Here is a 72089-nt window from a genome sequence, read left to right on the forward strand (position 1 = left end):
TATCTTAAATATATTTAACATGAACTGGGATTATGACGGCCGCCTGTTAAAAGTTATTTCATGGTTACCGTTTACAAGTACAAAATGTTCTTACCATTTTCAAAAGCCAACCGGCGAAACCGCTTCAGATGTGGCGATTTTGTAGGTGTAAATGTTTTTGTGCATGTCGACCTGAACAACATTCTTTTTTGTCCTTTTTCAGACTTTGGAGTATCCCATTGGCGAACTTTCGGATTTCTGTCTATATGTACTAGGGGTGACTTGTAGATTTAAATATCTTTACGAGCTTTACGAAGTAAAGCATGTCTCTTTGGTCTGTGTAACATCAAATTACTTTTTACCCATTTTTTCAACTGAAAATAAAAAATACAGGCGCGTTACATAATTATTGTGTAGCATATTTCAAGTCGCGCTGTCTCTTGCACTACCAGCACATATGCTTATTATTCTTGCAATGAGACGCTGGTCAGAAAATCGATAGTATACTTTACAAACTCTATTGAAACTGGGGATTACCTTCTTACAATAGTACATATTCAAACCATTATTTATATAACCCGCAGTATCTTCGACATCATTCACGCGTATTAAGCAAATGAGGTAGACGAGCATTGACTTTATCATATGCGGGGTATTCGTCCCAGACAGCAATCGTCAGGGGTATCCTCGCGGTACCTCCTTCCGTTTTGCCCCAAATTATGACAGCATCCCAATTATTTGTCAAAATACATACATATAAATTATATAATATATGGCTACTAAGTTTCATACTGTGGCCAGCAAGAATGTTTTTCAAACGCCTTACAAAACAAAGAAAAATCAAGATTTACTCACCGACTCGACGGAAAATGTCACGAAAAATCGTCAGGGGTATCACTTCCGGTCCAAACGGTATCCCCATTGCAATAGATCAATGCCACTTGTGTAGTCTGAGATATGCCATCTACGTTAATTTCTTTGTGTTAAAATGACTACAGTACCACCTCTTGTGCTTGAGGTTTTTCATGACCTTAAACTACATTGTTCTGTTTTCATGTTATGTATGGTCTTATTCTATTGACCTATCACGATTTGTATAAAGACCGCCTTGGTAGTAAAGTGGTAGAGCGCCCGCTTCGAGTGCGGGATATCGTGGGTTTGATCCCTTGCCGCGTCATACCAAAGACGTAAAAATTGGTAATAGTAGCTTCCTCGCATTAAGAGGATAGTGCTAGGACTAGTCAGTCCGGTGTCAGTATAATGTGATATTCCAGTGAGGCAGCACTATAAAGTTGGACATTGTGCTCACTGCTATAAGCAGACACCGTCGTTTTAATGACTGAACAATTGTTGAAATAAACGTTAAACCCGAACACACACGCACGTACGCACGCACACGATTTGTATAACGTGAACGATATTGTGCCGTGTCTAATGTGATGAGTAGAGGTAAAATAATAGAATGCTAATAAGTTAGCACTCTTATCAAAATAATATATTTCAGTATAGAAAGTACAGTCTCTCCTACTTAAAATATCTGGACTGTGCTTTTCTAAAATGTCACTGTGGGGGCTATTTAAGCAGTATTTAACAACAGGGCAATAACAGGTCTAATGTGATGAGTAGAGGTAAAATAGCAAAATGCTAATAAGTTAACACTCTTATCAAAATAATATACGTCAGTATGGAAAGTAGTTTCTCCTTTCTCATATGTCAGGACTGAGTTTTTTCTTAAATGTAACTGTGGCAGTTTAACACAAGGCAATACCATCTTAGTCTTTGAATGACACTTTGACATTTTATAACAGAATAACTGTTATATAAAATGTTTGAACCTACCATTCAATACAATTCTTTGACATTGGAAATCAATTAATATAATTGCCCATGTACATTTCGAACGGTTGCTTGAACTATCAAACTATGTAGCTGGATCATGTGTTTTTATAATACTTACTTTTTTTCCTAAATGTGTACACATTTGGCCATGTTATTGCATTTCACATTTTAAATGTGTTTCAAAATTAACAAAACTCATCAAACAAATTTATATTTGATTATGAATTAATTCAAAATGATGCATTTGCAATACAATTTATTTAATTCAAAGGCAAACGTAATGGAAAATAATTCGTACGCAACGAATGTTCAGTGTTATATGAAACAGTAGTTGTAGTACATGACAAGTAAACTACTCTTAGTATTAAAAACAAAAAGCAATAATCGATCAAATCTCGGTCACCTCCCCACCCCCAAACCTGTCAAAACGACATATAAATAGACATGTCCAAAGAAAAAGCCCTTCATTAAGGAAAGCTAAATTAGATGGCTTTACGCACCTTATAAAAAGGTCAAAGGCGAACTGCCTTAAAGATGCAGCGGTAGTATCAGTAAACCACATCTTGAGGCAGCTTTGAAAAGCAGACTTTAAGTGTCGGTTGTAAAAACTCTCCCCGTACTCAGTATTGTTATATTTTCTGGTCTTTGTTACTGTAATTCAGCTAAAGCCGGTGCTAGGGGGCATGAGGGGTGTTGCCCATTGCATAACCTCTCATGAACAGACTCAATTAAACCGAGTCTGCTATTATGTCTCAATAGTGAGTGTGGCCTCTCCTAATAATTACATCTATTTTGTTTAGTGTATAATCATGGAAATCATAAATGTAATGATTGCATTTAAAAAAGCAAGGTAATTGTAATTTAATAGATATCTTTCCCTTGTAATCTTGTACAGGTATTTGCAATTGTACATACTACACGTAACGAAGATTAATTACTGTCATTATTTATGGGAATTAATGGTAAATAACTTATCATTCTTATGTCTCTTTTTTGAAATATTTGAGCCGCACCATGAGAAAACCAACATAGTGGGTTTGCGAACAGCATGGATCCAGACCAGCCTGCGCATCCGCGCAGGCTGGTCAGGATCCATGCTGTTCGCTTTTAAAGCCTATTGGAATCGGAGAAACTGTTAGCGAACAGCATGGATCCTGACCAGACTGCGCGGATGCGCAGGCTGGTCTGGATCCATGCTGGTCACAAAGCCACTATGTTGATTTTCTCATGGCATGGCTCATTTGTTTAAATTTCAGTTTACTTATAGCACTTCTTTTCTTTGTTAATTTACCTCCACGTCTTTAGATATACTCTCTCTTCAGGTTAACTTCAATAAAACAACTAGGCTCTGACATTACCTTAGATTTTCAGAATTTAGGTACACATGTTTGGTCAGTCTAATGTTGTCATACAAGAATCTTTACATATGCTTCTGTTACTCACTGTTATTTTATTTTCTGTGCTGCACTATTCCTGACTTCCGTTCAAGCCGGTATAAGTTACTATACATTTCATTTCCTCTCATGAAAATATCCAATAAAACCGAGTCTGCTGTATTCCAAAAGAAATTCTTAATTTCGTTTTCTTCTTTAAAGCTAGTGTATTATGCTAATGCACGAGGAACGTGTCAGACGCTAGATAGCTTTTGATAGTTTTTCTATGTATTGCTTGTATTGCAAATTCATCGGCTAATGATGTCGGATAACAGAATAATGAATTCCGATTCCATGTGTTTCCTTTGACATTTCAAGTAAGACAAATAAATAAATGCAAGGACGTTCGTTATTGCAAACATAGTTCGTATGAACTTTAGGTTAATATACTTATATTTCTTGAAACATATTTATGCTGTAAATAATAATTCAAGACAGATCAGAAGCACTATAAAATAAAACTATATTTAACAAGAGCTGTCGGAGGACATTTATTTATTTTGGTGGGTTTAACGTCGCACCGACACAAATATAGGCGACTTTCCAGTTTTGATGGTGGAGGAAGACCCCAGGTGCCCCTCCGTGCATTATGCCATCACGAGCGAGCACCTGGGTAGAACCACCGACCTTCCGTAAGCCAGCTGGCTGGCTTCCTCACATGAAGAATTCAACGCCCCGAGTGTGGCTCGAAGCCGCATCGACGAGGGGCAAGTGGTCTGAAGTTAGCGACCTTAACCACTCTGCCACGGAGGCCCCCTGTCGGGGACAGCAACGCTCGGCTATTCAACAGCTCTGTCAATTGAATGAATAGAAGAATGGGAAACCACATAAACGAAAGCGTTTCAGGCTCGGTTTCATTGAGCCTGTTCATGAACGGTAGTAAAAATGCAAGCTACCGTCTACGCCCTCTAACCCCGGGTTGAGCAGAACTCAACATTTACGTCTAAAAAGGGTAATAATTTTTATCCCCCACCGATGAAATCGGGAGGGGGGTATTGAAATGGCGTTGTCCGTCCGTCACGTCCGTGCATCCGTGCGTGCGTCCGTCCGCAGCCATTTCTCAGTAACTATCAGGTAGAATTTTATGAAACTTGAAACAAACATGCACCAACATACTGCGATGATGCCCGTCAAGTTTTTTTTTTGATTGGTCAATTTTCTTTAGAGTTATTGCCCTTGATTTATTGAAAAATACCAAAAAATGTCCGTCCGCAGCCATTTCTCAGTGACTATTAGGTAGAATTTCATACAACTTGAAATAAAGATGCACCAATATACTGCGATGATGCCCGTCAAGTTTTTTTTTTTGATTGGTCAATTTCCCTTGGAGTTATTGCCCTTGATTTAATAAAAAATCAACGTCTGAAGCCATTTCTCAGTAACAAGCTTCATTAAACTTCTTTCATTCTTTTTTCATGAACATTTATTATAAACATGTGAAGTTGTGTACCCACACCTGGTCACCACCTTGCCTTGGTCATCCCCTCCCCCCCCGCCCCCCCCCCCCCCCCCCCCCCCCAAAAAAAACAGAATTTTTTTTTTCATTCCTTTTTATTACTTTTTTTTTCAAACCTTGATCAACATGTGATGTTTTCTACCCTCACCTAGTCACCCCCCTCCCCCACCCCCACCACCACCACCAATTTTCTGTTAAATTGATTTTGACTAATGAAATTATTTGCCTCTAAAGTAACATCCTTAACTTTTTGCCTGATATATTGTTTTGCCATTCCTCACCACAAACCCTTTCGGCGGGGGATACCAATTCATCGAATTTGCTTGTTTTAAAATGCAACACAGAGTTATGGAACATATACAGTGCATGTCAGCTCATTAGAGTGGACAAGTGTGTGCAATTTCAGTCCATTCCCGTTAGTGGGTACTAAGCTAAACCAAACCAAAAATCGATGTCCAAAAAGAGGCATAATTTTGTAAAAATGCAAAGTATAAGATAAACACTGACGCTGCATGTAAAATCTTCACAGTGAACAAGTGTGTGAAGATTTAATTCGTTCTCATCAAGTCGAAAAAGAGGCATACTTTTGTAAAATAGGAAATAGAGTTATGAAACCTGTGTATTGTAAGTCAGATTATCCCAGAATGTATGCAGTTTCAATCCATTCCCACACGTAGTTACTGAGATACCAGCTAACATACAAAAAACTTTGCCAAATCGGGATGCCGACGCCGACGCACAAATGAGTCTAATAGCTCTAGTTTTTCTTCAAATAGTCGAGCTTAAAATACAATATATGATTTTTCATTAAATTATACATTTTTTAAAGGAAGACATTACTTGATTGTTAACATTTTGATAAAGCCATCTCAATAACTCATTAGGTTGATTTATATATACGCTCAATGAATTTGTGACGTTCTAAGGTCATGTAGCAGTGTATGTATGAATGTGTAAACAATTCACATATACACAAATGAACATAGACGAAGAAAAACTAATAGCAAACACACTACAAAATAACGTGCGGCAGAGCCCCGACTTGGAACGGGCGGTGGGAAAAACCTAATGTTGTAGCTGAAACTGGCTAATAGCGTGTACGTCCTCACTTTTTATCCACACAATGTACCAGTTAGTGGATATTGTGTACACGTGTTAACTCCGCCTTGAAAAATTATTACACACGTATTGGTAATAAAAGACGCAATATGGAAACACCAAAACTCTCTTGGGAAAAAATATACACTCTAATCTATGGAAAATATAGGATTACTAAGCAAAAAAGTGTATCATCTAGTAGTGTTTTAGTGAAGTTACAATTATTTCAAACATCTGTATTAAATGTAATACATTCTATTGAAAAGGAAAATTTACTAAAGTACAAAACGTTCTCTATTTTTACTTTATTAGCAAAGATGAGGGACAACGATTCCACATGAGTATTTATAGAGCAATACTTGATCAATCAAGTCTCCATCTGGCTACTAAGTTTCATACTGTGCTCTTAATGGTCTCATAAATACGAAGATTGAATTTCTTATAGGCTTTATTGACAGGAAAATGAGCCTTTACATCTATAATTCTCCCAGCTCACCACGCTTATTGATTTGTATCCTACAGTAGACTTTATATTAGAAAATATTTTACATTTTTAAGCACAAAATCAAAATGAGGTAATATAACAATATGATAAATTACAAAAGATGAACCTCGTTTCTTACATTTTTCAGGAGGTACATCGTTGAGGTTACAGTGTAAGAACAGTTTTGAGTACCATAATGATTCAATATAGAAGCTAAAATACTGCTTGTTACTTTCTCTGATTTTTAAAGGTTTCTATTATGTATGTCATTTTAAACTCCGAATAGCTGTTGCCGGCATTAATGAGGCACCTCGATATGTAATGTTGCATTCTGACCTTTGACCTAATCATATTACCAACATCAAAGGCCACATACTGACTATAGGTATTAAGTAAGTGAATGTTAGACGGACAAATGCCATGTTTTCTCCAGTAATTGATCAGTAACAATTCTAGTTTCAAGGTCGATCTTAGCATCTACGTTACGGACTCTCATTACACTACAGATAATCATCCAATGAAGGTGTTAGAAGGTAAACCATTTTCAGTTTCAAGATTAGTGCGACCTTGACCTGTGGCCTAATAATCCCAAATCATAAGAAGTTATCTGTCAACTAGATGCATAAATTCTATAAAGGCATAAGCTATCTATAGTAATCATTGGTCAAGAAGATGCCATTTCAATCTAGAGGTTTGACCTTTGACCTACTGAACCATGAAATCATATGGAGCATCTACTGACAACAGTTTTCTTCCTTTGATTTTTTAAACAGTAGAAAATGTTTCAAAATTGCTGAACGGAAACCAATTTTAGTGTCTTTCATTATGTCATTCACCTTTGACCTACTAATCCTCTAAATAACAGCGACCATCAGCTGGTCATAGGCATTCATCCTCTGTATGCCCTAGCGTTCCCGGCTGATAACGGACAAATAGACAATTAAACAGCAACGTATCCCGTCTTCTTTCATTGTGTGGTGGAGAACATATTTATGAGATTTTTTACAAAACAAGAACGAATTTATTCAAAAGTAGATAATAATTTTTAATGGATACGAATTCGAGTTATCAGCAAACCGTTAGTAAATAATTAGGCATTTTGTTACAAAAAAGTAGGTGCTTTAGCAGTCTCCTTTGACCTATAATAAGATAATTCAATGCATAATGCACCTGACTACATATATTTTATACTACATTAATTAAATTAAAAACTAATGCATTTCATTGTAGATTATTACTAAGGATGTATGAAAAAGATCCACATGTAAATATTTCGTTAGGGCGTATATATACACTATGTCCTCACTTTTAGCCCGAAATTAGTAATGGCCGAATTTGCATTTTACATTTTGAAGGGAGAGACTTTTCAAATTTTAAATCACCAGAGCTAAATGCACTAAAGGGAAACTATTGCGTTCTTCTTCCGTTCGACTACCTACCGTCCATTAACATTTTACGAAGCCTTGTTTAAAGATATCAATGTACATTTTCTTTAAAATTCTTCAGTTGAAGGGTTACAATGATTTCAAACATGATATCGTATAAGCATGATAAGAGCAATACATTTATCCAGGAAAATAGTTTTACAAGAGAAATATAGCAAAGGGTGATGCCGAAATGCATCGGCGAGACAGTATTATGACAGGAATATCTTATGGAAACTGGCTAAATCTCAGAATAATTCAAAACACTGGAAGTGCATAGCTTCCAGCTTCTCCTTTCAATACAAATACGAAGCCGGCAACGAATCACAATAAAATATAAAAGGCGATTGAGTTATGAAAAAATACAAATAGAAAGAGGTCTTTCAAAGCAGATAGGTTACTCCGTAATCTGCATCATCATTAACGAACACAATGTGTTCAATGGCACGGATAGGAACAAATGCATATGATATTTATAAAGGAACTTCATGGCTTCCATTTGCATTTTCATCTCACAAAAAAAAAAGCACAAACGAGCCGCAATCTAGCCTTTTAAAAAAGCTAAACTTGAATAAAATTAATTTGATTTTGCAGTTGAAAAATATGTTTAGACATTCATTTGGGCCATAAATTAAGACATTTTGCAAAGAGGACGAGGTAACAGCATTCACGGCAATACCATTTCCTTTAAATTAAAGCTTATTACATTCGTCAGTGATTTTTTAATTCCCACTCTATATTAGATTTTATGTAGTTTTCATATAATTAAAATGTTTCTTTTCTATTTTCTATTTGTATTTGTAGCATTCAATCAGCTATGTCTGTCCACAACAGTGTCTGTTTGTTGCTTGTCTGCTTTGCCGCTTCTAGCTCTGATCTGGACTTCTACTTAGAAAAATGCCAAGGGTGCTTCCTTAGGTTTCATTGAATTTCATGCTGTGAGAACAGATATACGGACATTTTTTCGTTGCTATGCAACAGTTTAGGGTGCTCATGCGACTGAAAAATTACGATATGCCTTTTCGTAAGCCGGAAACGAGTTGATAGCTGTGACAACATTATATATTAAGGTACCGTAGTACCTTTCATAAGACCAATTATAAATCGCAAACATCCGCAACAATAACACTTTAAATGTCACGGTGATGTTTGCAATACCAGCAAGGGATATTTATATTGGCCCTGTTCAGCCATTGATTGCTGACTGTAGGAAGTGAGACAGAAAAAAAATACTCTAGTTCTGTGTCTGCAGTATTCCGACACTATATCATCACATTCTAAAACCATTTGCATGTCTTTGTGTGAATACTGCAAGCCTCATTAGTTTTCTAACAGTACATCGCAATTCAGATTACTATTGACGTATTTTAAATCACGCTTTATTTACATGGACACGACTTAACTGTGGGACAATCATTATTATTGTGTATCCCTAATCTGTTTAGGGCGGGAGGTACACTTTAGATTGTTCTTGTGTTCTTCCGTCCGTCTGCCCATCCATCCGAATTTGTGTCGTGCACATCTCAAAAGGTATTTGACCAAGGGTCATCAAGCCTCACAGGATTGTTATTCAGCACGGGAAATTGTGCATTTGGTGTTAAAATTGGGATATTGCAAAGCCAGACCAGAGTCATGACCCTTGACTTATTGAACAATACACGTAAAATTTGAGTTGCATATATTTCACCTAATGTCATGAAAGCATGTGAATTGGTGCACCTGTTCTTTTTTATTATTATCATTTCACTCTGCAAGGCCAGAGTTATAGCCTTTAACTTAGTCAAAAATAAAACTAAATATGCCCCCAAGTATCTCAAAATGCACTTGACCTTTAGTAATAAAACATCACAGTGTTTTCATATAGCATGTGAAGTTGTTGTTCTCTTCAGGATTTTGCTCAGCTAGACCAGAGTATGGTCCTTCACTCAGTGAAAAATACATATGTGCTTAAAAGTTTGTGTTGCATATATCCTAAAATATTTCTCCCCTGGAGTCATGAAACCATGTTCAGTGACAGGGGTAGAGATCGGGGCTGGGAGGCGGCACCTGGGTCCTATGGACACACATCTAGTTTTCAATATTAATTTTAATCAAATTATTCCGTTCCGTGTAAGATTTTAATTTAGGAAAACCTGTACCATTATTCAGCGGCTCGATCGCACATGACGATGTGAACAAACAAAAATGTTTTCCTCAAACAGTGAATCCATGCTGTTGTGTTGTACATGAATAATATATATGCTCTATATGATTGTCTGCAGGTTCTAAAACTAGGAATATTGTAGACATTTTGCAGATTGTCGCTAGTAACAACACAGAATATATTTTAGATACATTTGTCACATCGAGTATCCCAAAAACAAGCATATACAGCCAAGTCCTAAACTACCTACCGACTAGACAATCCATGTCAAAACCAATAATTAAAGGGTTTTTTTATCAAACGTGAGAGTAGGGTACTTTTGTTTACACCTTTATATTGTTTGAGAAATGCACCTGTTAATACTTCTTCTTAAAAAGATTGTGGTTTCCTAAATTTCTTTGACGATCAGAAAGCCTATCCTTGAAAGACACTGTTATTCAGTCGGTAGAGGATCAGTACGGTATTACTGCATGGAAAAAATTTTCTGACCCCGGCTTGGAATACCTAATGTTTCTTTTTCATCCAATAACATAATTTCCGTAATATTTAGCTAAGCGACATCTCGTCATATCATTTAATGTAAAGAAAGTAGTCGCAGAAATTAATTAGGCACTGTTTTATGTAAAAAATCTAAAGGACAAAGTTCACTTAAGCCTTATATGGTCTACACAATTTGAAAAAAAAATTCAAATTGATTATAATTAGAAAAAATATACATTATTTGCTATCAGAATATTTCTCTACCATATAGAATTTATTTTTTATTAATAAATTAATTGTTTTGTTCAAAAGGTGTCACTGAATATTGTTGACATTGCGAATTTTTGAAAAAATGAGCATTTTGTACCATATTTAGGTCACATGGGAACGTTTTTTATAGTGAGCACACTCAACAACCACAAACATATTTTGGCCATTATTCTAGTTTCTTTCACAGAAGTTATGGTCATTTTTTGATTGTGGTCGACAGCTGTGCTCTAAGTGAAAACTTAAGATTTGTTTAAAAATTCGGTAAAAAACTGAAGGTTTCCCATACCGATAATGTAAAAAGTATTTTCATTTACTTCAGATATTTTCTTTGAAAATGAATGAATCGTGAAATATTTTGTGCATTTCGATAAAACAATACTTCTTGATGAAAGAAAACTTGTTCTTTACTCCATTTTGAGACTTTTAGTTTTTAGGCCATTTTTGGGCAAAAGTGAACCTTCTCCTGTATTTATCGTCGTCATTACAATGTACAGATCTCAATTTTATATTTTAAAAAATAGCTATATCGTCCTTCATCATCGTCAATGCCTTTTCTGTTTTATGCAATACACTTTCTATATCAATTTATTTGCTGTCTTTAAACTTTTGTTCGGGGTCCAATACACGCAGATTGTATACTGTTTACCTGAGTTATGTTATTAATTCAACGAAATTATGAATTATATATTTTTTCTAGCACATACTTTAAATGTCTACTAATACTGGAGTACTTTGCTGAATATATAGTCGGTTGATTCATCAATCTGAAATTTCGATGGAATTGTTTATGTAGCTTAAACATTTAGAATAGCTCCTGTTTAACATCTTAAGCTATTTGTATCAAATGGTAAGTCGCATATTATATTACATACATGCCCATTGTTTGCGTGAAAATATTCCTTGACATTTGCGCACGTTGCAGTCTAGCATATGTCGAATTGTGTTTTTACATTACATAATGATATATTTGACACAACTTACCATCACAATAAAAATGTGCACGTGACATGTCACTTTACATTTCTAGCAAGTGGCAGCTGGTGTGCGTGTTCCAAGTTTATTTCAACATCTAACGGCCCAAGACTGATATTTCTGAAAACAAAAAGCCAGACAGAACGAAATCTTAATTATATAAGCATCACCGGTATGCATATTTATCCCAAATTATACACTCAAGTGTAGACAAGGATTACTTTAGACAGATAAGATTATGCCTGATGGTCAATTTCCATAGATATTAGAGGATTAAAAACATTACTTTAAGGCCAGAAAACTGACACGAGAACGCTATCTCGCTTGTAAGATACCAGTTTCATTACTGAAATTCGCTAATGGTGGTTTCATTGGAAACAATATAACTGTACGAATATTGTGTTCGAGAGTATATTCCTATTCATAAAACAACTACTCAAGGATCTGAGCTTCTCGCAAAGAAAGAGTCTTTTTTAGACACTTCGCATATAGAAATGAATTCTTATGATACTCATACATCATTGTCTAATTTAAGGCTTATTGTGAAACAAGTTCTATAATTTATATGGTTCAATCTCGATACCAAATTCCTGATATTTTGATCGCCATGGCAGTATAAGACGAGCTCATTTATTCCTTGTTTATTTATTATTTCTTGAACTTAGATTCACGTCATCTTTCACCTTCCTAGATATTCTAAACACACACTTGCTGTTTTGTTGGACTTGATGTGTCTTCAAATTCATTGCTTTTCTCAGCATGCACAATAAATGAAAGACTAAATATTTCCACGAAACGGATTGTGAATTTTCTGATAATCCCGTTTGTGAAGAGTTCTTGTATTTTCCATAAGAATGTAATACATCCCCTAGCGGGCCGCCATTTCATTTTTACAGACACTCAAGGGTCGTTACAATTCCAATTACGCTGGACAAGAAGACAATTTGAGACATTACTTTAGGAGTTTTTAACATAATAGTCAAACTGAGTGTTACCTGTAATGAGTATACGACCCTTATCTAAAAATAGCAAACAACATTTTAAGTTTAAAATGTCCATCAAAACTTTAATAAGAAATACACAGTCTAATACCTTTAAATAAAACACATGTAGACTTGATGAAATATAGTAGTGTATTTTCGTTTACTAAAACTAATCGTTTTATACAAAAAAACTGGCTAGGAGTCAGAACAATCAAACAAACAATAACAAAATTAAAGTCTGTTTATGTAAGTGGTTATGCAATGTTCAACAATCTTCCTATCCCTTATAACAAGGTGAATACAGATAGTTTAAAGAGCGAGAGTGTAGTATGCTACCTATTGTGTATCGTAACAAATAAATATATAAACTTACGTTGTATGTGCCATCTCTTATTTTATATTAATTTCGACAATACATAGTATTACCATAGTTTGAAAAAACATAAAGTACTAGTATTCTTCCTTTGCCAAATGACTCTTAAATTCAGCTTATCTTTTTCACTAGTAATTGGTGGTATGGAGGTCCATCTACAGTGGTATTCACCGCAAAAAAAATCCTATTAACAATGCGCTCCACACAGCAATGGTATATTTCACTCGAAAATAACATTTGTAAAGGGACAACATCCTTCTCGAGATGATATAATCTTTTGAAATGATATTTAAGCATTTCTAGTACATAGCAGGCGTTTTGATATAACCCGTTGAGTCTGTGTACAATTGTAAACAATTTTTGTCTGAAAAACAATCAAGAATTGATTTAAGTAATGGGGTCCTCCGTTTCAGAGTGGTTAAGATCGCTGACTTCAAATCACTTGCCCCTCATCGATGTGGATTCGAGCTTCACTCGCGGCGTTGAATTCTCCATGTGAGGAAGCCATCCAGCTGGCTTACGGAAGGTCGGTAGTTCTACCCAGGTGCCCACTCGTGATGTAATAATGCACGGAGGGGCACCTGGGGTCTTCCTCCACCATCGAAGCTGGACAGTCGCCATATAACCTATAATTGTGTAGATGCAACGTTAAAACCAACAAAAGAAATAAATAAATAAAGTTTTAGTAATAGGTACTTACTTTTATGTTCTGTTTTCAGTTTAGCCATAAAATTAAAATTCTGTTATATCTATCAGACACCCCACTAGACATTCAAACTGTATCTTTGGGAATCTTTGGAAATACTAGGAAAAATAAAAAGTGTCATTAATAATATTTTTAGTCTTGCAAATGATTTCATTATACCCCCGCAAACGAAGTTTGGGTGGGCGTATATAGGAATGCGCTTGCCGGTCTGTCCGTTTGTTTTCATGGTTTCTGGATAATAACTTAATAGAGAGGTTGATAATGACCAACAGATGACCCCTATTAATTTTGAGGTCAGTAGGTAAAAGGTCAAGGTCACATTGACCCAGAAAAATAAAACTTTATTTGCAGGGTTGACAGATTTAAATCATTTTTGATACACAGGTGTAACATCATCAAATATAGGACAAGTTTGACTTTGAAATTGGCTTACTTCTGTGACAAGGCCGTATTGTGGGGGCATAATTCGTCACTCCTGTGACAGCTATAGTTTTTAGAAATAAATAAAGATAAACACCTCCAACTTTTAATTTATTTAAGCTTTATCTTGAGAAACGGATTGATATCGAATATACCGTTGCTTGTTTGAAGGATAAGATGTATACCATTCAAAATGGACTGAATTTCATGGTGATGTATACCAACAGAGAACTTTTGTCTGAGCAAAACAGCCTTTTTTTCTTTCTTTGTATACTTAGTTCCCTCCGCTTCTTAAACCTCTTTTCTTTACTAAATCCAAGCATGAAAACAACTTTTTCCTCAAATATGTACCGCTTTCTTCCTGTTTTTTCTTTAAGGACGCTCCATCATTTCCTTATTCATCAAACATTTTCCATCCTTAATTAGTATTTGAAAAACATTTCAGAGATAGATATTATGCACAATATATACTTTTTTGACTTTGCTGAAATATATGGACAAAATGTTGAAACATGATATGTTGACGTTTTATGAGTATTGTATCCATATGATGAACATAATGTATATGTATTAATATCAATGTACTGAAATGAAATAAAAAAATGGGGGAAAAATATAAAATTCAAATTCTGTATGGCAATATCGGTGAATATCAAAGTCTACGGATCTGACCATGGTTCTTATACTTCGGTGCATACTTTGATCAGGTCGATACAATTTGAAATTTACCTCATCATCATAACATAATATACGTCCAAATAGACTTCTGTTCGGGTCACTGTGTCCAATGTTCTCGGCCAATATTTCAATCAGACGAGTAAACAGGTCCATAATTGTTATAATGCATACCAACGACGTTGGAACAGTTGATCCGAGATATTAATTATTTAAAGTCACGTATCGAAAGTCACAGGACAGGTAGACATCAATTTTCAAATTATAATCTCTTACGGACATGAACATGTTATGCTGTAACAATTGCACAATATTTAGAATAGGTTCATGAGATTTCAAAATATACAGCTTTTTCCTTCTAAAGCAGCATAATACATAATAGTTGATGATGTAATATAAATATATATAATTCAAAATGTAAAGACATTATTAAACGGTATTTGGTAACAGTTACTGTACAACAGTTACACAGAAATAACGCTGCAGTTTGCGTTACAGGTACAACACATCTAGGAAAAACACCTTTTACAGTTTAAAGTGTCAGATCATTGTCAGGTTTGTTGTTCTAATAGAATATCCATGGTGGAATGATAACGCACCATTATGAACATTACTTTCCAGTTACATTTTACAGCACAGTGTGTAAGTATTTAGCTTTCACAACGATAATCTATTATCAAATCGGTCGCCTGCTGGAACTCAAGACGATCTAAGAAATGAATCAACGCTATAATTTGAAACACAACAAGACTAGCTTACAGCAAAGATAGCATCAAGCTTATCGTACATAAACGAACTTGTCGTATCAAAAACCAGTTATTAAAATCTAGCTCTGTTAAATTAAAGAATGTTTACAATCAACCGGTTTAATTCTATATACTTTCGTATGATTTAGTCACTGGCCTGCAACTGAATAGGTTCCAAAGCGGACGATTTGCAAGCTGCACTTTTAGATCCACATGATTTGCTGCTGGCTATACTGTTCTGGCTGCTTGATTTTGAAGCCGATCGACTTGATATCGATCTGCAAGTGGCCAAAGGATCTGCCGAGTCTAAACGAAGACTGCTGTAAAACCGATACGGCTGATGGCTGTTTCCTTTTGAATCATTTTTAATTGTTGCCATTTCTGTGAGATCTGTTACCGAATGTTTAATTGAACAAAGGACTAGCAAAAATGCCTTCTTGAAATTCGAGTTAAACCAGCCGTAGATTATCGGGTTCAAACATGCAGAACACATGGCAGCTAGGAGGCAGTATGCGTAGGCATGATTGAAGTTTCTGTTGAGAAACAACTGGAAGTCGTAATCAGCAAGCGTGTTGAGGACTGTGAGCGGAAGCCATGCTACTGCAAACGAGACTGCTATTCCTGTAAGTAGCAGCATGTTTTTCCTCTGACGCTTGATATCACGTAATACTCTGGCCATCTCCAAGTCCGTTCGTGGATTGTCATTGATTCTTAGCCGCAGGAATCGGCAAATTCTGCCATGCAGTACTGATATTATTGCAAGCGGTGCCGCGTACTGTATCAGGAGAACACATGTTGTGTACAATTTTCTCATCCAATCAAACGGCCACACTTCCATGCAGATTGTATACAGCTGAACGTTCAATGCTTCTGGGTATACTTCTTGCACCTCATGAAACATCATCATTGGAATACACAGAATAATTGAACAGAACCATATAAGACTAATGGAGTAGTAAACCAATTTCCGGTTACTCGACTCCCTTGAGGCACATACGATAGCCGAGTACCTATCAACCGCTATAGCTACTATTGTGAAAGTTGATACGAATACATCTATAGTTTGCAGCGTTGGACTCAAACGGCACAGAAAGTCACCAAGCTCCCAGTTTTTTAACGTCAAACGAATCAAAGAAAATGGCATGCATGCGATACACATGATAATGCCACACGCAGAGAGATTCAGTATCAAGAAATTTCTAGGCTTGTGAAGATGTTTAAATTTGAGAACAATGTACACGACAATGGAATTTCCTAGGATACCAAGAATAATGGCGACGCAATAAAACACAATGAGTAAGGCCTCTTGGCTTGGAGTAAACCAGTGGGAAGACTGGAACTCTTTAAGTATTCCTCGACAATTGGAAGCATTTATCATCATTGATTCCCCGTCACACGGATCGTCCACGTCCTCTGCAGTAGCATTTGTTTCGTTGTCATATATCGTTATATGTTCTGTATCTTTAATCTGAAGCACTTGGGATTCCATTGAGCGTATCTTAACGTTATAGTTGCCCTGCAGGATCATACGACCAAGGCTGTTCTTGATTGAATCATTCAGCTCCATTTCTTTCAGCCGTCTGAAACATAGTAATAAAATGTTCTACTAATTTGTAATAATATCTTAACATTCGCGACGATAAAAGGCCGCACGTTGTGTATGATGTATTTGACTGGATAAGTCGTAAAATGAATGAATGGTTTCTTTCTTTCATGTTAAGTGCTGCGTAAATGCACGAGCTATTTTGCATCTTTTTCTACGGATAAGCTGTTATGTCAAATGTATCAGTGAATGATTGTTTCGTAATGTAGATTAACGACTTTCAACTTTGCTGTGAGATTTATGACCTTTGGAGTACAAGTAAATATTTTTGACAGTGCGTTCAGGTGAAATGAATTTTACGTTTAAATCTCTCTTGTTTTTCAAGCTTATGCTGCAAACAGTTTAAGATGACACTGATACAGTACAGATAGACTGTAATTCTCCACTGCGATGATACAAGATTTCCTCAACAGACTATCTTTTCATAGCATGTGCATTGCTTACGGATATTGTACCTCTTTGCTATTAAATTTACTTTAATAGTAGACTGTGCTTACGAAATGAATGCCTTTTCACATTTCAGTCAAATATACCAATATATATATTACAAGTGAGTATGCCACTGATTAGTGTACATGCACAATACAGGTATATTGAAATAAAAGAATACAGTGCAACTTTGCAATCAGATTTTAAAGTGAAATATCTGTTATTGGGACGAAATTTAATCAACCATTTATCATGTAAATATTTGCTTAATTTATAAAGGTTTGTAAATACCCAATCGACGTCAAAAAGTTGTCTTATCTTATACGCTTTCATTTTTTATATAAATATATCGGATATTCAGAACAAAACTTTTAAACATTTTAAAAGCATCCTATGATATGCGAGTGCTTATTTTTTTCCAAAATATATTGCGAACGTGTGAGTGTATTTTAACTTAATTACAAATCAGTCACTTATTATCGATATAACGATATGTTGTTAAAACTAGGTGGAATTAAAAACTTTTTTCTTTTGTCGTGACAGTGAATTAACACATGCAAGGTGAATTGCTGATATCCGCATCTCTCCATTAGGTAAAGGTAACAGTATGTCATCTGAACTTTATATTGGTCTTGTCTTGCCATTAATTGCAGAAACTGCTGAGTGAAAAGCAATAATATCGCTAAAATTGTGTCCCTGTTATATTAAGACATAATAGAAATGTACAAGGGGGAAATAGTACCACATTTTAAATCTGTTACCGGAAAGTCAGTCACAGTTGGCAATTCCTAGACGCCTGATTTGGTTCATCGTTACATGTTTTGATTAGATCAATAATGACATAATCAGGCTTTACTTTACTGTTCGACATTGAAGTCTAGCCTTATATGTTTCAGACGATTTGGCATTGTGCAGTTATAACTCCTATAAGTTTGGGATGATGCAGTCCATTCTCATATTTCTACTACAGTTGGTGTTAGTGGGCGTAAGGCGATGTTCCATTATCTTTTATAGGATGAGGCTTGCTTCCATTTAATGCTTCTAAAAGCTTTCCATATAGATTTAATTATTAAATTCCATAAAGTCTTCGAGACAAAATCTACATTATTGTAAACAATGTATTAGGCAGACATGATATTGCATACACTTTGTCACCACGTTGAAAATTCCCGCAGCACATTTTACGCTTACAAAAGTACATTATGTATATGACGTGTTTATATCAGATTTTCATTGAGAATCCACGAACATTTATATAATGATAAACTTTATAAGTTACACAGTTATATATGAACGACGCCTTTCAGACATTTTAACACAGGTCAATATTTTCAAAATGAAAAATTCTATCGCAGTACTAGTCCAGGGGCCCATTGCATGAAGCCGGCTTCTGACAAAGTTTGAACAATGATAAAACTGTGCAAAAAGCTGTTTCAACAAACCTGTTTTTACTGGGTTCAAACTTAAATCAAGCCCTGACTTTAGGAGATGTCGGTCAATGACTTAGGATGAAAGTAAATAACAGAGAGGTCGCGATCTGATATGTATAAAATACTTCAAAAATAGGATTTACCAGTACCCATCAACCTTATATGGCTAAATTGTGTGTCACTCAAGTTATGATTTCTGACTTCCCAGACGCCCATTGAAAGAAAGAGTAAAACCTTTCACATACATGATCCTTTTCACCGATGAGAGAGAGAGAGAGAGAGAGGGAGATATATATATATATATATCTTACTGAGAATTTAGCACTTCGTTTAATTGTGCATCATTTGGCAAAGATTCAGCACACGTTTTTTGCAAAAGAATGATGTTACATACTATTTAATGCATATATCTCTCTAAAACGTATTACATAATTGCATTGGATAAGTTTGGTTTTAATCTTTTTTTACATTACACGCATGACAACAACTTTTATTCCATATTTATGTAAAGAAAGTAACAATCGAAGACCTATTACAGGCTGATGAACTTTGTCAGATCTCAAGTTCAAGATCAATGACCGGAAAAGCCGATTATTTTCCATTGTGATTAGATATTGAAGTTATTCTTCAACATCACTTTATTCAGGTGGGGTTGTTAACTGTAAATTTCAGAGAACAGGACAATATTAATAAAGAATGGTTACGTTTACTGGTAATCTTTACAGTCGAAAACTACATACATTTGACGGCTAGCTCCTAATTTTGCAGAAAGAATTCAAACAACATCAAATCATAGAAAGAAAGAGCTGTTGTACACGAAAATTGAACAGCATATAAAACATGTATTATCATTATACTAAAAATGGCCAGTTTCCTGATACATGTATACGCATTGAATTCCGGAAAAGGGCCACACTTTCGTAGGGCTTAACGCCTCTAAAATCTCTCCATTTTCAAAGACCTGAAACTTCGTTCACATGCATTTGCCATAATGTTCCAGTGCCCATATTTCACAAAACTCGGTTTAAGTCTATTTTTCAGCTATTTGTTTATATTCATGTCTTTACAAATGGCATTCTTTTTTAAAGAGGGACAATGTTTTTAGAAAATTGTTTGTATCCAGACGTACGACACACTACTGTAAAACATATATTGGACAGGTAAATTGTTGGTTTACCAAATATTTCTGTGATTTGGTGATATACTACTAAATCTTAAAGAGTTTGTTCGGGGTGTAGAGAGGGACGGGGTGGAAAACAAAAGTTCTTTCCATGCAGAAATGCGATGTAGTATAAAAATCAAGCGTGTGATACTTCATTTCAATAAAAACAAGACTTATATGTATAGTTTGTCATTTCGATTTTTATCAGAAGGTTTCAACTACATCATAACATATGCCATATGTTTTATTTAGTTCTGCCAATATCAGATTTTTGAGACGCACGCTAATTTGTTAATGTGTATAGTCAATTAACAAATATCATAAATCATTATCAGAAATAATAAAAAATAAACGGGTCTTACACTGGAGAAAAAAAGGACGCTTTATGTAACCATAAAGACCCTCGAAGGTATTTCCTAACATGTGCTGCATTTTACATATACAAATTAGAGTTTAAACTCCAAAGTATCCCTTGTCATAAGTAATAATTTAGCTTAATAAACATGATTTCCAATTCAATTTTCCTATAAAACATCGCTTTCTTTATATGATCTGGTTCATGTAAACCTGAGTCACGAAATGCATTAAGTTGTATTTGAAATCAGCTTCTGAGTTATATTTTGATACAACTTAGGACTGGCATATGTTATAACCTGAAACTTTTTAACTAAGCTAAATTACGCATATCCTCAGTAGTAGTTATATATTCAGAGGATAAGACTTGCCTGAACAATCTCTACCAAATCTTTTAGGTAACACACGCCTTAAAGTCCGGAAACGGTCTTCTTGTAGGGTTCAAACTTCCAAATGGTTCAAACTTTTTATAACAATATTGTAGTCTTAGAACTATAAAACGTGTGCATTTTCATTGATATTACTATATTAAATAAATTAAAATATATTAAATATTGGCATGTACAGAAAAATATGGAAAACATACTTAACAATGTGTTATTTAAAAACAGAAAATAATATAAATAAGATAACCCTATATGGAATAACCCTGTCTTAACATGCTGATTTAAAGTATGTTACACATTTCGGGGCCTCCGTGGCCGAGTGGTTAAAGTCGCTGACTTCAAATCACTTGCCCCTCATCGATGTGGGTTCGAGCCTCACTCGGGGCGTTGAATTCTTCATGTGAGGAAGCCATCCAGCTGGCTTACGGAAGGTCGGTGGTTCTACCCAGGTGCCCGCTCGTGATGAAATAATGCACGGAGGGGCACCTGGGGTCTTCCTCCACTCATATCAAAATTGGAAAGTCGCAAATATGACCTTGAATTGTGTTGTTAAACGAAATATAAATAAAACCCAACGGAATAAATTTAAATCATGATTAAAATGTTACACATTTCATTTAGAAGCAATTTAAAATTAAAATAAAACTTTATTTAACTCACCAGAATGCAGATTATTTCACTAATTGTTCACTTGTAATATTAAAATTGTATATTGTATATCTTATGAGCACAAATTTAAACGTTTCAATTATGTCAAGCATCTTTAGCACAATCCTCTACCTACTAATGTTTAATACTTTATACTCCTCATTCGTTGCCACGCGACGCGACTAAAGTTCATTGATAGAGCGTTGTTTTGCGGCAACCAATAATTTCAGGATTGAAGTCTGTTTAGCTGTAAATGACTAACTCCGGGTGAGGACATTTTTGAAATCAATATTCATCTGAAAAATATCTTGAGACATGGTAAATATATTAAAGAGATGGGATAATAGCGGGGGCGATTTGCTGGGGATGAGTGAGTGAGTTGGACACGAAAAAGTCATAAATAGCCGAGAAGTTAAATTGAGAACATAAATTAAACAAAAAAGAAATAAAAAGCATTACTACAATTATCATTTATCTAAAACAAATAAACATGGTCTTAAAACGGCCAATTGTTAACATAGTAATATAAAAATAAATGTAAATGAAAGTATTATTTCTTCAAAAGTTATTACAGATAACTTTCTGTTTTCAAAAGGTCTTTAATTTTTCAAGAAGAGAACTAACTAATTATATGCAAGACATGGTAGAGTAAATTTTTTGGGTACTTTGAGGTGTGTTTCAAATATGTGATATAAATTGAAAAAAAAGATCCATGTCCTTTGCGCAACGGCATCGTAGTGAAACGGGGTAAAATTTTCTGTCCTCAAAACCTGACCACATTTTAGCGTAGGAACCCTGAAACTTTTATCTTTTTACTTTCAATTCCTGAAAATGAAACGGTTATTACTTATGGTTCTGAAAAGCGGACTTAAAAATTTTCTTTCACTATTTTAATATTCTACATGTTAAATCCATGATAAATAATTTTTGTTAGGAATGTCTTTATTTTAAGTACTATTTTTATCGAAATAAATCAATAAACTGTCAAATTTGCATATTTTAGGCATTCTTGAGAAAACCCTACCTATTTAAATTCATATCACGCATAATAAAGCCTTATAAGACAAACATAAAAACAAGGAACAATATCCAACAGGGAAAGCCACATTCTAAAAATGTAGCCTGCCCAAACGCGCACACGATCAACATACGCACACCACACACACACACACAAAGCAAACACACAAGGACAAAACAAACAAATAAAGGAACACAGTGGGGTACCGCCATGGAATGGTCACTGGCAAAACCACCACTGGGAAGCTTAAACCGGTTTATGGTGCACCTAACCTCACTCTTAGCCCCACCATGTTCAAAAGTCACAGGACAGCGTAAATAAAAGTTATATCCGCCAGGTGAAACCCTAATGCAATCCTTAAGAACATGAAACGCATGTATTCAAAGACAAACATAAAAACAAGGAACAATATCCAACAGGGAAAGCCACATTCTAAAAACGTAGCCTCCCCAAACGCGCACACGATCAATACACGCACACCACACACACAAACAAAGCAAACACACAAGGACAAAACAAACAAATAAAGGAACACAGTGGGTCACCGCCTTGGAATGGTCAGTGGCAAAACAACCACTGGGGAACCTAAACCGGTTTATGGTGCACCTAACCTCACTCTTACCCCCACCATGTTCCAAAGTCACAGGACAGTGTAAATAAAAGTTATATATATATATAAATGCATACGCATGTACTCAATGCCTTTGCAGAAGACAGAGCAAGGGAAACACCCTTAAGGGCCCGACGAAACAGGCCAGAAGACGGAAATCAAAATAGCTCAGTCAGACACAATCTAAGGGAAGCATAGCGTCCAACTGTAAAAGGGCTGAACACCAAACATGCGGTGTGTCTCAAAACAGTTGAGTCATAACCTCTTTTAATAAAACGTTTAATGACTTTACTAAATACAATTCGAAAATTGCCATGACCCAAAATCTTACGAAAGAGCACTGTCTCGTTGAAGAACGTATATTTGTTTCTTAACCGAAAGAGCACTGTTTCGTTGAAGAACGTATATATGGTTATTTTATACGCTTTTAAACGGTAAACGAAGTCATTATAATAATGAAAATCTGCTCTTGAGCTGAATAAACAGCTACAACCGAAAATAACGTATTCGGATTCATCTTAACGTTGTTAAACATATTTTCATTTCAAAATACGTCCAGGCAATCGTAATATTGGCCCATTTTTGAAGCAACGAAATTTTTACCCGTTTCAATACGCAACAGGCAATTGCTGTAAAGATTGGCCAGGTGCGCAAAGAATATGAAGGTAACACTATGCATTGCTGGCATATCCCACTAGTACGAGAGGAATTCAGATTATATGATATAGAAAATCCTATATTAAATCAGGATGCTCACACTGTTCTTCCAAATAATTCACCCTGAACAAGAAAATATTTTTAGATTAGACATTGCACCCTTTTAGCATTTTGCTCTTTGGTCAAAAGATGCACCTTACACATGCCGTCGATAATTCAAGTGTTAAGTCAGAATTTAATGAAAAGTTCGCTATAAAATGCCCACTGATGTTGCCCTCTGGGGAGCTATATCTCCAGTATTCTGCTACAATAAATGCTACAGCAACAATGTTATGAGAGTATGCTGACGATCAGGGATGTACTATACGAGATAGATCTTGGACTCAAGATTCTCCCTTTTTAATACCCTTATCCACCTATAAATAGTGGCCTTGGTGGTAAAGAATCGTCTTAAACTGTTAAAAGATCCTGCAGAATCTGCTTGACTGGTATATTTAGAAAACAACGCATCTTTGTGAATGACCTAACTTCCTTCCTATCCGACCTGGAGCCTTCAGGCTTACGATAAAATAACACAAGCGCCAAACCAATTGTACGTAGAACAGGAAATGATAAAACGATACTGGTGTCTTAGTTGTAGACCCTAGGCAAACAGATTTTTATTGTTGTATTTAGTGACCTAATTATTGACTGAGCATGGCCTATATGCGAAATTGATCTCTAATTGTCGGTATATTGAATGACATATATTGCACCACACAAGGTTGTGCTTAACTTCAGACTTATGTAACTGTTAATCCGAAATGAATTTCAAACTCAAATGTTATAAAAAAAAACAACAAAAAAAAAACAACAAAGACAATTTCAAGTTAAATGATAAAAAGGACAAAGATGTACAATGATTGAAACACAACAAACATTATTTTATCCCGCCTAGGGGCGTGAAACTCACAGTTTAAAAGGAACAAGAAAATTATAAACTAAGTGTTATAAGTTGACGATTACTTTGGTGTTTTTACAAAGAGGATATTGTTGTTGTTTTCTTCACCTCATCCTTAGGTAAACAGCTTCTGAATACGTAGCAATGTGTATTGACTAAACATTTCACTACTATAAACACATTTACAACTATATACAGCCAATTACTGATCAACTGGTATTTTAGAAGGACAAACAGTCAGCCACCTCTCACGAAATACCATTGTTCTGATATTGCCAAAGGTCAGCCTTTAAGAAAATAGAATAAGGATACTTTAAAATGCAAGTCACTTTTGTTGGTTCAAATGCCAGTTTGTGCCTTCTGGTTAGGTGACATTTGTAAAACGTTTGACAATAATTATTATAATCATGCATATCAAACATTAAACATATAAATATTTAACTTAAAAAGTCTTTGAATAAAATAATCAAAGTATAAAACTAAAAATATATGACTGTTTATGGATGTTTGTTCCGAACTGTGTAATAAGTTCGGTGTTGATTACCGAAAAAGAAATGGGCATAGCCTACATTAAGATGACGGAGCCTTGTACCTTTAAGGATTTGCATGGTGAGTTAATACCTTAATACGTCAATAACATATTAACAACACGATACACAACATACAACAATCCTTAATAAATGCACAACAATCCTTAACAAATGCTTATACAGAAGTAGTAGTATAAACACAAATAAAAGTAACACAATAAAGTGGGTATCAAATTAGCATAGACTAACTTTACATGCATGTATCCGGAATTTCGGTTGGAAAAAAAGACCCTTACCCCCCCCCCCCCCCCCCCCCCCACTCCCCCAAGTATTTGAAATGAAACAAAAAAGAAAATTATTACTCACGAAAAAGGTAACCTCCTATCTTGCGCACTCATCAAACTGAAAACGAAAGGAATTTTCGACCAAAAATGTTGTTTTTTTTTTCTTTTCTGCTCTTTGATTTCTTTCCTTCTTCTTTTCTTTTCTAGTGAAACTTAATTTTCTCGTTTGTGTTGTTAAATTTGATGTCATTATTATGGGCCAGATCAGACATTAAAAATAAAAATTTGAAATTTTGCAAATCGAAAGGAAAAAATCGTCATTTACGACATACAGATACACTGCACTCACAAAGGACTTCACAAATACTTTGAGAATAATTGTGACGAAATGCCAGTACGCATGCCTACAACGTGTTTGTACCTGTAATAGTTTCTATGGAAACGTGTTAGTTTTAAAATTACATGAATTCCCCTGACATTATACTGTATGTCATATGGATAATAAAGGCATTTTGTTTTGGTTCAGCCGTTTATGAAACGTGCAAAACATAATAAATAAAATGAATCTAACCCTGTGATATGGTGACTGATTTGTGCCTTTGTGTTCTGACGCAGTGACATAACGTCGAACGTCGTCAAACGTCGTTATGGCATCTCACCGACTGTCTCCCGCCGAATGTCGCCTAGCGAAACATCGCCCCGTATATACCCTGCAAAAGAGTCCAAAGATTTCATGCCAAGTAATGATAGTGAATAATGATAAAATCATAAAGACGGTCTGATTCGAATATATTTGCGAATTAGAGAATTAGTAGCATGACATTATTGTAATTAAAACCTATAGAAACATCCTTTGGAAGCAAAGAATGCAACCAAGAAGAATAATAGCAGACTCCGTTTGATTGAAAGACCTACAATTCAGACGTCCGTCGATAATACGTTTAAGTTGCCAATGCCTTCATTATCAATATTGTGAACGACAATTGTTTTGATAGAAATGATACTGAATGCAATTATGGTTAATGAAAAAAGCTGATCCGGAACTATAGCCCACGCGTAATAAAACTATCACCTTTTATGCATATACACGTTACCTCTGATCTATTTATTCGATATAATTTTTAAACATTCTTTTGTATATATTACCTTTTCCGGCCGCAGTGGGGTACTGATTTCATCTTACTTCCTGTTTATATCTCGAGCGAAGGTCATTTAACTGGTGATTAAAACTGTAAATTTTGATTTGTGCAGGTTTCCGAATGAAATAGATATTATTTTCATAAGGGGTGTGCAGGTACTCTAGACAGTATAATCCGGTGCAAGGCCCCTGTGGAAATAGCTTGTAAAACGTCAAACACCCGAATCCCCTAAGACAGAGTTCGACTCTGCCACTCTGATACGAAGTGCTCTCCCGTAAACGATTTACAGTCAACTCGTCCCCCAGTCAACTTGTCCCCATTTTGGTCATTTCGTATCCCTTGACGATTTCAAAAATGTTTGGCCAAAAATTCCTAGATTATTATTCACATAATTATGATGTAAAATGTGTGTTCTGTAAAATATGTTTTACATAAAAATTGCCAATATACATGCCTACTAAAACCGCTAGAAGTCCATGAAAAATGCAAATTGTACTTTAAAAACTACATTTTGTTTTGCTTTTATAAATACCCGATCGTATGTAAAAGTGCAGAGTGCATGCACGTTCCGTAGCTTAAAGTGTGCATTAACTAATGCGGCCGTGTATCTTTTTTATCTTTTTTAAAGATCATTCTTGTTATATCCTTATAATTGCTGCATATCTAACATAGGTTTTTGAAAAATACTTTTCTTGTGTAAAGTTGTTATATTGTCAACACTAGAACACGTCTACTTAAAGCATTTAGACATTAACAGCTTACAATATGAATTATTTAATGCGTGTTGCAGCTACATAGATAATGATATTTTGTGCAAAAGCTTCTCTCAATTGTAGCATGGAGTTTTGCAAATAGCTGCAACAAAATTGCGTAAACAAAACTACCTAATTATCTTCTTCTTAATTTATTATTTTCCAAACTACAATGAAATTATGTCTCTTTATTTATTCATGAACAAAACATCCGTCCATATTCTGTCTCCATATACCCCGCCCACTTGCGTTTCCATTTTTAACTTCTCCAAGACCAAAAAACGAATAAAGTACAATTGGCAGAAATTTTCAAACAACTCTTTCAAAGACTGAACTGTGCTGTGAAGTGAGATCTAAACAATTAATCAAAATAATGTTTAATAGTAAGTGGTGCTTGACATGGTATAAGAAGAAATTCCTCCTTGCGAACAGATCTGCTCCCTTGGTGCCATTCAGGTAATGCTGGTTTAATATCACGAAATTTATTGAACGAAGCATACTATATTAACATTCAATTTAAAATCCTTCTATAGTACTATCAAATTAGACTATGGTAATGAAAGGGTTTTCTTTGCTACGATATATCAGCAATCTCATTTCAAATAACCTTGATACAACAAAATATGCCATATTCCGGAAAAATCTCCGCACCGATTAATGACGTCAGTTTGACGTAAAAGAGGTTATTTATTTGCCGTAATTTTCCATTGCTTTAAATATAAATATTGACCAATTAAAGCATGGCATTCATTGCTGTGAAGAACCAATATTTCAATGGCTGACTCATAACATTTATTACGAAAAAGTATTTCAAATTTTCAAATAAGATTAGACAATTATATTGGTTGGTATCTTTTAGAATGAATGCTAGAGTGACAATATCCGACAATCTAACTCCAATTTAGTCTTGAATCGGTGTCATGCAGTGGAAATTTATATGTAGACAGGGATGAAATGTATAGCTCGATTTTAATTTTCCAATAAAAAAAATGTTGAAGGCCTTTGATAGATTTTATTGATATATCTGGTAATAAACTACTAAGTAATGGCATAAGATCAAAATGTAACACGAACTAAAATCTGTACAGTCATTATAAAATGAGCTTGAAAAAATGAAATCGTCTCATTTCAGGAGGTAAAATGCAATTGTGCATATTGTGTAGTGTATTGAATGAAAAGCTTGACGATATAGGAATGACTTTCAACACTGGTCGGCTTTGCAGTTTGTGGAAATGGTTGCGTATGCACATTCAATGTACGACTGACGAACAGTGATATGATCAAAAGTGACTGTAACTCTTTTTACGTATAGAGAGTTAATTCAGAAACGTATTCACATGTTGATTTTTAATAGACATATATGCCATATCCTTAGCAGCAGTCTAAGACACTTATTACGCTAATCACAAAATAGAATCGTGAAATTTTCTCTATTTGTCTTCTTGAAGAAGAAAAGTAAGGTTATTTCTAGAATGGGTTAAAATAATTATAGTCCACAGGCAACATAACTGCTAGCAACTCGTGCAAGAATCTACAAGTGCAGCTTAAAATTAGTTATTGAAATATGATATTGATCTTGAAGGTTCTATGCTATGTAAAAATTACTGTAAATATTTCCCTTGAACAAAATTGAGTGAGTGAATGAGTAAGTTGGATTTTATGGCGAATCGACACAAAAAATTCATCAAACATCACCGAATATAGTTGTTATGGAAACGTACATTGTAAAGCATCTCTAAAAACATTTATGTAAAAATGTATATACATATAAATGATTAATAACGTAAATTCTAAAGCATCTCTATAACTGAGTTGAATGTTCGTTTAATTAGATTCAAATTGCTTTCATATTAGATGTGTTTGCAGGAAATGAATTGATTTTAATTTCAGCGGCGGATTTAAATTTCATCACATAACATGTTTTGAATTCGATATCACTGATCATATAATGCACGCTTTCACCTATTTGGAGATATTTTCTCATTACTTTCAAACGAAACTCTGGTCGTTTGCTACACTATTCGACCTACCTATTGTGGCATTAACTTTATACACGTGCTGCTTAAATGCACTATATTCACTGTCTGAATAGTGTAGCCGCCTGGTCATACCTGCACTTGGACCTTCTAAAAACTAATGTCACTAATTGTAATAGCTCAGACACGCGTTCTTTTTACTTGATCTTCGTAGATGCAACTTCACGTCCGACAGCTAGGGAAAGATGCGCTCTACTTATGTGGGTCTTTGCTTACCAGTACATCTATATATCTGTCAAGGAGCAGAACGATATGATACAGACAATAACAACAAACACTGAGGTTTTTTTTAGGAACTCGATGCTATTTTTGTGCGTTTATACGGGTATAAACCACACTGGGAGACTTCTTACATGTCCATGAATCGCGCTAATTCGGTTTTTGAATTAAATTTTATACAATATTTGTTTAACAACTCCTATGATAAAAACTCAGTGTATCTTATAAAAAGATAAGAATATTCATTTTCAGCATAAACACATGACACGAAGACTAAATGTATTGTTTTAAAAGGAAATGCCTATACAATTCCGGTACAATTCTTAATTACCATTCTGTTGTTCTTGGAAATGGTCAACAGGTTTTAAATAGCCATTGCCGGGCGCACAAATCAAAACCAAAGGCATGTATTCAAAGTTATTTCATGATTATTTTGTTTTCGTTTTTACAAACGTTATCTTAATCATATATTTGCATATCACTCAAAATTCAACAGGAACACAAATTCAAAAAATATTTTACGTTCGAATTATTTCGAGTACGAACCGTTTTCATTTTTTTGCTGGTTGGTATAAACGTCGCACCGACACAATTATAGGTCATATGGCGACTTTCCAGCTTTTGATGGTGGGGGAAGACCCCAGGTGCCCCTCCTCCGTGCATTATTTCATCACAAGCGGGCACCTGGGTAGAACCACCGACCTTCCGTAAGCCAGCTGGATGGACATGAAGAATTCAACGCCCCGAGTGAGGCTCGAACCCACATCGGTGAGGGGCAAGGGATTTCAAGTCAGCGACCTTAACCACTCGGCGACGGAGGTCCCTACGAACCGTTTTCAACGTGCTCCCTAGATTTATATAAATTATGTGAGACATTAAATAAAAACATATCAAAATATACTTCTCATTATCGTTCATATGATTCCTAAAATAAACAATCGCATAGGTTACATGGAATTCACAGTCAATACATAAACGGTAATCGACGAACTTTTCCTAATGTCTAACCTGAAGGAGTAAAATCATCATTCAGCCCTGATACAGCATTACAAAGACAAAAACAGTATGCGGATTGCCTTGAGAATAGACGATATTTCTACTGATAATGGATGCCCGGATCCAGTGAAAATCAGTACTGTTTTTCACGGATAACATATGAGACGCATCGTTTTTTAAAAATGTCTTTTCACGATATTATTCACAGAAAAAGTAGATTTTCTAAAGCGATGCCGATCATAATTTCGAACCCTTCTAATACTTGACTTAAACGGGAACAGATCGACTACCAGATAAACATCAAATAAACTCAAATTACTTACGCTACAAATGATAAAGAATTGTTTGCCGAAGTGCCATTAGTTTGGCCCATTTTGTAAAATGATATACATATTGTGTGGTAATGACCCTTTTCAGTTTTCCATGAAGCACTGTAGTTATGTCGATATCACATTGCTAATAAACTTAAGGATGTAGGATTTCCTTTTTCTTACGTTAAGAACTTTTTTATACTCTATTAGCTTGAAGAACATTAGTTTCTGACACAAATAAGAGAAGAAAAGGCACAGATCGACAGACTCTTTTTATTTTATAGGGCATTTTCTTCGCCAACTGTTTAAGCATTTCTGAAATTTTGTAAAATTAAAAAAAAAGAAGGTGATACTTTATAAAACATGATATCCCACTAAATTTTATAGGGATTTCAGGTCTTACCGGTTACTATTAATACAAGGTGATATCAGTAGTATATAAGCATAAATGTCACTTACCAATCCCTGACATTATCACACCATCTTCTGTATTTTCAGTTGGATAAACATATTTAAATCTAAAAAAAAATCTGACGTTAAGAATTTAAAAATATTTTGCAACTTTAATGGCACGCAAAAATTCTTCAAAATGGAAAGAAAGAAATTGGAGTCACCGTGCAACTAAGATATTTATTTAGATTTAAAAAACAACAAAAAAATCTGGTGATTCTTTTATATCTTTAGTTCTTTTTGTTTAATTTATATTTCTTGGAAAATATAAAGTGCTATGTTGAAAACGTTCATTTCATATATCAGTCGGGAAAATATAAGAACCAGACCTAATCTACTTTGATAGATTTTTGAAATTATCCACCCTACCCCATCAATTTTAGGCAAATGCCCTCTAAAATAAAGGGTGAAAAAATCGAAACAAATATAACCTGTTTGATAAAATGGTACATGTACATTATTAGCCATATTTCAATTATTTAGCATTATTTTTTACCAAACATTTTGTTCGAAGAAATTTTTTTCAAAATGGCGGATAATAGCCTGATAGAAATCATAAATGCGGGTATCGTGAATATAACGCTGTTGGAAAAAGCCGAAAGATCTGTACTTTTGCTCCACGTTTCTTTAATTGTTTTATACAAATACATTGGAATTGCTATTATATAGATGTTGTGATACTCTTAGTCTATGTTCGACTGTTTCATTTGATAAAGTGTGCAGTGTCCAGGCTTTCCTACAAGAAAGCTACTGATGCTGGTTTATTCGCCTATTCCGTAACAGAGATTTTTGTTTTTGTGAATTTGTTCGATAATACATACGACAGTCAAATAAATTAAATGTATAATACGCTTAATTTTAAGCTCTTTCCACTTTGCAGGAAAAAATATTTTGAGCTTTCTTATTTCAATGTAAATAACAGGTTTAAAAGTCCAGTAGGATAAGTAATTATCAATAAAAGCAAAATTCTGAAAACGTTGTCTTTCGTTCTAATCATCTCCACACAAATGTAAATATGCTTATTTAACTTAATGTACATCTGTCTGGAATAAATGTGTTTAAACTAATGAAAGCAGCTGCGTACTGTCATATAAGGACGCTAAAGGTTCAGCAATCTTTATTCAACATCATGAACAGGGTAAAATGATAAGATAAAACAGTTGTGTTTTGGTATTGAAGTAATAGTTATTGTATACATGTTAAATTTGAATATATAGAAATGATTTTAATATATTCAAAATTTAAAAAAGTCATTTTATCTCTTGAGACATTCATAATGATGAAGTAGTTGTGTTGGGGATACATTCTGTAAAACACTGATTAAAACAGTAAATCTAATGAATAAAACATTCAAGGTTTATAACAGCAGGATATTTGTACGAGGTCGATTAATTATACACAGGTATCAATCATATCAATGGTATACTTCAATTAATCAACGTTTCAGAATCTGCATGTGAGAGATTACCTGTACAATTCCCAACAGGGAGCAAGCCCATATTATTGATACTGTGATTCTGCGTTTGATTTCATAATGTCATTTAGACTCCTATTTGATGCATCGATATCCTCTACCGGGGAACTATTAATGTGTATTAGAAACTACAATCAAATTGGCAGTGGTATAAAAAGTAACGTAACCGTAATTAGACCGTGAGCTGACAATAACCCCCATCTCCCCTCTAGGGATATTTCTATGCTATAATTTTCTTAAAGCATATAATATGAGCTATCATTCCAGAAATTCTGCCATCTGACAGTCGGGTTCTTGTTACGTTACATATTTAGCCATAAATTGTTTACTAGCTACACAATATGTCAATATATAAAGACAGAATATACAGATTTATATTTTGCAGGTAAAATTGACACTTATAGGCATGTGATTTACGTTATCAAATGTACGTTGCCAAAAATTGTAACAAAAATAGAAAATGTAACTATGTGATTTTATATTTTAGTTGAAGTGTCTATGTCAAAAGTGTTATGAAAAAGGTTGTGGTTATAACAGATAAGAGCTTGACATAATTATATCGGTTGTAAAATATTTCTAATTATTACGAAACAAAAAGCAGTAATGTATATTAAAGAAGATAAAATAATATAATGTTGTCAATATGAGTTTCATATTTATAATAATTATTTTTTTAGAAAAGTCGAAAAATATTTGGGATATGGTAAAATTTTTTGTTTTAACAAATATGTAACATGTACAAATTCCATAAATATGTATTATATATTTTAAAATATAAATATATCACAAATTATAAATCTATGTAACGCAAATTACTAATTTTGCAGAGACTGAGTGCTCAAACTTGCTTCATGTGTATAGAACCTTCGAATTATTCAATCAATGATAATGCTACAGTCCAGCATATGTTAAAAACGTCAGTAGACGTTTGGTACTTTTGGCTGTTCAGCACAACATCTATCTGGATCTAGAATTAACACTTTCTTTTTCTCTAGTACCTGTCACCTGGTCGTTATAGCTGCTGCGACTGAAATGCCAATGAAAACAGACAATTCAAACTTCTTCACTATGTGGAGGCTGCAACCGTCCAAAAAAGATGACATTGTTTTGTTGATTGACAGTAACGCCTTGTTGCAAAGCTTAGTAAACATCCCTGCAACATTCCAAGACGTAGCCGAAGCTGTGTTCAGTCAACTACCTAGCAAGACAGCTCGTGTCGATTTTGTAACTGACACTTACAGTCCTCAGTCGATCAAATCATATCAGCGTGGAAGACGTGGGTCTGCTCCAAAATTCTTACTTGTCAGGAGTGAAAACCAAAGTACCACGTGACTGAAAAGCATTCATGTCAAATAGTGAAAACAAAACACAGTTGATCAATCTTATTTTCGAACAATGAAAATTTGATTCCTATGCACCAAAGATGAAGAGATGACAATTGTATTTTGTCAATGGTTATTTACTCACAAATGAAGATGGGAACAAAGTTCAAGCTCGACCTTATATACCACTGTTTCTATACAAAAGGAAGAAGCAGACACGAGAATAATGTCCATTGCATAGGTATCAGTACTACTAGCGCTACACGAAAGGCGAAAATCAAAGTTAGATCCCCAGATACAGACGTGTTTGTGTTATTGGTGATATCTTCAAAAACAATACTGTTTTATTTTACACTGGAACAGTCAATAAGAGACGCCATTTAAATGCTCACAACATCTTTATAAGGAAAGGAGAAAGAATCTGCTCAATATTGCTTGCAATACATTGTCTGACTGGTTGACACAACCAGTGCTTTTGTTCGCACAGGGAAAGTAACACCGCCCAAATTAGTAGAGAAAAAACAGGAGTATGTTGCAACATTAGCAGAAGTAGTTCATACACATCACTTATCTGATGACTTCTTTAACGGCATTGAAAATAGTGTCTGTGCAATCTATGGATTAAAGAATACAATAACACCAACAAACTTATATATGACATGTTTCTTGCAAAGTTTCAAGTACGTGATGGCAATGTCCCGAGTACATATAAAGGTATGGACATGAGTCTATTTCCACTGTGCCAATTATCACTTAAAATGCACATAACACGTGTGAACTATCAATTTACCCAATTCTACCAAAAATAGATGAACGTGGATAGAAATCTGGATCAGAAAATTTGTTGGAATATGGCTGGTATTCCGATAATATAGTACTTCAAGAACTAGCTGAAATTATTTGTTACACATCAGCAACATGTGACTCTGATGACTCTGATGCTGACTATGAAGAAGTAGAGATGACCAATATAATTGACACCATATAGGAAACAAATAGTGATTATGACGACTTAGGTGACTGAACCCCGCAACTTAATTGTTTCTCAACTTTGATTTATGTGAATTTATTTGGTTAAACAAATAAGCGATTGTAAGCGTGTATTTTTTCAGTTACTACAAATACACATTCAGTAACGTATCGTAACGTAGGTTACAACGTCAGTGCTGTGCTATATGCATTTATCTGACAATTAAACCTATTGATTGAATTAATTGATATGAGTATTTTTATAAAACATATGGTAACGTAATTTACGAAATGAATTGATCGATTGAGAGAACAAAACTAAGCGGGAACATTGACAAAAGCATATTCTGCATATTGATAAACCCACTTGTTAATGATTTTGGTTGTTTCTACCATATAAATCACCACATTCCAGTTTTATCATTTATTCAATAATTGTTGAGGTAACGTAAATAACAGGCTGTAACTCATAGAGAACCCGCTTGCCAGATGGCAGAATTCAGAAATATGATCTACATACAAGGGGCTTTAAAAATAATGGGGTCTACAAAACTCCCTGGGGGGGGGGGGGGGGGGGGGGGGAGTTTCACCTTCCAGCTCTAGGCCTAAATGGTTAATAACTCAAAGTCACTACGAAATCAATTTTGTTCATAATATTGCTGAAGAAACATCTCTGTGAAGTTCCGCATAGATCGATGCATGCGAGTGTGAGGGGTGTTCTTTATCTAAAAAGTGACAATAAACGCTACATTTTCACATGAAATACATACCTGCACCGATTCTTTAAACATTTCTAATTTATATTTGACATTGACTTTTCACTGACTGATAACAACTGGTCGTGACTGGTCGATTAAAAATCTGAGTGTAAATTATCTTGCGACCCTTGGAAACCTGGAAGACTAAAAAGTCCAGCGTTTGACTTCAATTACTTGTAGAACGACAATCACATGGATCTCAGACAATTCATTACTTGTAGCGCAACAATCATAAACGTCTTAAACAGTTCATTACTTGTATTACAACTATCATACGAATCTAAAAACAAGAATAAATAAATATCCATCAGGGAAAGCCACGTTTTAAAAATGCAGCCGCCCCTAACATTAACCCAGCACGCGGACGTGCACACGACCAACATACAACTCACCCAAGTTAAACACATTAGGACGAAACACATTTATATGACATTCAGAATCATAAGGAAATGCATCAAAACTGGAAGCGTCAAAATAAGAAAAATATATAGGGAAGTAATGAACATTGACATGTATCGAGATAAAAATCGGCATAGCACACCACATTTAGGTTTGAGCCTACGATTTTGCTGTAGCCACCAGATCAAGATAAACTAAATTTAATATAAAAAATTAGATATAACATCAGAATTACACTTGAAAACCGAATAATACGTGATACAAATAAATTGATATCGACATGATTTTCTGATAATCAAATTTGACAGAGTGTGTTAATGTGATACTTTTTGAAAGATTCAGTCATATTATTTTGTTTAATTTGTGCTATTTTGATCATAAAATGTTTCAGTCTGGAAAACCTCTTGTTGCTGTAAGTTCGGGAAAAATAATGAAGTCGACCCTCGCGAATTCACTTGCCAAATTTAGCAACAAATATTCAAACTTTTTTTAATTTTGTAAAATATAGAGTGCTTTACATGCACAACACTAATGAATCCAAGCTTACACGACTGATCAATATTGAAATGCAGCTGTACTGAATAATAAATTTTACATCGTCAAATTTGTCTGCAGTGGATGTAAATAATGACGGTAATGTTTCTTCTAAACTTTCATCCCCCACCACCACCCCCGCATTAATCAGTGTTTAAACACATTTATTCTTCTGTTGTAGAAATTTGCTGTAGTCGCTTCCAAACTTGATTTTAAACAAAGATAATATACCAACAAAGCAGAACACTTTAACATGAACAAAATCAAAATATACTAGTAAACACATACATTAACAGTAAACATTGTATTTTGTATAGAAGAAAAACGTGTACTTTTATATAAGCAGCAGCATTGAATGCAAGTTCTGATATCGTTCACAAAAACACTGAAATCGTTAAAACCTTAGAAAATCTGCAATCAAAATTTCAAAAAGAGCATTCATTGACAGCTTTAATATAAAAGTACATATCAGTACTGAATCGTATTTTTTAAATGTACTGAACGGCTTCTTGGAACGTATGAAAGTCACTTTTTTGACAACGATAATCATTAATCACACAAGACAGACAGAATGTTGTCACTGTAAGTATTTTCTTCCATAAATCACTAAATATATATGAGCCGTGCCATGGGAAAACCAACATAGTGGCTTTGCGACCAGTATGGATCCAGACCAGCTTGCGCATCCGCGCAGTCTGGTTAGGATCCATGCTGTTCGCTTTCAAAGCCTATTGTAATTAGAGAAACCGTTAGCGGACAACGGATGCGCAGGCTGGTCTGGATTCATGCTGGTCGCAAAGCCACTATGTTGGTTTTCCCATGGCACGGCTCATGTACCATTAGAATCTTCAGTAAATTGGTCATTTAGTCATATCTCATACTTTACTCTGGAAAATGGCAATGGTTCTGTCGATAGAGTTGTTAATTAGATACTTACAAAGCTTTTACAATTTGTATGTTGCCAAGGAGACGATGAGATGTCACCGTTTCGAAGAAATAAAGTTGAGTGAGTACATAGACACAGCCATTCAATAAAAGATATATCACCGGAACCATTGTCCTAAAGCACTGTATTTATAGCAGCTTGTAAAACTATATGGCACAGTGGCTTGAATCAATACATAGGACAATTTATCTAAAGGAGACATTAACAATAAATTCAACATTGTAAATTTTAATGGTGCAAGTATTGCATCATACTAAGATAGATGATACTTCGATTACTTAGGACAATTAAAAGGAAATCATCAAATGTAACTCAGTATGCAATTTACCTCTGTTGTGTAGTCTCGCTTAACGGACTGTAGCGGGAATAAGTGCAGGTTATTAGTGCTCATAAATGCATGTTCTGTTATATTCATAAATGTATACTTTGGCCGAAGTCGTGTTACAATTTGATACATGAATCCTTAGTACAATTACTGAGAAAGATATTAAGCGAAAATACCATTTGCATCTTCCTTCCAGATCCAGTGATTTAAATTTTTAAACAATTCTTTAAAATCCACACTTTGTAGCGTCCATGTTCTGGCTGGAATAAAGCCATCTAACCAGGAAGATGAGAAAGTATTCAAAAATTAAATCGATTTACCTTCATCACGTGTACTTTTAGCACATCAAAACAGCTTACAAATATTCTAACGTATGTAGTTTTTGTACAAAAACATAAACAAGTACATTGTATTGATAAGAGGGTAGGGGTCTAATTCCTAGTAATGCATCATTATTCGTGACATACTGTTAGCTAAGTAATTTTAACATATAAATGTATTTATGTATTTGGTAAGCAGACTAACTGGCTTCATATGGCTTGCCTATCATTGAAATGCTCTAAACTACTGTAAATGACGTCAGTGGATGTGACCATTTATGCCTAGAGAATAAATTAGTATCATGCAACCTAACCCCTGCCTCATGCATGCAGAAACGCCTACCGCTTCATACACAAAATCTTTTACAGGAATTTCCACCAAGAATTTATACAGTATCTAGGTATTGTAGTTTAAATGTAGTTTTAATTATATTGGAATTCTATAATGAATGGCTGCGTCTGATATTCAAAAGAAAATCAAGAAAAGTACGAACAGTAGTTCAGTTCAAGCATTGAAAATAAAGTTTTGTATTACTCTTTTTTATTTATTTTTTCTTATTGTTTTTTTTTTTTTTAATACAGGACATACTTTTTATATGATTAACATATAAATGTAAAATGAGTGATAATTCGATACTTCCCGAAAAAAATGTGTAAATCCTATAGCTTACAAAATATAGTTCGGGTCGATGAATAATAAGCAGTTTTTAAGCCATTTGATTTATATCCGGGAATATCAAATTAACTGATGAAAATGCGTTTTCTGCTGCGAGACAAAAGACATTGAAGTTCCAGATGACTGATTGCTTTACTTGTTTATTGACTTGCAATACATGCGTGTGTTCTAGCTTAGCGATTTCTATGGTGGCTGATTTCTGCCATTCGTGTTGGCGGGGCGAAAACACGACAACACGAAAACTCGATGAAAACCTAATTTGTCGAGTTTTCGTGTTGTCGTGTCGGCGGGGCAAAACACGAAATCACGACAAATTTTACGCGAAAACTCGACGTTTAAAGGGCGCCGACACGACAGATTTATCTGTCGAGTTTTCGTGTTGGCGGGTATAAATATGTCGTGTCGGCGCCCTTTATTTGTCGTGTTTTCGTGTCGGCGGGGCGAAAAAACGACAACTCGACAAATAAGGTATTTGTCGTGTTTTCGTGTTGTCGTGTTTTCGCCCCGCCGACACGAAAACACGAAAACTCGACAAACGAAAACACGAAAACTCGACAAATTAGGTATTTGTCGAGTTTTCGTGTTGTCGTGTTTTCGCCCTGCCGACACGAAAACACGACAAATTCTTTTCAGACATATCTTATAGAATGTAGAATAACACGAAGTTTATGTATAACTTACCCGATTCCAGAAATATTTCAATGGGGTGTGGGGAGCGGCAACAGTTAAAGAATGAAGGCGGCATCGGCGAGTTGAGTGGGGTTAGGTACGAAAGGGGGTAACCCCTCATATTAGGTGGGTCAAGGCGTTTTTGCCTTTAAATGTTTGAAATATATGTATAAAATGGTGGCCGCTGCTGCATTTTTGAGCCCAAATTTTGAGGTACGGTAGTTGGGTATTTCGTGTGAATAATTTAATCTTCATTGAGGCCCACGTATATACGTAATTATTTTTCTATTTGTACAGGCTCGGGTCCTGGGCCGGGGCCGATGGCCGCGCCATCCCCCCTCAACCCCAACCCCCAGTGACCTGTTCTCGTCATAGTTGCACCCAACCCAAATATTTTGGCAAAGGAATAATATTTTGTCACAATTTAGACCCACAAATGCAACAGAGGCCATCATTTCATTCCTATATTTCAAAAATGTCCGTGAAGATACCCTCTGACCTCCGAATAGGAGGTCATGACCCCCTAACGTATCTCAAATGTTGGGGGAAAATGCAGCAGGGACCTCCATTTCATACCTATATTTCAAAAATGACAAGGGAAAGACCCTGTGACTCCACTATCAGGAGGGGGTTAACCCCCGTAGCTCAAATTTGCAGCAGAGGCCACCATTATATATATATATATATATATTAAACATTTAAATGCAGACACGCCCTGACCGACCTAACATGAGGGGTTACCCACTTCCGTACCTAACCCCACTCGGCTTGCCGATGCCGCCTTCATTCTTTAACTGTTGCCGCTCCCCTCACCCCAATGAAATATTTCTGGAACCGGGTCAGTAATACATACACTTCGTATTCTTATAACGATAACTGACATCTGACATATTATTGTACTATTTTATATTCTCAAATCTCCTAATGCAGCTTTAGTGAATATAAATAAATTTTGAATTGGGGGGTTCGTTCGAATAGAATAAAAATGCTTCTAAAACCCTTTGCAACTGGCTTCAGAATAACTCTACATTTTATATGAAATGTCTGAAAAGAATTTGTCGTGTTTTCGTGTCGGCGGGGCGAAAACACAACACGAAAACTCGACAAATAATGAATTTGTCGTGTTTTCGTGTCGGCGGGCCGAAAACACGAAACACGACAAATACCTAATTTGTCGAGTTTTCGTTATCACGGTTATTCGAAAACACGAAAACACGACAAATAAAGGGCGCCGACACGACATATTTATACCCGCCAACACGAAAACTCGACAGATAAATCTGTCGTGTCGGCGCCTTTTAAACGTCGCGTTTTCGCGTAAAATTTGTCGTGTTTTCGCCCCGCCGACACGACAATACGAAAACTCGACAAGTTAGGTTTTTGTCGAGTTTTAGTGGTGTCGTGTTTTCGCCCCGCCAACATGAAAACACAAAATGGCAGAAATCAGCCACCATAGATTTCAACTTCTTTTCAGTCGCATAAACATGATAAACGACGGTGTCTACTTGTATCAGTCATTTTATAGAACTCCTTCACTAAACTATTACGCTGTTGATACGTGATGTGTCGCATTATACTGACACCGGGCTGACCAATCTAAGACCTTTCATCATAGTATCTGAGCGCCAAGCGAAGAAGCTACTAGTTCCTTTTTCGCGTTTTGGTATGACACGGCCAGGAAGCGAACCCGCGAACTCCCACATTCGAAGCAGGCGCTCCGGGACGTCTTCATTACCAGGATGAAAATATAAATTACAACCGCCTGCATAGTACCACATTTATAAATTATATATTGTGTCTCAAGATAATGTAAATGTATCATTCGTTTGAAATGACTCATTTTTCTAATTGTATCTAATGACATGTTTTGTCTCGCAAATTTGTAGGCGAATTATTTTTCATTACTCTCCGAAGAATACTTAATTTTCAATTTACTTAATAGCGATCGTTTCCTGAAATTGTCGGCGTCCTTTCAGAATAAAAGTATACCCAGAAGAAAGCTAAGAAACGTAATTCAATTGTTTAGATACATTACTTGACTGAATAGTAATACTTCCTTGCATTGATACGATATTCCTTTTCCGAAAACAAGCTGCAAAGTTATTCGATCGTTTGATAAAGGTCAAACACACACATGTTCAAAATACGGACTACTACTGTTTGTAAAAACTTGTTAAATGTAAGACATTTTCTTTACAGAGTTTATATAGGTATGTAAAACTATGTATGTAAAGTATGTATGGTATGTGACCGGTAGACATAGATTTATACAGCTCCATTAGACACTGCATATGGTTATTATCGTGATGTTTTCCATATAAATTTAAGTAATTTGTAGTATGTCACTCGGGTTATGAATATCCAAAACTGCAGCCTACCTAAGACACACGCACAGACAAAGCAAACAAACGATGACAAAAAGGACAAACAAAGGAACATGGTGGGGCACAGCCTTGGAACGTTCGGTGGCAAAATCACCACTATAGGTTAGAGTCATTAATTGTCTGACTCAGGAAAAAACATTTAAAATCATGTTTTATATCGTACATTTTGCAAGGGTTTACTGTGAATTTAATCATAATTTTATGTTGCAATACAAGAAAAGAACACACACGAAATAAACCTTTGTAGAACCTCTCTTTTGAATAAATATGAGCCGTGCCATGGGAAAACCAACATAGTGGCTTTGCGACCAGCATGGATCCAGACCAGCCTGCGCATCCGCGCAGTCTGGTCAGGATCCATGCTGTTCGCTAACGGTTTCTCTAATTGCAGTAGGCTTTAAAAGCGAACAGCATGGATCCTGACCAGACTGCGCGGATGCGCAGGCTGGTCTGGATCCATGCTGGTCGCAAAGCCACTATGTTGGTTTTCTCATGGCGCGGCTCATATCTATTTGCTTAATATATTCATAGTAAAATTTTAACTATTCAATGGTACACAAAGTACAGTATTATTACTGTAAAACGGATGTGATAATGAAAACGGTATGGGAAATGGAACGAAGACTATTATTTTAAACAGATACCGTAGTGTAGCTTAATTTGTTTTTTTATAAAATACCCTTTATGAACGTCAAAAATGTAAAGGAGTGTTGAATTAATGTTTCCACATCATTAAATACTAGAGTGCATTACGACTAATAAAGGTGACTTGTGATAAGTGATACTATATAATAACTGAAAAAATTCATCCTTTTATAAATGAGATTTTTTAACAATTTCCCCCGTTTAAGGGTCTCATCTATTTTTTTTTGTGTTTTATATATGAAATGTGTGTCAAATGTAATTGAATAAATATTTTGTCAAGAATAATTACAAATTAAATTCATTTATTTTATGCTCTTCAGTGAAGTACTGAAATTTATCAGTGAAAAAAAAAATTGATAATTTCACTGTTTCAAACAGTGAAAATATCATTTTTATTTTTCACTGGTACGGAACTACACTTGAATGCGAAAGAATATGAATTATAAATAACAGAAAGTTTTATGCAAAATATACTTTATTAAAGATATAGATGTATATGAGCTCTAACAGGATCATACATTCTATCATAACAAAGAGTAACAGAAATTAGGAAACATATAAGAACTAAAGTCTGTTCCATTCCAAAGGTTTACCCGAACTTTAGTGTCATATGACAAAACTACGACACTTACCGGCAAAGTAAACATGGTTTGATAAACTAAAAAAAAGTCACCCTCGAGAAATTTAACGATTTTTATCTGCTTTGCCAAATATCCAAATAAATAACAAATTTATATTTTCAACGGCAGTCTCCCATTGTAATTTCTTGTCGCCATTGGAGTTTGCTCTCTAAATTTAAGTATAACGGGAAAATTCACGTGAATTTTATCGGGAGCGACTCAAAACTCATTTCGTTTACAATTCCCTACATGTATATGCATTGAGTGAACTGAAATTTTGTGTTTGAAAATATGTTATTTAGATTTAACAAAAATGTAAATTGACTCACTTTTAACCAATCAAAGGTGTAAACACTCCAAATATCTTCAAAGTCCTCTGTAGCTCTATCCAATCCTCAGTGAATCAATCGTAAACAAACAAGCTCTTTTACACATCGATGAAATTCAGGCATCAATCGCACCATGCCCTTGAAACGATGACTTGTTCAATTTTACATCATTTCCAAACGCATGGTTCGAAGATAACCTGTATTTTAGCATCCTTACTGAAGTATTTACAGTCCGCCACATATCCAATTTCTTTCACAATTTTCAGTTTTCAAAACACAATATTCGCCATATCGAGTCCCATTCTCATCCATCAGAGGTTCGTCAAAATCCCGAGACCGGAACCACGGTAGACCTCTGGTATGCGAGAATGATCGAGTCCCGGTTGTGTATGCTTCTTTTTCTCCGAAAGAAACTTATGACGTATAAGATAAATGACGTAGTATTGCTTGCAATATGCAGATTTATTCGAGGCGCATAAGGGAAGAATTACACGGGTGTAGATACACAATCAGCCGATAGAAGATACTGTAGACATCTTGACGTACATCACGCTAGAATTAAACTTTACTTTTTGAAATATATGTTTAAAAATGCTTAATTGCTAATCATTTCATCAACCTATCTGTTTTGTTTTTTTATTATAATTTTGCTGTTTAGGCCTATATGAAAGCATCTCTTTTTAAACCTGTGACTTTAAATACTCTTGATCCGAAGGCTGCTAATTTAGATTTCTTTAAAAGTGAAATCAGATCGCGAACACATTCTCTCTGTTTATTAAATTATTATTATCACCATTATTATTAGATCTATAATTATTATGTCAGATTTATATTTGACTCAGAGAGAAGTCATAGAGCGTAGAATATTGTTATTTATAACCGCCGATTTCAATTATGAAATATATCCCCGAATTATCATTTTATCAACTTTTATTGTCCACCGGAGCTACGATGTCCAGAAACAGATCTAAACATTCAAATACTATTTTCAGATCATTCATGAATAATTAACGGTAATGTGAGCTGAAACTTTTTTCCGTTAAAGTTTTATTTTAGTCTTACATTATTCTTGAAACTGCCAGTCAGGGTTTTTAAGAAAGGTTTGATATTTTCTTTTTGTTCCTGTTCATTATTTTTATATATCGTACATTTCTGTTGAATATGTAGGCTGGAGTATGCTTTTAAATTCCACAAGATATGTGCGTAATCGTCGCAAGTGTTACGTCACTTCAGTTTTCTGCTGGATTAAACGAGCACAGATTAATTATTGTCTCTGGCACAAAGTCTTGTTGATAAAGTCCAAGGAGACCGATTAATGATTCTTTTTTTTCGGCCTGCGCTCACACGTGTGTCATAATTGGCACGTGACGAGGCGCGCGATCGAAGAAAATATGATAGAATGTTCAAAATGATAAGCAGAAAGTGTAGGCCTAACATAGGCGTAGGAGCAGCGGGACCTGGAGGATACCCACAAATATGGTGTACAGCATGTATTTTGTTTGGCCACCACTCCCCGTTGTTCCCCGCACTTTTAATTAAAACAAGAGGTTTTTCCATAGAAGTAACAGAAAAGTCCATTTGAGAGAGCATTTACATAAGAATTTGATGCAACGCGAATAGTCCCAAGATTATAGAAACATACTGTTCTAATGTAATGAACTTTGAGAGAGAGAGATTTAACATAACTATGCATACCAAACCTGGACCTGAAAAAATAGAATGCTTTATAGCTGACGAAGGTTTTCATATAATACGCCGAAACCTAAACCGAAATAAAAGCATGCACGTCGTGGGCCTTAATCGGGCTGAAGATGATTAAAAAGGACAGTTTTGCTCATGCAAAATGTATGTCAAATAACCATACAGGCTTTTGCCGTGCATTTCCGCGGGAATTAATATCTCTATGTATATGTAATTGTTATATATTTTATGTTATCCGTTCCTAATTTTGGCGGGAAAACTGCACGTGTTTTTATTGCACTCCACCGTTTCATTAGCATAAAGTTTCATGTTGCCGTCATGGTTTTATATCAACAGAAACGATTCTGATTTTATTATAGAACGTAATCTTGAATTATTCTGTAAGTTTACCAAATGAAAATGCACGATTCTGAGCGTGAATGAATTTCGTTTGTGTACGACGGTGACTATATGTTTATGAAAATTTTCTTGCGGAAATATTAATATTTTGATTATTCGTTAGACTTCAAAAAGGACGTCAAGTTGAATCACAAAAAGACTTTTCACTTATTCTGGCGGACAAAAAATTAATTGCCAGCTGAACAATGTTTAATATATCCCTGTACATCTCGTAGTCTTACAAGCTCATATACTCTCCGTTTTTGAGGACAAACATGTGCAAGATACGGCTCGAAATGGATATGATTAACCAGTGTTGCTATTAAATGTTATTTTAATAATAATAATACAAAACTTTAAATTGTTACCTTTGAAAAATAAGCCATGGTTCGTTCTACATTTTTTATCCACAGTGGTGACTAAAGGATTTTACATGCAACATAATTATGGAGTCTTAAAGAAAAAATCTTTTTAAGTTATTATTTTTCTGTATGTTTTCCGAATACTCACTGGTCAGAGTTTAAAATTTGGTGTTTCAGTGGAACATTTACATAAACTGATATTTCTTTGTTAGATCTGGGTCCTAAATATGACTTAAAAATACAGAAATATGAACAAGATTATTTAGGAAAATCCAGTATTTGTAATTCTAAACGGTCACGATGGTTTTTATATGTATGAACTTATCTTAATGCAAATATTTCGAGTTGTAGACATCTGTCCCTTTAATGTTTAAGATAGTTTTTTTCCTTACCCTGTCCGTTCAAATTCAGTAATGTTACGTGTTGAAAGGGAATATCCTGACGAACTGCCAAGTTTAGTTTTCACTTTTATTAATTAAATCCATAAAGATACTTCCGAGAGGAAATATCATTTAAGGTCACATCAACTGAAGTCAAGATATATATAATTTTCTTTCAACGACAGAAAACATGATATAAGGAGAATGCCCATGTGTTACTAAAATATCGAGACGTTCGCACGCACATTTGTTTTTCTTTTTAGAATGTCCTTGTTCTTTTGTGTTTGTTTCCTTCTATTTTCTTATTTATTTATTATTATTATATATGTTGAGGTGGCCTGACCTGAATTTCCCCAAGAATTAACATATTATGATAACAAAAATAGTCTTTTCAAATATTAACTCGGGCGTTTTAATTTTGAGTTGACCACTTGTTTATTGCGCTACGGGCGCCGCCATATTGGAAAGTCGGCGTAACGTCATATAGCATTACGGTCTATGGGGAAAAAAGAAAAATCCAAGATTATATTCTTAAAATACACTTTATTGGAAAAATGAAAAAAAGGTCTAGAGATATTGATGTATGGTATATAAATAAGTTTTTTGGACGATTTTACCGGTACTGATAATTCAGAAACGAGGTAAACGTAATAGGTGGAACAGACTTTATTTACAGTTTTTCTACAAAGATATCATGACGTCATGATGCGATGCATGTGACGTTGCGCGGACAAACTGGATATAATTTGGTTAAAACCATTTAGAATACATAAAAAAAAAATGTTTGTTTCAGTGTAAGATCGAAATATATTTCACTAGTGGACATCATAATTTACATTTTCACTCGTGGCTGCGCCACTCGTGAAAATATTACATTATAGTGTTCACTCGGTGAAATATATTTCGGTCTTACACTAAAACAAACAAATATCCTCTATGAATTAAATTTTTGGAAATTGCTTTCAAAATTATATTATTATAATGAGCTTAACATAGTTTCCATTTTAGACCTCACTTTATGCTAATTAAGGTAAAAAATCACTTGTCTCCTCCTTTCCGAGCATTTCGTCACAAAATGTAATATTTTCCCTATAAACCATACACTAATGTTTATCTTTCTATTTATATAGCAAAATGTATACTGTCAGTATATTCATATGTTTTCTTAAGACGGGGTATACAAAAGGGGGCATTTTTTATTCTGCGACTGGTATCCAGACATTAAAAAAGTAGATTTTACCTCTTGTCAGAATTCAGTCACTCTCTATATAATGTTTAGGGTAAAACTGTTGGCTACTTTTAAAATTTTGAAATGGGTTCTCTTAAAACAAAACTCGGAAAAGAGTGTCTCAGATGAACTATTTCTAACTTCTCTGAGGTTATATATTAAATGTGATGCTATTCTCTTGCGGTACAAAATGTAATTGCAACTGATATAAGAGTGAATATAAAAATGACAGTCATGTAGAAATGAATTCATGGTTCTGTCTATTAGTGTTTCATGGATAATCTAAAATATGATAGAGACAGAATCCTGTTACATTATTCTTGTTGAATTTACATATCAATGAATATATCATGCCTGTAATATCCTGATGACAACGGCGATGTTAGCGATTAGGGAGAGAATAGTTCACTCGTATCAACCTTATACGATGAATTACTGATAATGAATAAATACTGACACACGTTTACGATTTAATTGTGTACCATTTTTAGCTGTTGTTGACATTTTATATAAATGGTGCAACGTCTCCCTTACGACTAAAACGTTTAGCTGGAATATACATTGCAGGTATATCTGTGTAAGTACGTGAAATTAATCATTCCCTGTTTTTCGTCTATGTCTTACTATTTACTACACCTGCTCAAGAATAATCAAGTTATATCTTGCGTTTATCTATGTGACATGTAACAACTTGATTTTTGTACGTTTCATGTTTCATGTTACGTAGATGGTCTTGTTTGTTGTTGTTGTTTCTTTCCGTGCCCAACCCCCTCCCCCTCCGAGCCCGTTCGCCCCATGCATTCACGCCCACCTGTTATTTTGCTATGAGCTAGGTTAGGTGCCCAGTATTTTACAACCGATGGCCGTCCTTGAGCAGTGCCCCACTGTAATTATTTTCTGTATCTGTTGGTTTGCTTTGTGCGTGCGTGTGTATTTGCCTCGGCACTTCTGTTTCTGCGCTGCTGTGGTCTACGATGTATGTAGGGAGACTGCGTTTGTTTGAGCGTGGCTTTCCCTGTTGAATATTCATCCTTGCTTTTTGTCTACTTCATCAACAACCTACCCTTTCCTCTACCCCGTACTCATTTTTGCATACAATTGAAATGTACTTGTTTATGGATCTATATGAAACCCGTCTGCTGTGTCTTTCCACTACACTTTTTGTTGCGTGCCTACTTTTCGGTGCAAAGCCCTCTAGCTTTGTGCTTCAAGAAATATATACTAACCAGTTTCGTGGATTAAAGGATTGCGATTTTCCGTCCGTCCGTCCGTTATTCCGTCCGTCCGCAATTTCGTGTCCGGTCGATAACTGTCATCAATACGTTTTCCCCATAACGAAACAACGTGTCATGCGGAAAACACGGATCCCTATCTCAAAGATCAAGGTCACACCTGAAGGTCAAAGGTCAGTAGGACTTGTTTCCTATCCGGTCTGTAACTCAACAGTCCATCAACGGGTTTTACTATAACTTGGCACAAATATTTCTCATAATAAGAAGGTGTGTCGATCCCTAGCTTAAAGGTCAAGGTCACTCTTAAATTCATAGGTAAGCAATGCATTAGCAAGGTCTATTTCATATCCGGTCTATAAGTCTGTCATTCTTCAATGAATTATAATATTACTTGGCACAAATGCTTCCCATAATCTGACATGTCATGCACAAAACCAGATCCTTATCTCAAAGGTCAAGATCACACTTGGAGTTTAAAGTTCAATAGGTGTTTTCCTGTCTGTCCCATTCCTTTGTCATACATTGAAGGATTTTGATGTTACTTGGCACAAATCGTCACCTAAACGCAACAAAGTCTTATCTTATTATAAATTTATAGTAAGATACGACTTTGTTGCGTTGAGGTGACGAAATGTTTCCTTATAATAAGACAACGTGTCTTGCCCAACACCCTTACCCTTAGTTCAAAGGTCTAGGTCACACCCTGATGTCAAATGACACTAGTTATGTTTCCTGTCCGTTCGATTACTCAGTCAGTCATCATAGGATTTCAATATTACTTTACAAAAATGTTCCCTATAGTAAGATGCATCATTTGCAACAATCAGAACCCTAGCTTAAAGGTCAAGGTCACTCTTGGAGGTCAAAATTCAGTAGGGATTTTTTTCTTCGCGGTCCATAACTCTGTCATCCATCAAGGGATTGTAATATTTCTTAGCGTAAATGTTTCCTATAATAAGACAACATGTCTTGCTCAACATCGAGACCGCTAGTTTAAAGATCTATGTCAAATTCCAAGGTGAAATAACACTTGCCTAGTTGTTTTTCTTGTCAGGTCCATAACTCTGTCAGCCATCAAGGGATTTTAGTATTTCTTGGCACACATGTTCCCTATAATAAGACGACGTGTCATGTGTAAATTCAGGCTCCTGGCTCAAAGGTCAAGGTCACATTTCGAGATCAGTCTTTTTATTTCCCTGTCCGATCTGTATCTCATCCTTCAAGGGATTTAAATATCAATAGGCAAAAAAAAAATATGTTTCTAATAATGACCCTATTTGGCATGCGAAAATTTTCCAGTTGAACAAGATGATCTGATGTGTTACGCTGTTTGCGAAAACCGCTTCGAAAGTTTGTAATTAAACCTTGTGATTCTAGAAAACAAACTAATCTAGAATTTATCATATGTTCTAATGTCAGGGAAATCGGTCTATAATTACTGAGGTTTGTTATCTTTCCCGTGTATTGGTATGGGAATAACTATATCTTCTTCCCATGATTCTGGAAAATTGCCTGGGTTTCCCCGAGATTTACTACGACAATGTTTATCGAAACATTTACTTATACACTGAACTGCGTAAGTTATTGGTTGAGACTTTTAGTATTGACCATATCAATGACTGCATGTTCTTAAAAAGGTGTAGCAAATGTTATATCGGCACGTGGGATTTTTTCTGAAAAAGATACACAGAAGCATGTTTTGGTCATAAAAAAAGAAGTTTGAATGTAAATGCATAAAAATTAAATACAGATTGGCCTCTTTGATTGTAAAAAAGTACTGCCACCCGTATTTACTTCGAGCTACAAAGTATACATCTCAAATAACAAACCGGACACGTTCATTTGATGACGGTTACTTTTCTTTTCACCACAACAAATGCCTTTTTTTGTGGCAAAAATGTCAAACAAAATGAAAATATAACGGCATTATGATGTTTCAGATATATTAGAAAAATGCCTCAACTGTGTACAGATAAGGCTTACACCACTTTAATGAAGAAAATGATTATGAAATTCTTAAGGGATACCATTATAATTTCTCAACGGAATTTGAAACATAATGAAGGTATGTGATTTATAACCGCTTCTCATTTGATTATATATTATTCCTATAAGAAAAATGAAAAACGACTGTGACTCTAACGAAAAGCTAATATAACTGAGGACAGCAGCTAAACTCATTATCAGTGACAAAAAAGATATTGATTGTTGTACAGAATGTCTGCGAAATCACATTTAAGATATGAGCCACGCCATGAGAAAACCAACACAGTGGGTTTGCTACCAGCATGGATCCAGACCAGCCTGTGCATCCGCGCAGTCTGGTCAGGATCCATGCTGTTCGCTAACAGTTTCTCCAATTCCAAAAGGCTTTAAAAGCGAACAGCATGGATCCAGACCAGACTGCGCGGATGCACAGGCTGGTCTGGATCCATGCTGGTCGCAAACCCACTGTGTTGGTTTTCTCATGGCACGGCTCATATATACCTAAACATCATCAACTCTTACAAGATGGCGTTAGATGTTATGGAGCTTGAATCTTGATATTATCTAGATTAATGTTCTAGCAATGAAAGGATGTTTCGTTTTCTAAAACAAAATGTTTCATTAATAACAGCAGACAATATGATTATAGAACATAACTAAATAGTATATCATAGAGTTCTGTCCTTGCTCAGTTTTTATTTTGATAAACAACAACGTTATAAATATTTGTTATTAGCTGAAAATTAGCATTAAATATCAATTCAAAAGTGTTTTGTTACCATTGTACTTTGGTAACCTGTACTTTATAAACTTGGCAGTACAAGCACTACTGACCTAGTTATATTTTCCATGTTGTTTTTACATAATACTGTTGTTGATACATTTGTTACATTTAAAATAAAACATGCACTCGGCATTAAGAAACAAAAACCATTTTGGCAACATATCAGTATATTTGTGAAAACGGAAATGTTAATATCTTCCTAAAGATTACTTAAAAATACTATATCAAAAAGTTTAACATGCCGAATAATTCTAAATAATGCCTTACATTCAGCTTGAAATGTGCGGATATCTTTATTCATGATAGGCAAATATTGTAAAAACAAACACATCATTTTATTTCTGTATATTATAGATCATATGTTAATTTGTAGTTTTGAGATGTTTCTTTAAAATGTACTGAGTAGAAAATTTTCAGTTTCCAAACGACGATCATCAAATGTTAATTTTGCAATGAAAACTTGTGCGAGTATTTAATATATCAAATGAATATACATGTAGTAATAGCTCAAGCACACGGCCTTATCTTTTTTGTTTGCCGAGTTGTCTTTTAAAAATAAGGGTTAAATCAAATTCTGCACTGCAAAAACAATTTGTTCCGAACTCAGAATTACCTTAACGAAGACTACAGCCTCTATTTTGCGAACTTCCAGAAAGCTGCATATTTGATTAATTTAAGACATACAATACAACTTTTAGGTGTTTTTGAACGAAAAAGCTCATTAGCAAACTTGTCGATGATCTTGTGGCAGTATAGAATTACAAATTCGATGAAGATTTGTAAAAAAGTGGCCTCTAATAATCATGTTTGTACTTGGAGATACGGCAATATGATCTAAGCTAAGACCTTTGTACTTATTTCAGCTTTAAATGTCCAACAAATTAATTAGAAAAAATCTTCATAAAAGGTGATTGCAGAACTAAGATCCCTGCATTATGTTAAATTTTACCAGTTGATACAATATTATAGAATGTATAGTATATAGTTAAAATGTCAGTTTATAACGGAAGCAGTGATGAAGGTATTTCAAATATACCTCTGAAAATCATATTAAGACTTTTTCATGCAAATCTTAAGTACATTACCAGCTGATTCCTAACCAATTTCTGAAATATCGATGGGAGATGTGCTGGTGTAATATTGGAATCGCTATTAAATCGCTTAAATTGTCCGCATACGATAATTCGTTACTGGCAGATCCTGCTGTTATAAAAGCGTTAAAAGTGTCTCCTATTCTAGATTTTATGTAGCTATCTGTTTGCTAATGAAATCATTATATCACGTTTATGTCGGTTTCTCGTTTATATCACAATGCCGAACTTCCCTTTTTCACATTCATAGGCATTGATTGATACATCTTTACATCAATGTATTTGTAATTTACAATGTGCTTTTGGAATTGTTGTAAAGTATCTGACTGTCTGAGAATAATTGGTGTTTCGCTACTAGTGTCTTGCAAGATATGAACATTATAAGGATTCAAGAAAGCGGTTTGGCACTAGTAAGCTAGACTAAACTCCCAAGTGGTCTTTTGCCACTGACCGTTCCAATTTGTTCCTTGCATGTATTTGTTTGTTTGTTTCTTCTGTATATTTATTATTGCAATCGTTTATGTTATTGTCTACGAGTGATCAGCGACTGTAAACGTGTATAAATACATTTCCATGTGGAGTGCTGAATGGCTTTTTAATGTGTATTTACCGTTGGTGTTAAATTTATTATATTGATTACCACCACTCAAAATTGGTATGCATTAATTTAGATAATATAAGTCACTCACTCACTCGGAATATTTGTAAAGGTTAGGACGTCTGTCTTTTATTATAACGATCTATTGTTAAAAAGGGATTTGGCAACAAAATTCCTGTTTGGGGGTAGTATACGCCATTTAGAGTGTCCTTATTTTGACAAAATAACGGAGGACTATTTAGAAAGCGGTCAAATTTGTAAATAAATAAATAAATGCGTAATCTAAGAATCGAATAGAAACAATATATCATTTCGAATTTATTACAAGTGCCTCTATACAACATCATATAAACATAGAATCCATCTGCAAATATAACTTTTATTGCTTATAATGCTTTTATAATAAAACTCCGATATTTATCATCAGCAGATAACATTGCATGGATTAATCCATTATTCAGTCCAAATAATTTCAACAAATATTAAAACCAAAAGAATCTTAGGCATGGATTCATCAATCATGCAATCAAAACATCATTTACAAGCAAATCAATCAATTGAAGACTTGAAAAACCCTTTTTCATTTTAGTTTGCAAAAATAACATTGTCAGTTCAATTCATGTGTAATGTAAAACACGGATTAATCATTCCTTTCATTTGGATTGTTCATTAATAATTAAAATTTGTGTACGGACTGAGAAAATGCACTAAAATGTTATATCAAAAATATGGATTAATCCATGCATTCATTTTACAAACATTTTTAAAATTTTTACTAAACAATTCTAATATTTATTATAGCAAAAAATGGATTAATCCATCCTTATTTCACGTAGTGGGAATGAAGAAAAAATATAGAGTAATCAATTTGTATTTCTTATTGTACAAAGCCACTTGCTGACCATATAAAAAATCAAAGACATGGATTAATCCTTCCTTTCGTCCGCGTTTAAAAACTTTTGTATAATACATTATTTTAAGATAAAAAAGATGGATTAATACATCCCTAAATTTTGTAGTGAAAAAACACATTCGCGGACCATATCCAATATAAAATCAAAGACATGGATTAATGCATCCTTTCTTTATGCACATTTCTGGTTTCCACTTTCAATCTTTTAAATATTGAAAAATAATTAATCTGCATTTCTTATTGTACAAAACATCCGCTGACAATATCAAATAAAAAAAACTTAAAGACATAGATTAATCCATCCCTTTTCCCGCGTTTATTGTACACTGTATTTAGAAAGAAAAAGATGGATTAATCCATCTGTAATATTTTAATGAAAAACACATTCGCGGACCAAGTGAAATATAAAATCAAAGACATGCATTAATCCATCCTTTCTTCTTGTGCATTTCCAAAAGTTCTTCTTTCAATAATAATATTGATAGACAAAAGAGGAATGAATCCATCTGCATTTCTTTTAGTACACAAAACATTCGTCGACCAAATAAAAGGCCAAATACATGGATCAGTCCATCTTTTCTTCCACGTTCTCAAAATTTCTACATTCAGTGTATACAGAGAAAATATCCATCCCCGAATTTTATAGAAACACATTCGCAGATCATATCATATGTAACATCAAAGATATGGATTAATCCATCTGTTCTTCTTGAGTGTTTCCAAATATTATACATACTGACCTCCAGATCGTACGACAAAGAAAACAGAAAAGTTTTAAGATATCGGGAAATAACTGCTATATTTCTTAAGAATACTTAGAATCTTTGTTACTGATAGATTATACCATATGGACGCACATAAGAAAAAGTTGTTTCTTTTTATAACAAAGTTTTCATTTAAAATTGAAAAGCGTTTGTAACGAGGTACCAAAGTTAAACTGCCTTACCTATAAAGCTTTATATAAACAGTCGTTAGTTGTGAAAATAGCTTTCATATTGCCCTTAATTGACAAATGTTACATGTTTTAAATATGGTTGAAAAACTATGAAACTTGCTGAATAACAATTCTTATTTCTCTCGTATTAAGTTACCAATATAATTATATTTAGAAATTGTAGGAACAACGGTAATAAAGCCTGCCCTTGTCTTGATCTTGAATTTAATATAGTTATACGGAAGATATAAATACGCATGATACCACTTCTAGACAATATGATATTGGACAGAATCTTTGCCAACAAATGATGCAAAGTCATTCTAAACGATCAAGGAAGAAACGTAGTAAATGTCTAATAATTATAAGTAAAGGAATGTAAAATTTTACTTCTGAACATTATGATTAAATACTCATTTGCTCCATCGACGTTTTGTTTTCATTACTTGCGTGATATTTGCCTTACTGGGACAATCAGAAATTATAAATTGTTTGTTTGATAACCAATATTTTATATATCAACCTAAGGTTTACACACCAAGACGGACGAAATTCATGAAATTTACGTGCTTGTACATTCCTGTAACTCCACATGCTTGAAATATATAAACGAATTGTGATTTGTAATGTTTCCAATGAAGAACATAAACATATGCGAGCCGTTTTTTGTCTTAGACATAGTAAGACATTGAGTGTCAGAAAATAAAACAATCCTTTTAAAAAGTAAATTGATGTCCTGCACTTTCATCACTTTTTCTATTTGCGCAGAATTACAGATTACACTTTATGATAGGGCGTCGTGATGTCCAGGAAGCTGTGCAAAGTACATAATTCTCATGACGCGTCGGTTTTATTTTCTAATTGATCAGAAATATCTGGCAGTGGAAAATAATAAAAATGGATACTTTATTTTGATAAATTAAATAACAAAGCAAATCGTATTATACAAACAAAAAGTCAAAAGGTGAAATACTCCTTTTTTCTGTGACTTAAGAAATAATAGAGAACGTTTTTAAAACAAATGCAGGTGCACTGGTGATTCGTATTAGATAGTTTGACGAATTCTTTAAAAGCTTACACTCAGCTCATCCTCGTCTGATGAATATGTATTTCGTAAAAATTTGATCAACGTATGGTGCCAAACACTTGTATCGAAAATGTCCTTGCATTTTCCTCTAGTAACGCTTGGTCCCCGTGCAATTCCCGTGTTGTTTCGCCGACCTCAGTTTTACTTAGATGTTTTACATTGTTAAAATGACCTAGCCCTTAATGTCTATCCAATGTATATGCATTTTCATTATTTAAGCTTCTTTGCACTCACGTGGTTATGTACTCATTTATAATGATATAGATGATCACATGTTACCAACATTAAGTATAAAACATCAGTCACGATCATATGTTACCAGTTATTAACATCAGTCATGCTAAAAAGGAAATACATGTGTATTGAAAATATTTAGACTAAAAGCTGTTACTGAGAAACACACCTGTGAAAGCTGTGAAACATGTTACGTTTGATAGGCGTAAATGTCAGTAGGGTAAATACCAGGGCGTGTTCTTTTAGATGACCTAGCTTTCTTCAGTGGAAAGAGGTAGGAGAGACTTTTTTGTATGAAGTCTTTAAAGGCGGAAGCGAATCAAACTCTCTGAAAAATAAGACGTTCATTATATTTATTAACAATAATGTTTCCAAGCCAATGGCATTATTTGACACAAGAGACTTCGCAATCTGAACATGACAGGTATTAGCGTTAATATCCATAGGCTTTCTATACTTGTGAACTTAAGTAATAAGGCACGATTTCTTTTATCTTAAATAATGTCAAACTTCGGGAGATCATATGAACAGCTTCTGAATAACAAAATTCTTACAGACGAAATCAGTAGGTGTAATCGGAAGAGTATTCAAGTCTGAAACAGTGTTATATAATTAAAAATATTTCTAGTGAGTGAGTGAGCTGGGGCCACAAAAAGGTCACTTATCGCCGAGACGTTATATTTAGAAATATATATACATATGTAGTGTCAAAATTATCCGTTGCAAACATAAAAACAGTACGGAAGAGCATTAGTGTCAGTTGTATGTTATTTATTAATTCGAAATTTCGAGTAAAGTATCTCGAAAATTAGAGTTACTAAGTTAACTTAGTAACTCGAAATTTCGACTTAGTAACTCAAAAATAACTACTGTAACAATAGTTTACGTTGATGTATAGGTCCTGGCCAAAATTAGGTACCTGGTGTATCCATCGGGTAGCCCTACAGGTTCATATGATTAAGATGACCGGGCAACGTTTGCTCATTAAAAAATCACTATTTAAACCATGTTTAAGTCTGGAAGGTTTTCTACCTACTTTGAGCTCATAAGGCAAGGAAATATTGACATGCCTTAGATGAACGTGTAGTAATGAGTCTGACCAAGACTGGGTACCTGGATAGATCTAGATTTTGAGGAGAGGTCATAGAAGGTGACCGGGAAGTATTCAAACTTAGAATATTTCACTGTTTTGACCATATCTGGAAAGTTGTTTTCCTAGTTCGAGCCCCTACCACCTGAAAATACTATACATATAAACGAAGGTATACATCCTGGATACAGTTTGAAACCTTGAGTAGCTCTAGAGGCTATGGGGTAGGTCAGACATTGGTGTATGGTAGTATATGTTCATGTCGCTTCATTTTGGGTACAATATATGAATGTGTAGATACATGAATCCACTTCGAAGAGTCAAAAATGCATTAATTTTTTTGCCTTTGACAGACGGACAGACGTTCAAATTTTGCGAATATGTGGATTGCAGTAGTGGACACTAACACTCATGTTTGTCCTGTTAAGATACTTAAGTGGATAACAAGCAGTTTTGTCACTTGCCAGATAATAACTGAATGGGTTTCAGAATTGAAATATTTTTAATTGACCATTTATCCCATATATTACGAATTGTTTCACCTCCCACCAGATTCTAGCCCTTTCATTGGTTGAGTAGTGTCACGTGGTTGCCCTCTATATTTCTATAGAGGGTCAGTGGGTGACCCTACATGAGAATTGCAATTCAAAATGGCGGAAATTTGCATTTTGTTGTTGAATTAAAGCAAAATATTTCTTCTTTAATTATGATTTAACGTTTCATTTTTTAGGTTGACTATTCAATGAATGAGGGAGCTATCCTTCTTGCCCGGGAGAAGTAATTAAGTGGTCGATAAAACAAATCAATTATTGGGTTTGTTACTGACCCTCTACGGAAATATGTAAGGTCAGTATGCTTTATAGAGGGCGAGGCGAAGAGGGTCAGTAACAAACTCAATAATTAATAATATACTAAGGACGTGGTGATCTTCATATACAATATCTGATAGTGATCCGTCTTTTCACAAACATTATGGCAGGGTCTCAATTGCAAGTTCCATTGCTACAAAATGGCGTCCATTCATCACTAATTATGATGGCCTGCATCTATTACTTAAAGTTACAGAAGTACTTGTTTCTGAAGTTGTGCTATGCATGTCCCATATTAAACATTTTCTAGTCATCTCCTTTTGCAGGTGTATATTTCTAGACTCATATTTCCATACAGCAACGGTGACACCAGTCCGCTTTTTCTTTTTGAGGAGCTAAAAGTGTTTATGAGATACTATTTCAATATCATAATTCAACCAGAAAAACATCATTTTACAAAATTACTTTTCATTATCACATGTGCGTTAGTCTTACTAAAAACGGAAAAGAAAGTGATATAAAAATGGTCTGTATAAACATATTTTAATGGGAATATTTCTTTAAAACAAAGAAAAAAATGTCGAATTTGCAAATTTCTGGAAAATATCTTCTAAACTGAAAATTGTTGAAGAAATGGGTATCGAGATGTTTTCATTAATTACAATGCGCGAAGAATATTTTTTGAAAATTTACGAGCCACGGACTGATCATGATTTTGCAAACAGGTGTACTAAAATTCTCAAGTTTAAGGAGAAACAATTCATTTTAGTGATTTATTTGTGGACATCCACAAAAGCTACTTATTATCATGTGCAATAGTATCACACTCACAAACAGGTTGAATTTGGGAGTGGTGATAACGGTGTATATTGTCAGCACAAATATAGAGAAATTGCTGTTATTACAAAACACCAAATCTGCTTGTTTTTCTGTTAGTCTGACATTACAAAAGCCAAATTTGTAAATGAAAGAACTCGTATAAAATGATGAGTTTTTTTTTGTGTATCGTGAGACAATATTTCATACGACGAAGTGAAATTTTATAGTCTTGCAACCAGATTTAAGCAACACTAATATCATAATTTCCAGACTTCATGAAACGGTAAACGCAAAATTAAAAGGCAAGCGAAAATTTTTACTCTCGTAAACAGAAACAGAAATAAAAGCTCAGGATTTATGTTAAGGCTAATGACAAGATAAAGTACTATTTTGAATCGTACCGTTAAAATTTTAAATATCTACTTTTATTATTACAATACAGAATAATTCTCTACCTTAACGTAAATCTAAAAAATCAGAATAACAGATCCACCGACATATCGATATCAATTTGATAATATTCATGCCCTGGCTCATGGTGTCTTGTGTTGGCTGATAAAAGCCAAACATCAAATCAAAGTTACTTGCATGATCTGATTGTATCCGCTATTTGCAGAAGAGTTTCCTACAAACAGTCATATAGCGGAGGGTGCAATGAATTTGTAGTTTGTCCTTATTCACCCCTCGTTTCTCTTTTCTTTTCAAACAAGGTCAGTTACTGAGCCTTATTTCTGCAAGTTTTGCGCACTGTTTGGTATCCAATTCCATAACAAAAATGATATATTTTACATAATAGACAACATGCAATGAAAGATGTTTAATTTGATACCAGCGACGCAGGTGAGCACCTTTTCATTAAAGCAGTTAACGGGGAAATGGATAAACGAGTAAGACAGTAAATATATTTTGCAATTTGACACACGTCTCAGAATATCAAAGTAACTTATGAAAATCTTGTATTTACCACTTGCTGTGAGATTTTAAAAAATACATTGACATTTTACTTTTTTATCCCTTAATACACGCTTTGTACGGTACGGTACTACCGGGATAACAATACAAATTGTAAGTGATAAATTGTATCTCTTGACGATGTGGGCGAGCTAATTTCCATTAACCTCCAAAGAATACTTGATATTTAATTCAATGTAATGGCGATAGTTTCCAGGAAATGTCGGCGTCCCTACACATAAAACTTGTCTATGTATTGTATACCCACGTAAACTAAGAAGCGCGATATAATTCATAAATACGCTATTTGCAGTGTAATCTTTCCATTAACAAACAAACTGCCAATTTAACAACTTACTTAGCTATAGACACATAATTGTGCATTTTTTAGCTGCATATAGTCATGAACGCCAAACAAACAAATTCAATGAAATATTGAGGCTGATAACAAATAACATAAAAGTTTGATAACATCTGGAACAAGAAAAAGTATCTGGAGTTCTTCATACTGTTTTGATGCCTTTACATTGTTACTTTTCGCATCATTTCTTTTACTGATAACGTCACAGATATCAGTTAATTGCATAACAGATCAACGGCAGTGTATGATAATAAGAAAGACGTGTAACTTTGGACATGTTTCTGAGAATCTGTTAGATGTGTATCAGTAAATGACTGCAAATAGATTATCAAGAGGTCTACCGCGTTATTCAGCTAACATTTGTAACAATGCAAACTCAAACGAATTCTCACTTTATATTTTTACCAAATACGGTTGTTATCTATACACAACTTTTATGATTTGAAAATTACCGGTGATGCATTTTCCATTGCTTGGACGTTCGAAATAATAATGCCCGAAAACGTGACGCTTTTTTACTTTGTGCGAACGTTTTACAGTCGGGACGGTATGATGGCCGATTTGTGCCGTTTCGTTCTGTCGCAGCGGCAGAATGACAAACGTCGTTATGGCGCCCTGCCGAACGTAACGCCTTGCTGAGGGGGTTGGACGAGGTTTATATCAGATCCTATGGAGCAGTACTATCGTAGAGTACACACAAAAAATCGTTTTTATTTCGTATTGCGGCTGATATGTGCAATTGTCTTCTATCTATCTATATATCATGAAAAAAATCTTGTAATTTAAAGGTCACCCATCATGTCACTGTTGCACTCACTGAGTGATTGAAGAAGACTGGGTGAGGGGAAGGAGGGGGTGGAGGCAAGGGTGAGCAATTTTCTCTGATAATACTTCATTTGGAACTTACAAATATATATTATCATATCGTGTCATTTTTGAAAGCGAAAAGACGACGTTTTGCGGTCTGGTTGCCATAACGACGTTCGGCGGGGTGACGTTTGGCAGGGTGGCGTTCAGTGAGGCGGCATTCGGCGGGGCGCTATACGCAGTTTGTCGTTCTGTCGCTGCGACAGAACGAAATAACGAAATGGCACAAATCAGCAACCATAGGACGGTCAACGTTTACTAGTATGCCCATATGCTCTAATAATCTGTTACCTTATCCGCAACTTTCCAATCGTATATAAATCGAATGAACTTTGCATGAACTACAACAGACGTTGATTCCAAGGCAGACGTTGATCCCAATATTCAAGAAGGCTAACAAGAGTGCTGTAGCCAATTATACACCTATTTATCTAATTTCGTATAGTCTGAAGCGTCAAAAAAGAAAGATCATTCACTCTAACATCATGGGAAATTTCAAGAAACAGAACATCCTAATTGTTACCCGACTGTTTTTTTGGAAAATGGCTCATAATCATAATTTAATACTTAGCACGTGACTGTTTGAAAGCCATTCTCTTGGTTTTGCAAAGACCTTTGCCGAAGTCACACGCCAACGGCTCCTTAACAAATTTTGTAACTTTACAAGGACGTAAGGAAACAACTGATGAAGGATTTCACATTAACAAAACCATGAATTTGTCATCTTAAAAGAAACAAGCATGGGCCAACTTCTGTTCTGAGCGTTCAATAACGATCCTCAAAGACATTGGCAACATACAGAAACAACACAGTCAGTTAAGTAATCAAATTCAATGAGATTGTTCGACAATAAGTAATCAGCACTCTAAATAATAAACAACAATCATAATTATGGAAAATGGATCTTCTGCTGAATAGAACTGCTAGCAGCATAACCAAGCGTAACCAAACTTTAGAGATTGGTCCTGGAGGCAGATATCGTGATGTGCCAATTTGCTACGACACGTCCGTGCGATGCAACATTAGCCCGACCGCAGCCCGGAGAAAATCGGGGTACATGTTTATACAGCAGTCGTATTATTTTCATATTTTCAGATCGTTCAGCTCACCAATTATGTTGTATTAATGGTACTGTTAAATTCTTCAGCTTGAACATTTCGGTTTGGATGGAACCAAAACTCCCGCTTTATTAGGTTAGGGTATTGAATAATCACCCCTTAGATATGGTGGCTGAGTTTTAACGTTGTCTTTTGACAGTTACTGTCATATGCAGGCTTCATAACCTCGGATCCCCTCTCTGAATTCCTATTTGTTTAGTTCTGCTCATCATTTTCTCGTTTAAGGCAATCATTTTAACTGGGGACAGACGCCGCTTTTCATTGAATTGTACTGTGTATCATGTACACCGCAATATGAATGCATCTGTGCGTATATTGAAATTGTTTTTGTACTTGCTACATAAGCAAATGTTGAGTTCTACTTAACCTGGGACCAGATGGTGTGTACGGGTGTACGGTAGCATACATTTCACTGCCGTCCATGAATAGGCTCAAAAATACCTATTCTGCAGCATTTTCATTTTAAATTTGTCGTATTACCCTCTTGGGTTTCCAGTTTTCTATTGTATAATCGCAGCAGCGTTTTTTGTATCGTATGGCGGCCGTAAAATGTTTCCACGTACATTCAGTCAGAGCTGTTTATTTTGATTTTTTCAGATCGTTCAGAACGACATATTTTGTGCTAATGATACTGTTTTTCACTTTGAACATTTGTACATGGAAACATTATGTTTCCAATACTCCCGCTTTAATAACTTTGGGTATTGTCGAATCACATAACTTGTATCATGTACAAATGACGAGTTCTGCTGAACGCTAGGTTAAAGGGTGTGGGCGATAGCATGTATTTCCACTGCCGTCTACTGAAACCGAGTCTTCGCCATTTTCAAATCTGTCGTGTTGATCGACTTGTGGAATTTCCACTTTTTTTTTTTTCAAACATTCGACAACTGAGCAGGATGCATTTAAAAACCAAAACGTCCAGGCATACCAAAATGTCCGATGCAAAGTAGCCAGATTTGCCACAGGATAATTGTATTTCAGTACCCTAGTAGTCTGATCAACATGCGTTATAGTAGCTGTTTAGCACAGAAGAGACCAAAACAATGTATTGTACCTGTATAAAATAAATCACTACCTAGTAAAAGTTTTAGTACACAATTTCCGGTAGGATAAATCCAGTACAACAGCAACAGAACACATGTGTACAAAGAAACAATTATCCCCGGTTTTAAAAGATATTATCATAGAGCACACGTGCCTGCAAAATTTATTTGTTGATTTAACGTCGCACCGACACAATTATAGGTCATATGGCGACTTTCAAGCTTTGATAGTGGAGGAAGTCCCCGGGTGCCCCTTGGTGAATTATTTCATCTCGAGCGGGCACCTGCAGTGGGTAGAACCACCGACCTTCCGTAAGCCAGCTGGATGGCTTCCTCACATGAAGTATTCAACGCCCCGAGTGAGGCTCGAACCCACATCGATGAGGGGCAAGTGATTTGAAGTCAGCGACCTTAACCACTCTGCCACGGAGGCACCCGCCTACAAAATGACTTAAAATTCAGTTGATATAATTTCATTTTTTTTTCAAACTCAAACGGCCGTGAAGAGCGACCACATGCCGACAGCGGCCAGGCAAAATTCTCCCCAACAGGCAATCCTAAAATGTTGCCAATCAAAAGCGTGAGTAACAAGGACTTTCTTTTAGCGATGTTTGTTATTGCTTGTTTAGTTTAGATGTAATTTTCAAGGTTATCAGCCTGTTTGATTTGTTGGTGCTAGGGAACGTAAGGTGTTGCACTCTTCATTACCTCTCATGAACAGACTCAATCAAACCAAGTCTGCTACTGTTCTGCTCTAAAGGATCTATTTACAGATTTTATTTGTATGTTTAATTTGCCAGTTAGCTTTATTAAATACTATTCGATAGCCATTATCGATAGAAACAATAATTTAGTGTTTGTTAAATTGCGGAAATGCATCTCACAATAAATCATAGACTGTATTTACAAGTATTAGTACAAGTATTAGTACAAATATTAGAAACCATGAACAGTCTTTCATTTTGCTTCTCACCAATGGTTACAACTATGATATTAAAGATTTGCAAAGCAATGTCGACAGAAATGTAAAAGAATTTCGTTTGCAAGAGAATAATAATGTATAGGGTTAGGACATCTGAAGAAAAATAAGCAAAATGCAAGTAATCCCTTAAAAGGTGACAAACTAATCCTGTTTATAAAGACCTGATGCAACTGGATTATAAAGTCAATGCACTGTCATAACATTCCCTCTAAAACCATATATTTAGTCGCCATATGACCTATAATTTTGTCGGTGCGACGTTAAACCCAACAAAAATCAATACAAGAAGTATCTTTAAAAAGATACCCGGCCACATTAGTCAATGCACACTTTAAGCTACGAAACGTGCATGTACTCTGCACTTTTACATATACGATATTTATAAAGCAAAACAAAATGTCTTGTATAAAGTAAAATGTTCATGATTTTTATATAGCACATATATTACAGAACACATATTTTACATCATAATTACATTAATCATAATCTTGGAAACTTTGACCAAAAAAAAAATAAGACTAGGGCGAAATGACCTTTTTTGAAATAGTCCAATAATTCTTGATGGACCGCCTCGGTAGCCTAGTTGTAGAGCGTCCGCTTCGAGTGCGGGAGGTCTTGGGTTCGATCCCCGGCCGCGTCATACCAAAGACGTAAAAAATGGTACTTGTAGCTTCCTCGCTTGGCGCTCAGCATTAAGAGGATAGTGCTAGGACTGGTCAGCCCGGTGTCAGTATAATGTGACAGGGTGGGGTATCATGCCACGTGGCTATGGCGTGCTATTCCAGTGAGGCAGCACTATAAAGTTGGGCATTGTGCTCACGGCTACAAGTAAACACCGTCGTTTATATGACTGAAAGATTGTTGAAAAAGACGTTAAACCCGAACACACGCACAGTCTTGATGATATTTTCAAATACGGACAATCAGTTGTTGCTCGAGTATTTATTATAATAGTATGCCGATGAGGTGCAGTTATTAAATAAAACTTACAATTTAAAGACTACAATACTGCATCGCTTGGGACTGACATATCTCCATCTTTAAAATTGATTTAAGTACACAGATATTCTCGAGTATTTTTCTCTATTTAAATGGGGATGTTCTCCAAACAGTCTTCTGAAATATATCGGCCCAGGTAAGTATCTGTTACTAGATACCTGGTTTGTCGCACAATAGCTTTGTAGGTAATGTTGTCTGTCGGATATATGCGACGTTAAAGAAATGCCTTTTCGTGTACCTTACATAATCGTCAACATGTCCTTGCAAGAGCGGCTTCAAGAATTCAATGAGCGTTATCAATTTGTTCTCTTGCAGAACCACCGCTTTTATCAACTGCGAGATATTATACTAAATGTCACTATCGTAATTTAGACTTGTGTGTTTTTTCAAGTTTAATAGCAATTTAAAAACACTTTTGTCACAAGGAGTATCAAATCAGTAATTATTTATCAACTTCAATTGGAATTTTCCCAAATGTGTGTGGTAAAATGATAAAATGTTTTATTATATGCGGTTATTTGGAGATACTGTGCATATCCTGTGTTCAGTCCTTTGTCAGCTGGATGCTACACTTTCCTCTTTTATCGTGTCTAACGAAAGAGGCGGACGACGCCATGATAGGTAGTTCTTAAAGCCCACAGGTACTGAGCTGCTTCGATGTATTTCTGCTTTCCTGATTTGTCGGATCTTTAATAATGTTCTGCTTTTAGCAACGGCACGGAGAACATGCGTAAATGGTTTGTTAAAAGCTTTAAAAATTTACGGTTTCTCTAATTGCATTATGCTTTGAAAGTGAACAGCATGGACCCAGACCAGACTGCGCGGATCTGGATCCATGCTGGTCGCAAATGCAATTTGTTGGTTTTCTCATGGTGCGGCCATTATTTTATTTTCATAACACTCGATGAAAATAAAAAAAAAACATATTCATACAAAAAACATGAATATCCTCTATATATTACATTTAATGGTTTTGGATATTTTTATGCGGCTTCCTTACTGATTTTCCAAGTAATCTACCTTTTTAATTCGTTAAAAGGAAGGAAACACATTAGACCTGCTCAATTAGTACGCGTTTCTCAGAAAAGTAGCGGTCATTAAAAGAGAATAAAAGGAGCTGTGGTGCTATTATGCTATAAGAATATCTTGCGGTTACATATTTCAACTGTAGTAAGAGAACATGCCTTAAACCTAAGATCCTATCTAGTCGTAAATAAGACTATAATCTTGTCACAACTCTTTAAGCAACGCAATATTTTCTCAGTTGATACATTTACGCAGTGCTGACAGTCTCGGGGAAAAAGATATTTCTGACGACTATTTGTAACGGATTTCTGCTTCAGTATGAAATGTAACGGATTTGAGAAAAGTTATTTGATTCAAGCACAGTATGTGATAATAGTAGAACTGCGTTCATTTAGTATATAGTATATCCATATGCGAGAAACCCCAACAAAAAGTTTTAGGGACTCGGTGCTTTTAGATAAAACTGTCATGTTCATGTTTGTTTCAAATTTCTTTTAATGATATACATTACCTTTGATAAGAAACATAGTAATGAGTAGTACTGATATCACTGCATTATCATCAATGTCGAGATGTATCAGATGTCGGCGCAAAGGGTCACGAATATTGTGACAACACTTATTTCAACGTAAGAGGTTTGTAACGATATGTTTACATATTTAGGAAATGTTGATATCGTTCATCTATCATGTCAATAATGTCATTTTTAATCTGTTAGTGCGTCAGACATGAGAGGCTGTGAATACATAGAAATTCAAATTATACAATCCACGTCATTCCGCTGCACACAAAATGGTTTTTGTTTCATCAACAGACAAAAACAAAGAAACAAATCTTTCATCAAAGAAATAACGCGCAAAATATTATACCTAGTCATATATCAGAGTAATTATTCTTTATGTCAACCATATTTATACAGAAAATGTATTACTATGAAATATTGGCCAGATTCGATAACAGGCCAGTTCGGTCAAGTGTGTCCAGAGTAATGACCTTTGAATTGGTCAAGTTTGCCAAAATTGTCAGTCCGAGTATTTTTCTTTGACGTTAACCATACTTATACAGAATATATTATAATGACGTGAAGTAACGTCCTTCTGCCGTCTATCGATACCACTTTGGGGAAGTAATGGCGGGTTATATTTCGTTGAGTAACGCTAAAACATGTTTCAGCTTTATGATAAAAATGTCGATTTCAAATGCCATTAACTTCAGTGACTTCTGAAAATAGCCTTCATCATCCTTTCCTTTTATGATAATGTCTAATTCTCTGTAATAATGCAGTACATTTTTATGATATTTTGGAAAGTACTCCAAATAGATCAAGGGGCTTGGTGGGAATTTTTGTTGGCCGATTGTTTTTGTTAATTATACACATTATTACGGCCACAGTGACAACTTTTGGGTCAACTCTCGTATATTGTCATAACGTCAAGACACTAGCTAAAAATTAACACTGGTAAAACTTTATCAGTTCTACTAATCTCTAGATAAGAAAAAATAATACAAATGATGACAGAATTTTCGTTAGCATTAGCCCTGGTCCCATTCTAAATATAGTGTCTTTGGCTTTCCAGCTGAGTATCTCCAGCATTTATTGACTAAGAACGTGTAATTTACAGGATGACGATAATAGTGATCCATTGATCAAGTTACTCAGACTTCAATCAAGCTCTAAATTATCTGAACATACAACGGTTTTTCTCAGAAGGCATGTTTTATGTTCAAAATCGCAAATAATCTGTTACCAAATTATATATGTGAAATGTACAATCAAAAGGAATGACTAGTGACACCTCTTTAATTTTACGATCAAACACGAACAGAAATTTTCAAGGTTCATTTGTTTGGAATATCTTACCTGTAGATATTAAAGCGTCCAGCTCACTACAATGTTTTAAAGCAAAATGTAGTAAATGGATAAATATGCCATGTGATATGTATGTGATGTTGATTATGAAATATCAATGTTTTCCATTTTTGTTAAACATTTGTATCTTACTTATGGGGTACTTATGATGTTATTTTCTATTTTCTTTTTAACCATATTTGTAAATATTTGTACTATAAGAGGGCCTCGTGGAAGATTGGCGTCAGCTATATGAGTCACCCTCTATAAATAAAGAATTTACTTACTTACTTACTTACTAAGTTGCTTTATTCAAGATATTGAAAAGCTACAGGCTCAATGAAAAAAAAAATGAAAAAATGAAAAAAATAAAAAATCAAAAGACTATAGAAAACGCCATTCAAGTACCACAATTATTTAAAGTCTGCTTGCGGATTTCATGACACATATTGTCAATGATAAAACGTACTGAAGTATTTTCTGTATATTTTCAAACTTCGTTTTGGACTATTTTTTTGTACCAGGTCAAAACACATTTGGGTCGTAAACATCAGCAAATATAACGATAATAGCTTTTATCCTACCCTCATACAAGATATAGCATATTATCATGCAACTACTATGCAAAGTGCCTGATATCACTTGCCTGATATTTTATTTTGTTATCAGGTCATTGACCTGATATCAAAATTAAGCTCCTCCCATATTGACGGACTAGTTTTTACATCAGTTTCCTTCCAGACTGAATTTTATTACAGAGTCTAGTTTCAATGTTGCACAATATTTTTTTCTAAATAGATTCTGTAATCTCAGCAAATTTCCTTGAATATGATTGTCTCTAATTTTATCACACAGACAATAGCACTGAATGACGTCATTGTGAAACGTTCATCATGACATCACAATGTTTACATGGATCGATTCTTGGAAAGGTTTACAATACACTTGACAATGTATGATATAATTATTCTTGATGTATGCCTTATCTAAGGCATGCACATTTTATTAAGTATTAGCGAAAGTGTTTGTGATACTTATTATTCTTGAATCAGTTAATTATAATTCTTGGATCAGTGTAAATTTAGTGATTTTAAAAACTTTAAAGTCTGGAACTGGAAGTGAAATTTTCAGCGCTTTTGACCTGTAGTTGTCTGAGTCAAATATTGTATAATATGGAAATAAAGCATGTTCTGGTTTATTCAAGATGATGATTTTTGATTTTTACGCAGGTAAGAAATTATTTCATTGTTATTTTTTAAAAGAATATCAGAAAGTCAAAAACATTGTCGGAGTTGAATTCAATATGGCTGCCGTATTGTTTCGTTCAGAGTTTCAGGGGCGGATGAATTTTCAAATCCGTAAAATATAAATTTAATTTTCTGCTTCAGAAGACATTTTTTTACGAAATAAGAGAAGAAGACATATGTTTTTCTAGGCAGTTTGTATGAGTTTCGGGATAAATAGAATAACAAGCTACTGTCTTTTGATATCAATGTTATCAGGTCGAGGTTGATATGGGCGGAAGGGGTTCGGTTCCCTCACCCCTTCCAGCCCATATCAGCCTCGACCTGATAACATTGATATCAAAAGACAGTAGCCTGTTATTCTCTATAAATCGGCCTGCCTAATAAACTTTGCTTTATCTAGTCAGTGTCAAGATATCACTTTTGCGGAAATTTTTGAAATCACATATTTTATCAAATTTTGCATTGAAACCGTCACCATTATATTGAAAATGCTTGAACTTAGAAAATGAGTGGTCAAATTATAGGTTTTTATCAAGAAACAAAAATGTTATTGATATTTTTCACTTTTAGACAGCACTTCAGTCGGAAATTTTGATAACACCTTTTTTCCGAATTTTTCATAGAAACCGTTATCATTGTATTGGAAATGTTCTTACTAAGAAAATAAGTGGTAATATCAAAGGTTTTTATCCAGAAACAAAAAAGTTATTGCAATTTTTTTTCAATTTTATCCACAAATAGAATTGCACTTGCAAACGTCGTATATGACGTCAAGTCTGCACTCTGTTGCTCTTTTCAACGACTTTTCTCTATTTTCTGAACAGGTAGGATAAATAGAATATTAGATTACTGTCTGAAAAATTTAAATTTATTAGGCTCGTCTACGAAAAAATATAAGGCTCGGCACAGCCTCGCCAAATATATTTTCTTCAACTCGCCTAATAATTTAAATTTATCAGACAGTAACCTAATATTCTTTATGTATTTTAGTAACGAAAAAGTGAATTGTGGTATGTAGGTACATATTCAGAACATATGAATGTGAAACATAAGAAAGAATACATAAACATTGAGTGTCCAGATGTAGAGCGTTTGAAAGATGAGAAAATGTGTCATTATTCCCGGTATTAGTCTGCCAATCATCCATGCGATTGAAAATGCACCCCTGCCAATTCCAAAATAGAACAAGTTGTGTTAAGATGCCGGAAAAAGATAAGAATAGCATTTGCTAAATATTTAAGTCTTAAGTCGATGTTAATGGGGATGATAAGTGCCCTCTCATGACCAGACACAATCAGATCGAGTCTCCTACCATTATGTTAGGCTGCGTGCTATGCTTCGAAATGATCTGCTTATAGATTTTACTATATTCTTGGTCCGACTAGCAGGGTTTAGAATGTCTGCTGTCTTCCGAGAATTGGTAGAAATGATACCTATATTGTTCCGAAGGGTAGAAAATCCTGGTGCGTCTTGCCTATAACCAGACATTTTTGGGTCTGTTTCTCGTCTTGGCTTATGCTTTTATGCATATAGCTGTTGTTTGCTGGCTGGTGACCTTTTTTGTGTCCTTAGAATTGTTTGGTGATTTTTTAAAAATCTGTCAGTCTGCCATGTTAGCCGCCTTTTTATAGTAAACAGGGGTAAGTATGACTTGAGCGGGTGCATTTGTTGGTATATGGTAGTCTGACAACTATGCACGTGACTTTTTAAATAAGCTTAGAAATTTACTTTTGGCTAAGCGATAAATGCTTTTCTATTGGTTTTACTTTATTTAGGTAAGTGAGTTGTCACCTCCATCTGTGACCGGTTTGTTTGTAACTACCAAAGTTAGATTTCGGACGAGCGGTTCTGATCATTTGCGCCACTACAGATTGGTATTGAATGCCTAGGCACATATTTGACACACACAGGTGATGCTGATGAATGGGTTAAATGTTCTTACACAATTTGATATAAGTACATTATCTTTTTCCTAGTTTTGTTTAATTACCAATCAGTACATTGTCAGTTATTACATTAAGAGTCAAACCGTGCTCAGGTATCATATAGTTGGCACAATTGCGCAATTTTCTTCGAGATTTGCAATAGTGCGGCTGTTTTAAAAAGTGCCAGAAATAGCAGATATATTACATATGGCCTGTTGATTTTATTTTAAGCTTGAAAAACTATTTCTTTAAAAATAACCACTCAGATTAGACAGAGATATTTATTA

At 34.8% G+C, this 72089-nt stretch overlaps 1 protein-coding gene across 1 annotated transcript; it reads right to left on the bottom strand.

Moving 5' to 3' along the window:
* Nucleotides 1–13886: 13886 nt before the first annotated feature.
* Nucleotides 13887–21693, bottom strand: LOC123547730 (neuropeptide Y receptor type 2-like). The gene is made up of 2 exons (XM_045334987.2): nucleotides 21506–21693; nucleotides 13887–17061 (listed from the first exon to the last, which is right to left on the bottom strand). The coding sequence occupies exon 2, from the start codon at nucleotides 17046–17048 to the stop codon at nucleotides 15627–15629; it is 1422 nt and encodes a 473-aa protein (XP_045190922.2). The 5' UTR covers nucleotides 17049–17061; nucleotides 21506–21693; the 3' UTR covers nucleotides 13887–15626.
* Between the last annotated feature and the right edge of the window lie 50396 nt (nucleotides 21694–72089).

The sequence above is a fragment of the Mercenaria mercenaria genome, chromosome 9 (genome assembly GCF_021730395.1).
Source record: "Mercenaria mercenaria strain notata chromosome 9, MADL_Memer_1, whole genome shotgun sequence".
In the NCBI taxonomy this organism is placed as follows: domain Eukaryota; kingdom Metazoa; phylum Mollusca; class Bivalvia; order Venerida; family Veneridae; genus Mercenaria; species Mercenaria mercenaria.

Coding starts and splice junctions, on each gene's coding strand:
- LOC123547730 (XM_045334987.2), bottom strand. CDS start 17,048: ATGGAGCTGAATGATTCAATCAAGAACAGCCTTGGTCGTATGATCCTG.